This window comes from Phyllobates terribilis, unplaced genomic scaffold (assembly GCF_046119375.1).
Source record: "Phyllobates terribilis strain yellow unplaced genomic scaffold, ASM4611937v1 Scaffold_11__3_contigs__length_659146591, whole genome shotgun sequence".
NCBI classification, from domain to species: domain Eukaryota; kingdom Metazoa; phylum Chordata; class Amphibia; order Anura; family Dendrobatidae; genus Phyllobates; species Phyllobates terribilis.
This window is the reverse complement of record NW_027362771.1, coordinates 323,233,296-323,305,384: the sequence shown is the minus strand read 5'-3', so window position 1 is coordinate 323,305,384 and position 72,089 is coordinate 323,233,296. Positions and strand designations below refer to the sequence as shown.

The 72,089-nt window shown below is 43.8% G+C and overlaps 1 protein-coding gene across 1 annotated transcript; it reads left to right on the top strand.

Annotated features, from left to right (window-relative positions):
• Nucleotides 1–29,398: 29,398 nt before the first annotated feature.
• On the top strand, nucleotides 29,399–70,217 carry ARSA (arylsulfatase A). The gene is made up of 8 exons (XM_073652599.1): nucleotides 29,399–29,888; nucleotides 33,443–33,683; nucleotides 34,223–34,441; nucleotides 36,929–37,098; nucleotides 41,583–41,707; nucleotides 50,088–50,215; nucleotides 65,096–65,198; nucleotides 67,204–70,217. Exons 1-8 carry the CDS (start codon nucleotides 29,665–29,667, stop codon nucleotides 67,500–67,502), a joined length of 1,509 nt encoding a protein of 502 aa, XP_073508700.1. The 5' UTR covers nucleotides 29,399–29,664; the 3' UTR covers nucleotides 67,503–70,217.
• The last annotated feature ends 1,872 nt before the right edge of the window (nucleotides 70,218–72,089 follow it).

Sequence of the window (72,089 nt, the reverse complement as noted above, 5' to 3'; positions counted from 1 at the left end):
AATCATGCTGGAGGAGTGGTCTCAGATCAGGGACCTATGCACCCTTCTGCACAGTTTTGAAATGGCGACGAAGATGTTTAGTGCTGACGATGCCATTATCAGCATGACTATTCCGGTGATTTACATGCTGGAGCACATGTTAAACAGAATTCGGAGTCAGGTGGTGGCACAAGAGGAGGTGGAGGAAGTAGAGGAGGAGGAGTTGTATGCGGAAGGGCTAACATCTGCAAGGTCCAGACGGTCGGCAGCACCAAGGCGGCAGGCATGTGAGGGTGGGGGAGATGGTTTTACCAGGGCGCATGGTAGCAGCCAAACTAGTGAGGAAGGTGCAGGAGCCCAGGAAGAAGTGGAGGACGAACTGATGGAAGACTCATCAGATGAGGGAGACCTTGATCACATTTCTGTTGTGCGAGGTTGGGGGGAGAGGACAGAGGAAGGAAGCATGATTGTTACCTCGCCACCAACACAACAGGGACTTGGTGCTCCTGGATGCGCAACACACATGAGTGCCTTCTTGCTGCACTACCTGCAACATGACCCTCGAATTGTGAGAATTAGAAATAATCCTGACTACTGGGTTGCCACACTGTTAGATCCCCGGTACAAAAGTAAATTTGCAGAAATTATTCCTGCCATAGAAAGGGATGCACACATGCAGGAGTATCAGCAGAGACTGTTGCAGAATCTTACATGTGCTTTTCCACAAAACACCAGTGGTGCACGTAGTGAATCTCACAGTTCCAACTTGCCAACCGTGGGACCGTCAAGTGTTCAGCACTCAAACCGTAACAGAACCACAGTATCTGCTGGTAACATCAATTTTGCGGAATCATTTCACCACTTTTTTAGCCCATCCTTTGCAAGGCCACAGGAGACAAGAAGTCTGACACATAGTCAACGCCTAGAGACGATGGTACAGGAGTATCTCCAAGTAAACATTGAAGCCATGACTGTGTCACTGGACCCTTGCTCTTTTTGGGCTTCCAATCTGGATAAATGGCTGGAGCTAGCCACTTACGCCTTGGAGATCTTGTCATGCCCCGCAGCCAGCGTTCTGTCTGAACGTGTGTTCAGCGCTGCTGGTGGTGTGCTGACAGATAAGCGCACGCGGCTCTCCACTGATAATGTAGACAGACTCACGTTCATAAAGATGAACAAATCATGGATCCGAAACGACTTTTCTACCCCTGTGTCATCCTGGGGAGAGTAAAAGCTTGATGATTGGTTAAAATCACCCTACCAACCGTTTTAAGCTTTCAAATTACTAATCATGTTTATCTGTATCTTGACTGGAAAATAATTTGGGCTTTGTAGCAGTGTGCAGCACTGATCCTATTAGCCCATCTATACTAAGCTCCACCAGATTTAAAATTAATAATAATTTTTAGCTGCATCTAGCCCGGAAAATAATTTTGGGGCTCCGAGATGCGCAAGACACATAAGTGCCTTCTTGCTGCACTACCTGCAGCATGACCCTCATATTGTCAGAATTCGAAGTAATCATGACTACTGGGTTGCCACACTCTTAGATCCCCCAAACCTTTCGATCAACCTTTTCATTTTAATAAAGACCAAAAAAATGGTCATTTTTGAAATTATAAGCATTAGCAGGTTATTAGAAACTGAAATCAAACAGTTTTCAACTCAAAACTTTATTCTAGGTGATGTTACATTTTCACATAGGACCCCTTGTTCGAAAGGAGCTTCTGAACTCTCTCGTCCATTGAATTTGTCAGGTTTTGGATGGTTTCTGCTTCATTTGTTTTGCATGAGGACAGAATACCCTCCCAGAGCTGTTGCTTAGATGTGAACTGCCTCCCGCCATCATAGACACTCCTTTTGATGATGCTCCAGAGGTTCTGAATGGGGTAGAGGTCAGGGGAGCATGGGGGTCACACCATAAGTTTGTCCCCTTTTATGCCCATATCAGCCAGAGATGCAGATGTTTTATGTGCAGCATGAGATGGTGCATTATCATGCAAAAAAATGATCTTGCTGTGAAATACATGGTTCTTCTTCTTGAACCATGGCAGGAAGTGCTGTTTGAGAAAATCCACATACATTATGGAGTTCATCTTTAGCGCCTTCAGGGATCCTAAAGGGGCCGACAATCTCTCTCCCCATGATTCCAGCCCAAAACATTACTCCACCTCCTCCTTGTTGGCGCTGTAGCCGTGTTTGCGTGGGGTGTCCATCAACCAGCCATCCTCCACTCCATCCATCTGGACCATCGAGCGCTGCACGGCACTCATCCGTGAACAAAACAGTTTTGAAATCAGTCTTCATGTAATGTTTGGCCCACTGGAGCCGTTTCTGCTTGTGTGAAGTGGATAGAGGAGGTCGAGAGGATGGCATATGCACAGCTGCAAACCTCTGAAGGACCCTGCATCTTGTTGTTCGGGGGACATTGGAGGCACCAGCACTTTCAAAAACTTGTCTGCTGCTATGACAAGGCTTTTTTGCCGCTGCTCTTTTAATCTGACGTAATTGCCTGTAGGAAAGAGTCCTCAATTTGCCCTTATCAGCACGCACACGTGTGTACTGTGAATCAGTTACATACTTCTTGATTGCCAAGACACTTCATCCTGATCATCGCACAATGTTGATTGTAGTCATGCCTTGACCTAAACACTCCACAATTTGTTGCTTCTCAGCAGCCGACACATCCTTTTTCTTTCCCATTTTGGCAGAAAATGTAGGCTGCTTAATAATGTGAGACAGCCTTCTTAAGTAGTCTTGCCTTTCATTGGACACACCTGCCAAACTAAGTAGCACAGGTGTCTGCAATTGCTTACAGTGATATAAAGAGCCCTGACACACATCACCATCAATGAGTTTAACTGACAAACAAACAAATTCTTCCCTTATCACTCCTAAACACTTTTTGCATAATAATTTGGAACACAGTGTACATGTGCTTTCCACAAAACACCAGTGGTTCACGTAGTGAATCTTACAGTTCTAACTTGCCAACCGTGGTCTGTATGGAGTTGTTCAATAAAGGGCCCAAAATTAAGATTCCTAAGTATTTGATACCCTGTGAGGGCCAGGCAAAGGGAAAGTTGGACTGGATGGAATCCTATATGGATTTGGGGAGGGAGACATCGAGGGCCTCAGACTTCGCTGCATTGATTTTAAAATTTGACCATGTAACAAAGTGATCTATTTCAGCCATAACAGCATGGATGGATATATGTGATTGAGTGATATATACTAGTACATCATCAGGAAATAGAGAGCACTTGTACTCGGTGCCTCCCACCTCAATCCACCTAATATTGGGGTTATGGCGAATTGATGAGAGCAGGTGCTCCGTCACTAGGATGTATAAGAGGGACAGAGGACATCCCTGCCTTGTCCCATTGGTGATTGTGAAAGGTGATGAAAATGTTCTGATGCACCCCCTGGGCCTTGGGACACCCAGAGCCGGACCCTTTTTGGTGGATGCTGGTGGTTGTAGTCTTCGTGGCGGCGACCCGGTTCCGTGGCTCAGGGTGGTCAAACCAGTGGCGGAACTATTTATGTGGTTTTGATGTTTAAATGTCCGACTACGCCACCCGTGGATTGCGGTCAGAGTGAACCGCCGCTGCAGGGCAGACCGCTGAGGCTGGTGTTGTGGGTGCAGCAGAGCGTAGCATAACTCCCCACGGGAGGAGTATAGCCTCAGGGCAGTGTATGCGGAGGATGGGGGTGATGGTGCAGGGCAGCAGCAGTAACGACACGGAGTCAGTGATGCAGTCCAGGGCCTTTACTCACAATTCTTATTATCCAGACCACGTCTGCAGGTAACGGCTGCCCACGTCGTACTGTGCTCACCAGGTGAGGGGCTCAGACAACTCCCAGATAACTTTGGAGCGCTTCACAGGACCCCCTTTGTGTGTCCTTTGTCTGGCCTTTCTTACCAACCCTTCTGTCCGGCTGCCTCGGGCCTCCTCTTGGTAAACTTGGCGCCAGTTTCCCTGACCCTATGTGCTGCCCTCCTAGCGGGTGTAGCGAGGGGCTGCGCCACATAAAATGTCACAGCCTCTGGTTTCTAGCTGAGGGTCGTTTCCTGCCTCCACTAGTTTCGGGGACCGGTCTCCCCCTTTGGCCTGACCCCTCCATGCAGGTGGATTCGGGCGTGCGGTGGTGACTCGCCCGTCCGCACCCCTGGGATCCCTTCGTTCCTCGTTCCTGGAGCCTTCTCCGCTCCTCTTCCTTCCTTCTCCCTCTTCCAGGCCTGGGCCTCTGTTACTAGGCCCGCCTCCGGAGCAGAGCTCATGCAGAGCCCCTGCTCCCTGCCACTTCTGCTCAGACTTCTCTGCACTGAACTAAGATGGTGCCCACCTTTTATACTCCCTTCTCAATGCACCCAGGAACTGCTTCCTCCCTGCTCCTGCACTACAGGGTTCCCCTTCCTCAGTGTTCCCTCCCCCCACTCCAGCCAGGGACAGGGACTGTCGTGCCCATCTCAGGGGCATATTGGTCGCCCTGCCCCACGGCAATGTGGTGTAATGCATGCAGGTGTCGGGTCCTGATCCACACTCCATCCTTACCTGAGAGTGAGATATCACACCTCTGGGTGAGGTGCAATACCTCTGTAGCAACCGAGCCCTCAGGGTGCTACAGTTCCATTTATCTTCAGCCTAGGTGACGTATTGCGATACAGGGCCGTGATTTTGGCTATAAAAGGGTCCCCTAGACCCCTACCCCAAGCTTTTTAAGAGAATCATATATGGCGTGCCAGGAGACTCTATGGAATGCTTTCTCAGCATCCAACGAGAGTATCTAATTACAAATTTTTAACTGCATCTAGCCCAGGAAATACTTTGTGCCTAGTAGCAGTGTCTGCTAGTCAGCGGATTATCCCGGCTGTTAAGCAAGCTACACCACCTGTAGTTTGGACACTTAATTTTTTCAAAGGAAATGCTTCGGGACCACGGGATACTCAGTGAAGAGCATCAGGAGGCACCCCAAGGCATAGGGGCTGGGACTGGCAGTAGGATGCCTTGTGGTGGACAGCCGAGCTCGATCCTTATAGAAGCTTTTTAACTGCAGCAGCTTTAGTGGACGCTACTGGAGCTGGAATTACGCGGCTGCTGGCATGAGACTTGTCCTCCAATAGATCCTTGTAAATGGATTTAAAGTGTATTCATTCAAATTAGAGAGACAATTTAAATTAAAAAGCTTAGAGCTGCCTCCACCACAGGGGGGCTCGCTCGACCCACCAGCGGACAGGCACCAGTATTGGGAGAGGGGGGCTGGCCGTCAGGGTTCACCGCGGCTCTGGCACAAACCCGGCGACACGGAGGTGGCACGGGCAGGAGCGGACTGAACGTGTCGGCTTCTCACTTTTTGGATTTTAGAAGGGCATGACATGCCTATATCTGTGTCTCCCCCTCCTTTTACTCCTCCACCTCTTTTCTTTTCTCATGACTATATGTACTTGTCACTTTTCCATGTGTTAGTTGTGTCTTCTGAGCAGTTTGTCAGCTTTTGGACACCTTTGAAGGTGTTTTCTATGTGTTTCTATGTGTTTTTGTTTGCCTGCCATTGGTTTTAACGGTGTTCGAAGGTGTTCGACGAACAGTTCGACGAACAGTTCGGCGAACACACGGGTGTTCGACGAACCGAACCGAATTCGAACACTACGGGGGTGGCTCAACACTATTAGACATACATTACATATACTGTGCATACATTATACACATGCACAGTTTGTAGAGAGGACTGGGCATCATGTATCTTCAGTTTCCTGTCATAAGTCAGTAAAGCCATGGGGGGAGCACAGGACCCTCACTGAATTCTTCAAGTGCATCTATGAGCACTGCAGACTGCTTCCCCTCCCCCTCTTGTTTGCCGACTTCTAGCTGTGCTGGAAGTCAGGAAGGGGAGGTATAAGGTTAGCTGCATGGTTGGTGAGAGGTAATAGTGCCAAATAATGGACAGGGGGACTAGTACTCCCCATCCTTTTTTTTAAGAACAGACCTGTGGCCCAGCAGAGAGGAGGTTTCATCCCTAGAGGCAGCAGTCTGCTCTGCAGGAGGATCCGGGCTTGTATTCTAATTTACTGAGATAATGACTTTTGTGTTTTCATTGGCTGTAAGCCATAATCATCAACATTAACAGAAATAAACCCTTGAAATAGATCACTCTGTAATGACTCTATATAATATATGAGTTTCACTTTTTGTATTGAAGAACTGAAATAAATTAATTTTTTGATGATATTCTAATTTAGTGAGATGCACCTGTATGTTGTTGACTGTTGGTGACCCAATAAAGTATTACCGCAGTGTGTTACCCTGTGTTGTCTGAGTAGTATTCTGCCCACGGGAAAGGAGTGCGGGCGTTCAGTGGGATAAGCCTTGGTCTGTGCGGTCTTTGTAAAGACAGCCATGCCAGCGGATGTGAGCACCCACTGACCCTTGTGTCTCCACACATGCATAGAAAGAGAATCCATACTGAACGAATGCGGTCATAAACAGAACTTTCAGAGCTTGAGAATAATGAATTTTGATACAATGTTCGCTGCTCAGTAGAAATGTCATTTTTGTAGTGAGGCACATTAGTGTACTAATCTACTTCTGTAGCTGGTTAATTCAGACTCATCATAAAGATCCAGCATACACTGAAACAGACACTGAATAAATTACTGAAAATAAAAATGTGACCTAATTGCTCATGAATGAATGAGTCAATGAACAATAGAATGCAAAATAACAAAATCATTGTATACACAGCCCACTACAACATTCCCTCAGCTGCCTCGATTCATAAAATATGGGAACACAGATAAAAGAAGGAGCTTTACTCATAGACACGTCTGTGTGACGCCTCAGCCTTTATAACGCTTTTTATTACTGCCATATAAAGCAACTAGCATAAATTATGGAATAAAATATTTATTATCAAAATACCCTTATAGTCCATCAAGCGACATCTAAACACTGGCTGCAGATCCCTACAAATACATCACAACAAATACTAGAGACAAATAGGATCAAAATAAAATGTTTATTGAAATACTTTAAAGGGAACCTGTCACCTTAGAAAACGCTATTTGCCGGCAGATATAAGGGTAATTCTGCCCGACCACCTTATTGAAAGTGCTCACTTCCTTCCAGGAGCCGCCGGCTTTCAGTCATCATCAGCGCTCTCCCCATTGGGGCTCACAATTTAAATTCTCTATCAGTATGTATTTTTGGAGTGTAGAAGGAAACAGGAGAACCCGGAGGAAATCCACGCAAACTCCTTGTAGATGTTGTCCTTGCTGGAATTTGAACCCAGGACCCCAGTGCTGCAAAGTACTAACCGCTGAGCCACTGTGCTGCCCCTATTTACATGCAGATTAACCCTATATCTGCAGGCAAATAGCATTTTCCAAAATGACTGGTTACTTTTAAAACAATATAATTTAAAAGGATTGTAGGGCCCAAGCATTTGATAAATAAACTTCAAAGATGTAAAACATTAATATAGAGGTAGAACGATAGGTAGTGGGCAAGTAACATTCAACAATAAGTATCCATATAAATGAACTAGCTAGTATATCGGAGGCATATAGCCAAATTAATCATTGGGAAAAACCTAGTAGAAAAGTATAGCGACAGTTTACCCCTAATACTGGTTTATTTCCCTGATCCACGACCCATGGTTAGACACTTCTCAAGACTAAATAAATTTAAATCTTTTAATCTTTACTCATAACTAAGATCCCCGAGGAACCTTATTAGTTTTGTGGCTCTCCTCTGTACTTTCTCTAAATCCAGGGCATATTTTTCAATAAACTTGTGCCCAGAACTGAACTGTATATACCAGATGAGGTCACATTAACGCTTTGCAAAGTGCTACTTAACCGAAGAGGAAAAAATGAACTGAACTATAAGTTGGTATGCATGCAAAATATAGGAGCATGTTAACACTGGCCATTAAATAGACAAAACCCAAGATAGAACAAAAATGAACATTTACCCTGCTGTAAGTAAACGCAATAGTGCATATAAATAACATAGGGTACTTAGTAAACACCGTTTTTGATTAAAAAAAAAAGTGTAAAAACCATCCCACCAGGTTAGGACCATTCCGATTTGGGTACACCTAGATTTTGGTGGGATGGCTTTTACGCTTTTTTTGATCAAAAATGGTGTTTACCGAGTACCCTCTGTACTGTAATATTGTTGATGATTGCCAACAAAGTTTTTTGATGTCATGTAATCAGCTAGATAGTATTACATGTGAGCTGCTAGTGCGTATGCCCAATTGGACTCCTGAGTCTTCCTGCTTTTTTCCTCTGTTGTCTAATAATCGTGACCGAACCTGCGTGGTAGCATTGTGTACTGCTCGCCCCAAGGCAGGTGTGGTGCGATCAGACTAACGGGGAGGAGTTTGGAAGATATGGACTTAAATGCACATGCGCAGCATACAGCGCTGTCATTGATTGAGATAGATCAGGTGACTCCAAAGGGCCGGTCATAAAAAGATGTCACCGGACCCATTGTAGCCACGCCCCTAAGCAAGTGAGTGACGCGAAACATGCGTTGGGGTAGAGGTGAGGCGTGCACCTGTACACCAATATGAGTAATAACTCTCTCTTATTTACTTGCTTTAACAAATATATGCTATACTGAGGTTATCAGTTTATTTACAAAACCAGGTATTATTTAAGATCTAACATATATGTGAATGTGTATACTTGTTGGTTCAGTCAATATATAATTGCATATAAAACTATTGCTACTTATATGGTATATTTTGCGTAATTTACATGTTTTTTATGAGATGTATAAACTATCAATCTATAAGGAACTGATAATGCTCAAATATACAGGTGCTTCTCACAAAATTAGAACATCATCAAAAAGTTAATTTCTTTCAGTTCTTCAATACAAAAAGTGAAACTCATATATTATATAGAGTCATTACAAACAGAGTGATCGATTTCAAGTGTTTATTTCTGTTAATGTTGAAGATTATGGCTTACAGCCAATGAAAACACAAAAGTTATTATCTCAGTAAATTAGAATAATTAACAAAAAACACCTGCAAAGGCTTCCTACGCGTTTAAAAAGGTCCCTTAGTCTGTTTCAGTAGGCTCCACAATCATGGTGAAGACTGCTGACTTGACAGATGTCCAGAAAGCAGTCATTGACACACTCCACAAGGAGGGTAAGCCACAAAAGGTCATTGCTACAAAGCTGGCTGTTCACAGATTGCTGTATCCAAGCATATTAATGGAAAGTTGAGTGGAAGGAAAAAGTGTGGTAGAAAAAGGTGCACAAGCAACCGGGATAACTGCAGCCTTGAAAGGATTGTTAAGAAAAGGCCATTCAAAAATTTGGGGGATATTCACAAGGAGTGGACTGCTGCTGGAGTCATTGCTTCAAGAGCCACCACACACAGACGTATCCAGGACATGGGCTACAAGTGTCGAATTCCTTGTGTTAAGCCACTCATGACAAATAAACAACGCCAGAAGCGTCTTACCTAGGCCAAGGAGAAAAAGACCTGGACTGTTGCTCAGTGGTCCAAGGTGTTGTTTTCAGATGAAAGTAAATTTAGCCTTTCATTTGGAAATCAAGGTCCCAGAGTCTGGAGGAAGAGTGGAGAGGCACACAATCCAAGCTGCTTGAGGTCTAGTGTTAAGTTTCCACAATCGGTAATGGTTTGGGGAGCCATGTCATCTGCTGGTGTAGGTCCACTGTGTTTTATCAAGACCAAAGTCAGCGCACCCGTCTACCAGGAAACTTTAGAGCACTTCATGCTTCCCTCTGCCGACAAGCTTTTTGGAGCTGGAAATTTCATTCTCCAGCAGGACTTGGCACCTGTCCACACTGCCAAAAGTACCAATACCTGGTTTAAAAACAACAGTATCACTGTGCTTGATTGGCCAGCAAACTCGCCTGACCTTAACCCCATAGAGAATCTATGGGGTATTGTCAAGAGGAAGATGAGACACCAGACTCAACAATGCAGACGAGCTGAAGGCTGCTATCAAAGCAACCTGGGCTTCCATAACACCTCAGCAGTGCCACAAGCTGATCGCCTCCATGCCACGCCGCATTGATGCAGTAATTGATGCAAAAGGAGCCCTGACCAAGTATTGAGTGCATTTACTGAACATACATTTCAGTAGGCCAACATTTCGGATTTTAAAATAATTTTTCAAGCTGGTGTTATAAAGTATTCTAATTTACTGAGATAATGACTTTTGTGTTTTCATTGGCTGTAAGCCATAATCATCAACATTAACAGAAATAAACACTTGAAATAGATCACTCTGTTTGTAATGACTCTATATAATATGAGTTTCACTTTTTGTATTGCACAACTGAAATAAATTAACTTTTTGATGATATTCTAATTTTGTGAGAAGCACTTGTATATGTGTGATTACTATAATTAGATATACATTTTTTTTATTCAAACAACAGATATATATTTACCTCTTTTTTTTATATGATTGGAGCAGCTAATATATTAGATGTCAGGTCAAATTGATGCAATGCTATGAAACACAATGTTTGAATATATGACTGTAGATTCCAATATATAATAAATGTTTTTTTGTGAAAAACAATGTAAATGCAGAAATGTGTACAAATAATTACTAGACAGAATCTAGTAGCACTTTTGACACTGCTTTCATAACCAGTGATCAAATATAATTTTTTAATTTGTTTGAAATAAAAATTGTATTTTTAAAGCTGTAGTTGACTCCTTTTTCTCCCATATTGTATATGTACAATGGAGTGGCTAAACTAATATATGTTTTCTAAAGATGCTAATCTGGTACTATTTAGGGATGCCTATGTATAGTGCACAAAGAAAGCTGCCAATTAGTGGTGGGGCTGGGGTTATACAGAGCTCATGAATCTGCTTCACTACCTGTCAGCAGATTTACTAGTCCTATAATGATAATCTCCTGCTGATAAAACTGTGATTTTATATAAACTACATCAAGCAGCCCAGTTAATGCTACATCACTGGAATCAGGGTCTCTGTCTCTCCATCATGCTGCTCTCAGATTACATAGTAAAACCCTGCTGATAAGACTCCCTTAATAAAAACCATGGTGGTTATCACATCCCTATGAACTCTTGGATGCAGCCCATCTCTGCCAGGGGCCTTGTTCACATTGAATTAATATAACTTAGCTTGGACCACATCCACATTTAGCCAACTGAGTATATTAGTTGATATACAGGGTGGTCCAAAAGTAGGTGGACAGAAAGTGTAATAAGGTTATGAAGGGGGAGATTTATCAAAGATGGTGTAAAGTGAAACTGGCTCAGTTGCCCTTAGCAACCAATCAGATTCCACTTTTCATTCCTCACAGACTCTTTGGAAAATAAAAGGTGGAATCTGATTGGTTGCTAAGGGCAACTGACCCAGTTTCACAGATCTAGTTTTCACAGATAGATCTCCCCCAAATCTGTTTTATTTTCAGATAATTCAGATAACACATAATGAGAAGTAATTGAAATACAGATCAAAGAAAATGGATTTTAACAGAGTATTGGAAATCTCAAAATGCTGAAACCGTTAGAGCAAATTGGGTTGAAACATTTGGTACTCAAGCCCCAAAGAGACAAACCATTTACCGCATTCGTGACAAATTCAATGCCACTGGCTCAATCCTTAATGCTCCAAAAACTGGTCGACCCAAAACAGTCTGTACAGAAGATAATAAACAACTTGTTGCTGAAACATTTGTTCAGAGTCCAAAAAAGTCCATCAGAAGAGCCTCTTTGGAATTGGGAATTTCACGAGCTTCTATCATGCAAATCCTGAAATCTATTGGGTGGAAAGCTTATCGTCCACATCTAATTCATGGTTTATTGGAGGATGATCGAGACAGGCGGCTGCAATTTAGTGTTTGATAAATCTCCCCCTTCATAACCTTATTACACTTTCTGTCCACTTACTTTTGGACCACCTTATATTAAGAGAACTGGGATGGACCACATCAGCCACTCTCTCTTCTTTGGTGTATACAAAGCAGAAGAACCCATGTAGTAATGCTGTGTTCTCTTGAAACTGAGTGACCAACTCCCTCTTACCATCACTTAGGGGACCTACTTGTACGTTACTTTTTTTTTTTGTATAAAGACATTTTTGGGATATGCCTTGCTTTTCTTGGCTACCGGCTGTTCATTTTATAGTTTAGCTGATTTGATTACTTTTTTACACATTCTATTCGGGTCTTTGTAGTTTTTAAAGGCTAGAGCTGGCACCTCAGATTTATAAATTCTAAATACCCTTTTCTGTAGTTAAAGACTTTTCTAACAGTAGACGTAAGCCAAGTGAGCTTTAATCTTTGACATCTAAACTCGTTATCCAATAGGAACACATTCTGTAGTCTGACTGTAGATTTAAAGTGCTCTCATTTATTATTTGTATCACTATCACTGACTGACAGCTGCTTCCAATGTTCTTCCAAGCACTGTAGCCTTGCATCGCTGGGGTCCTGGGTTCAAATCCCAACGAAGACAACATCTACAAGGAGTTTGTATGTTCTCCCCGTGTTTGTGTGGGTTTCCTCCCATACTCCAAAGACATATTAATAGGGAATTTAGATTGTGAGCCCCAATGGAGACAGCGATGATAATGCCTGTAAAACAATGAAGAATATGATGGCTCTATATATCAAACCATAATGAAGTTCATCCTTCAACATGGCAAAATTGTCATTTTTTAAAACTATGGACTCAATCCATCATTTGCAGTTAATGAATTTTGCATGAAGCCCAAAATGTATTTATTTTTTCTGTCATAAACTGGTTTATTTTGGTGCATTTTTTGAGTTTTATTGAAAATTGTGCAACTTTTCCCACTAAAAAGTCGCACATTTTGCAATAAAACACAAAAAAATGTCAAAATAACTGGCATACGTGAAATCACTCTAGGGAGGACTGGAGTAGAGTTGCACCAAATCTCATAAATCTGACTAAAACATCTGGAAAAGCTACATTGATGTAAAAATAAAAAAGCGACATTTCCAACAAGTACTGCATTGTTAGAAATGACCAGATCCCTCAGAAAATTGCCTCTTATCGGATCTTCCAGAAATTTGATCATAAAATTATCCTGTAACAAGCTAAAGAATTTTCTCCCCTTCGTAGTTGAAGCAGACCAATATCTGGGTAGCTAAAATCTCTCATAATTATTACTGTACCAGACTGTGCAGCCTGCGTCATCTGATTATGCAACCAGCCCTTTAACTCCTCAGTGATGTTGGCTCACTTTATTGCATTACTACTTGTGATAATGATAGATTTGGGGCTAACATTTTACTTGAAAAATAACCAAATTTTTCGTTTTCACATGTCAATATTATAAAATTCTGTGCGGCATCTGTAGCTTTAGAATGTTCACCATACCCCTAGATGAATTCCTTAAAGGTCTACAGTAGTTCCAAAATGGGCTCATTTATGGTGGATTTCTTCTGTTATTGTACCATAGGAATTCTGTGACTGCACGGCATCTGCTATCTGTTCTAGCTATATTTGTGCTACAAAAATCAAATAGCCCTACTTCCCTTCCAAGCTCTGCTGTGTGCCTAAACAACAGTTTATGACCACATATAGGATATTGCCATGTTTAGGAAAAGTTGCACATCAAATTTCGGGTTGTATTTTCTCATATTATACTATGAAGGAGAGAAAACGATTTAGCTTGTTACAGGATAATTTTACAGGCCAGTTTCTGGAAGATCCGACAAGAGGCAATGAGGTTTGTGAAAATGACAAATTTGGGCCTAAATCAATATTTTTGTAAAAAAAATAATTTTTCATTTCACTTTGCATTTATTTCCTGACAGCAGATTAGAATAATTTGAGGAGTACAGTATTTAACATGTTTTTTTCCAATATATAGGCCCCTCAAATTCACTTGAAAACTGAAAAGGTCCATAAAATTTGTAAATTTCCTTGAAAAAATTAAAACTTCCTACTAAAGTTTAACACGCTAATATCTTAAAAGATAAGGACATTTGAAAAATGATGGTGACATAAAGTGTAAGTATTATTTATTACTTAGTTTGTGTAGTATGCCTGTGGTTTAAGGGTGTGAACCTTCAAAGTTTGGAAATTGCTATTTTCTCTAAAGTTTTGTCAAATTTCAAATATTTAAACATATAACATATTGACCTGAATTTACTACTAACATAAAGTAAAACTGTGTCACAAAAGACAATCTCAGAATCACTGGAATATGTTGAAGCATTCTAGAGGTACTACCACATAAATTTACACATGTCAGATTTGAAAAATGTGTAGAGTTGGTCTGCGGGGGTGGAGTGGTGTGATTGTGAAAGCTGTAGTCTGGAGCCAAAAACTGGTTTATGTGTTTTAAGAATCTTCTAATAAAGAAATCACGCCTACAATTGATTACAATAGATTTCTTTACTTGGCGAACAGCGCACCACTCCTAACCCATTGGGTGAACCGTGCAGCAAGTGTTCAGTGCCACAGTCCTGCACAGAGGTGAGTGTATACTACATACTCACCGCTGCAACCATATCCATCCTCACCTATCGCCACCATAACTCTCTAACTGCATAAATTAGAAAATTGGGCATGGTCATTAAAGTCAAAATTGTCTCTGCCTGTAAGTGTTAAATTTTGACAGTAGTTATAACACAATTTGCACATAAGACAACCTTGTGAAATGGTTTAAACAAAACTGCTATTTGCTGCACTCGACCAACCAATCAGTCTACAATTTCACATTCAACTGCAACTCCTGTTTTTTAACTCCACTTTGTTCCCAAACCAATTAAATGACTAATCCTAGACTGAGCAAGCTATTGACTATGATAATTGACTTATGTTATAATATACTGTTCTATTAGGGATAATTTTTAATACATGCAACTTTATTTGGTTCCATAAAGGGACAGTATTAACCCCTTCACGCCACGACCCTTTTCCGTTTTTGCGCTTTTGTTTTTTAGGCTATGTGCCCACGATGCAGAAATGCTGCATATTTTTTCTGCTTCTCCCTGGCAGGAAAAACGCATGCGGATTGTACATGCATTTTTCCTGCCAGGTAGAAGCATTTGTCAAGCGTTTTTTGCATGCATTTCTGCATGCGGGTTATCAAGCGCTTTTAGCATCACGTGGAAAAGTACTTGATAACTTGGTCACACTATATAAAGATTATACTTACTTTCCGATGGCCCCCGGTCTTTTCTCTGCTATGTCTGGTCTGTTGTATGGCTTTCGGTGGTGTGAAAGGACCTGCCATGATCTCATTTAGTCATGTGACAGGTTACGCGACCGCCGACGTCTTTATTTTTTATTTTAAATTCTTTTTTTAACAGGTTCTATGGTACCCGAGTCTGGACGAGAGTCTCCTCTTCTCCAGACCCGGGTACCTTCCGCATATTGAATCACATAATATCTGTTTGTGCACATGTGCTCATACGGATATTCTGCGATTCAATGCAAGTCAATGGCGGCAATTACGCTGCGTGTCCGCAAAATTAATGGACATGCTGCGTACTTTTCCACAATGATAATCCGAAGCGGAAATTTCCGCAGCATGTGCTCAGCACATGCGGATTATCATTGGGGACCATGGGGCACGTATTACCAAGCGTTTAAGCGTTTTCGCTGTGGAAATTACGCGGCAAAAACGCTTGAAAAACGCATAGTGGGCACGCAGCCTTACTCCTCTTCTTCCCAGATCCATAACTTTTTTACTTTTGGTCAATATGGCTGTATAAGGGCTTGTTTTTTGCGGGACGAGTTGTACTTTTGAACGACACCATTGGTTTTACCATATTGTGAACTGGAAAACGGGGAAAAAATTCCAAGTGCGGTGAAATTTCAAAAAAAGTGCAATTTCACAATCTTTTTTTTTTTTTTACCACGTTCACTATATGCTAAAACTGAACTGCCATTATGATTCTCTAGGTCATTACAAGTTCGTAGATACTAAACATGTATACATTCTTTTTTATTTAAGTGGTGAAGAAAAAGTTTGTTAAAAAAAAAAAGTCACCATTTTCCGAGACCCGTATCGTCTCCATTTTTTGGGATCTAGGGCTGGGTGAGGGCTTATTGTTTGCACGCCGAGCTGACGTTTTTATTGATATCATTTTGGGGTAGATACAATGTTTTGATCACTCGTTATTGTATTTTATTGCAATGTTGCAGCAAGCAAAAAAACTTAATTCTGGCGGTTTGATTTTTTTTCTCGCAACGCCGTTTACTGATTGTGAAGACACGGGGTGTTCCGTGGGCATAATACTACTCAGACAACACAGGGTGAGAGTAAAACAGCATGGCAATACTTTATTGAACCACAAAGCGGACAATAAACACATAGAACAGTCCCAGCAAATACCCAAGATGGTACAACATTACACAGCTCCACCTTTCCGCTGGCCTGTCTGGGATAGAAGAGCTACGACTTTGTGACTTCCAGGGCCAACTACCTCAACCAGTGGCCCCCCACTTCTGGTGGGCTACCAACAAAGAGAAGGCTGCGGCAAGCTTAGGAAGCTAGCAGTCCATCGAGGTACAAGGCCAGGAGACTCGAGGGTCCCACCCTGGCCTCTTCCCGAATTATCATGGGGCCACATGACTGGCTGGTCCCAATCTGGCTTCTCCGAATGTCTCCATGGGTTTCAGGTGACCGGACTGTCCCACCTGGCAACCCCAAACAACATATCCATGGGGCCAGGTGACTTCATAGTCCCAACCTGATCTCCCCAAATGTATCCATGGGCTCTCTGATGGTCAATGGAGCAGATCCATATCTTTCCAGTCAGGGTCATATACCCTTAGGCCGGAATCATGTAGAATCCAAATCTGCGTCTCTTTGGATGGAGCCGCCATGCTATCCATCTACTGTCCTGAAGCATGTCTCTCATTCTCCTTGTAAAGTCTCTCTGATTCTCTGTTTAAAGTCTCTCTGCTACAGAAGCATATCTCATTTTTAAGTAAACATCCACAGGTCAAGGAGTTAAGGAGGGCATTACTCACAGGGCTCAGGTCTCATAGTTTGAGCTAATCAGTTTACATAGTATCGCAGGGGCTATTGTAAATAAACATCATTGTTTCCAAACGAAGAGTAGTCAACATATTAAATGGGAAACCGTTGGGGAAATCTGACATGGAGAAGGACCTGGGCGTCTTGGTTAACAGCAAATTAAATTGGAGTGCCCAGTGTCAGGCAGCAGCTGCGAAGGCAAATAGAGTCATGGCATGCATCAGAAGAGGAATAGGGGCATATGATGAGAACATTGTTCTTCCTCTGTATAAAGCGCTGGTAAGGCCGCACTTAGAATATTGTGCACAGTTCTGGGCTCCGGTGCTCAGGAAAGACATATTGGAGCTAGAGAGGGTACAAAGGAGGGCGACTAAGGTAATAAAGGGAATGGAGGGACTAGAATACCCAGAGAGGTTGTCAAAATTAGGCCTATTTACATTGGAAAAGAGAAGGCTTAGGGGAGACCTCATAAACATGTATAAATACATCAGGGGGCAGTACAGAGATCTCTCCCATGACCTGTTTATACCAAGGATGGTGACAAAGACGAGGGGGCACACTATGCGTCTGGAGGAAAGGAGGTTCCTGCACCAGCATAGAAGGGGATTCTTTACGGTCAGAGCCGTGAGACTCTGGAACTCTCTGGGAGAGGAAGTGGTGATGTCCAACTCACTTAAAGAGTTCAAGAGAGGCCTGGACGCCTTTCTTGAGAACAATAAAATTACATCTTATGCTTAGTTAATTAATCCAGGGATTTAATCTTACTGCCAGATTGGTGTCGGGAAGTGAATTTTTCCTCAGTGATGTAAATTGGCCTATACCTCATGGTTTTTTGTTGCCTTCCCCTGGATCAACGCTGCGGAATAGCTGCAGTGCACAAGAAATAGGCTGAACTGGATGGACGCTTGTCTTTTTTCGGCCTTATAAACTATGTAACTATGTAACTATGTAACATCAGTTTTACACAAATACTGGTCTGTCATTCTTGACCAGCCACAGAAATACAAATACATTTACAAGTCAACACAAAGATAATAGTGTATTTCTCTTGGATTAACAAATCGAAACGTCTAGTTGATTAAGATTATAGGATGTATCGTCACACCGATCGGATTAATTCTTTTTTTATATTGATAAATCGGGCGATTCTGAACTCGGTGATACCAAACATGTGTATATTTCATTTTTTTATTGTTTTATTTTGAATGGGGCAAAAGGGGGGTGATTTAAACTTTTACATTTTTTTTTTATATATTTTTTTTTTTACTTTTCACTGGCTTCAATAGTCTTTATTGGAGACTAGATACTGCGATCATCAGATCGCCTTTGTGTAGCAGAAATGCTCACTTGTTATGAGCGATGACCGCTGGGCGACGCTCAAGACCTCCTGGCAATGACATCTGCAGGGGTCTCCTGCAGACCCCAGGTTGTCATGCCAACCCATCGGCGACCCGCGATCATGTGACACGGGCACCGATGGGCGAGACTAGTGACATCATTCCGCGATGGCCATGTTAAATGCCCGCTGTCAGAGATCGACAGCGGCATTTAACATGTTAACATGGTTGTGGGGCACATGACAGCTGATCCGATCAGCTGTCATGTCCCCAGAAAAATGCGGGCTCTAGGCCGGAGCCCACGCAAAAGCGGGAGACACGCCATGCACCGAACATGTACGGCGCATGTCGTAAAAGGGTTAATATATGCGCCAAAGTACTGTTCTGTGAAGCAACAGTACTGCTATCTGCTCCATTCCACTGCTTTACGAATGATAATCTGTTTTATGAATGACCAGGAGAACGTTACTTAACTATACAGTATTGTGCCAACTGTAAAGTTTAGCGGAGGAAGGATTACACTAAGGAGTTTTTTCAGGGGTTTGTCTATTACTGCCCGGCCACCTCACTCCTGCACTATAGAACTGCTATAGCGCATGCATAAGGAGTTTATCAATATCAATGGCGGCTCTCAGGAGCGCGCATAGTTAGAGCCTGTCTGGAAGCTCTATGTGAGGAGAGCTTCTAGGCAGGATGGCTATGCAGTCAGTGCGCATGGAACCCGGCGATTGATAATGTGCAGTGCAAAAATTAGGTTGCCGGCAGGGAGCTACTGCGCAGGCTTTAACTATGTGCGCTACCGAGAAGCCGACCAGTGATCATGATAAACTTACAAACTGCGCAGGCGTAGCCAGGAACGCTATAGAGGCCGTAACCATGGATATCTGAGTGCCGGCAATACTCTGCACATGGGCTAAGCATTAAAAAAAACAAACTATACAGAATATCTAATTGGAGGTAATTAGTAATATTATTAATATTACACCTTGTACATATTGAAATAAGATCCTTGAGATGGGAATACCCCTTTAAAGGAAAAAACAATGTTTATAGCCACCTTAAAATCAATCAGATAGGATAACCTTTAGTCCAGAAAAGGTCAAAGGTGTCCTACAATGGCTTGGCCTGAGCAGTATTGTGATACTTAAACCACTCTGCAAGATCTTGGACCAAATGCCCAGGGCTTTGCCTATGCTCTATCATCGTTTGGAAGTCAGATACAACCTTGGTCGGTTAGCTCTAAAAATGGCCACAACAGAAGGCTTAGCGCAAGCCACTCTGTTTATCACTTCTCATGGATTACCCTGGCCTTCACCCTCTGTACAGAAATCTAGACTTACAGAGGGACCCCTAGGTTGGCGCAATGGAGTCAGCTGCTGGTCCATGGTGCTAGGTGGCAGGAGTGGTCAGAAAGCCAGGTCAGATCGAGGAGGGTGTAAAGGTACAAAATCAGAAAACAGAAGAATAGTCAGGAAACGGGCTGAGATCTATAACAGAATAACAGTACAAAAACAGTAGCTGTGATCAAGGGGTGTGAACCAGGCAACTAAACCTATATCTGGCAACCCCCAGTAGTAAGTTGGGAGTTTTAGTAGGGTGTAGTGCTGTCCTATTGGCCAAGGTAGAGAGCTGATTACTCAAGCTGGAGTAGCACACACACCCACATACTGGCAGAGTGGACTGTTCTACAGATCCCAGTTACCAGAGTCTCAGTGGCTGGATAAAGACAGTGTGCTCAAAGCTTCTGTTCTCGATGTCTCCCCCTTCACCAGTGTCACTAGCAGAATGAATATGGCGGCGCCTAGTGAACAGGTGCAGATACTACAGGAGCAGGTTGCGGAGATGTGACACTGATATATATATATATATATATATACATATACAACCCCTGGCAAAAATTATGGAATCACCAGGCTCGGAGGATGTCCATTCAGTTGTTTAATGTTGTTGAAAACAAGCAGATCACAGACATGGCACAAAACTAAAGTCATTTCAAGTGGCAACTTTAGGGCTTTAAGAAACACTAAAAGAAATCAAGATTAAAAATGTGGTACTCAGTAATTATTTTCAGACCAAGAAGAGGGGAAAAAAAATATGGAATCACTCAATTCTCAGGAAAAAATTATGAAATCACCCTGTAAATTTTAATTTCCAAAACTAACACCTGCATCAAATTAGATCTGCTCGTTAGTCTGCATCTAAAAAGGAGTGATCACACCTTGGAGAGCTGTTGTACCAAGTGGACTGACATGAATCATGGCTCCAACACGAGAGATGTCAATTGAAACAAAGGACAGGATTATCAAGCTCTTAAAAGAAGGTAAATCATCACGCAGTGTTGCAAAAGATGTTGATTGTTCACAGTCAGCTGTGTCTAAAATCTGGACCAAATACAAACAGGGTAAGGTTGTTAAAGGCAAAATACTGGTAGACCAAGGAAGATATCAAAGCGTCAAGACCGGAAACTTAAAGCAATATGTCTCCAAAACAGGAAATGCACAACAAAACAAATGAGGAACGAATGGGAGGAAACTGGAGTCAATGTCTGTGACCTAACTGTAAGAAACCGCCTAAAGGAAATGGGATTTACATACAGAAAAGCTAAACATAAGCCATCCTTAACACATCAACAGAAAAAAACAAGGTTACAATGAGCTAAGGAAAAGCAATCATGGACTGTGGATGACTGGATGAAAGTCATATTCAGTGATGAATCGCGAATCTGCATTGGGCAAGGTGATCATGCTGGAACTTTTGTTTGGTGCCGTTCCAATGAGATTTATAAAGATGACTGCATGAAGAGAACATGCAAATTTCCACAGTCATTAATGATATGGGGCTGCATGTCAGGTAAAGGCACTGGGGAGATGGCTGTCATTACATCTTCAATAAATGCCCAGGTTTACATTGATATTTTGGACAGTTTTTTATCCCATCAATTGAAAGGATGTTTGGGGATGATGACATCATTTTTCAAGATGATAATGCATCCTGCCATAGAACAAAAACTGTGAAAACATTCCTTGAAAGAAGACACATAAGGTCAATGTCATGGCCTGCAAATAGTCTGGATCTCAATCCAATTGAAAGTCTTTGGTGGAAGTTGAAGAATATGGTCCATGACAAGGCTCCAACCTGCAAAGCTGATTTGGCAGCAGCGATCAGACAAAGTTGGAGGCAGATTGATGAAGAGTACTGTTTGTCACTCATTAAGTCCATGCCTCAGAGACTGCAAGCTGTTATTAAAGCCAGAGGTGGTGCAACAAAATACTAGTAATGTATTGGAGTGTTCTTTTGTGTGTTTGCTTTTCATGATTCCATAATTTTTTTTATCAGAATTGAGTGACTCCATAATTTTTTCCCTTTGCTTGGTCTGAAAAAAAAATTACCCTTACTGAGTACCACACTTTTAATCTTGATTTCTTTTAGTGTTCCTTAAAGCCCTAAAGTTGCCATTTGAAATGACTTTAGTTTTGTGTCATGTCTGTGATCTGCTTTTTTTCAACAACATTAAACAATTGAATGGACATCCTCCGAGCCTGGTGATTCCATAATTTTTGCCAGGGGTTGTATATGTATATTTATATATATATATATATATATATATATATATATATATATATATATATATATATATATTTATGAGCACTCTATATACTGTACCTCTTGATAGTCAGACTCAGATTGCACATTTGGTCTAAATGTTTTTAATCATGACTAATCATGTGTGTGAGTGGTTTTGTGAATACCTTGATATTCGCACATAGGCATATTGGATATCGAAGTAACCCATGCCACTATTTCCATAGACTAATGAGGAGGCTCTCATTATCATGTCTCTAGCCAGAAAAACGACATGCATCTGTGTTTTGAATGCCTGTGTGGTCAGTGTGCAGTGAGTAGTCCTTCAGTGTGGATTATGTGACCACTGTAAACTACATTTCCCACAAGCACCTAGTGTTTCCTCCAAGCTTCCTGCAATCTCCTATGCACTGCTGACTTTAGCTACACCTCCAATCTCCTCTGTCATCTGCTGTGGGCTGACAGGAGGACATATGGTTATATTAATAGTTATTAATTTGTTTATTAATATTGTGAAGAGTTATATCACTAAGTGTAAATCTTTCCTGTCCGCTCCACTTTGCACTTTTATGTGGGAGGCGTCCATTATAAGATATAGGAACAGAAATGTTTATGCTTTTAATTAGAAAAAACCTCAGTGGTATTGTGGCTGGTATTCTGTACGTGTTTCACTGTGTCTATTAATCTATCATACAGCCAAGCAGCGCAGTTGGAGAGAATAGCTGTCCCACCTTTACAGCAGCAGGCACACACTGCCCATGTCACCCAGTGCAGCGAGGACGGTGCAACCCTGCATGCACAGTTGGGTCTGTGCACACGTTGCATTTTTTCTGTTCAGTTTTGTCATAAAACCAAAAGGATTTCCTAGTACCACCAAAGTGAGTGAGATTCCTGAAGTCTCATGCACACATTGCTTATTTTTTCCCTTGCAGATTTGGTGCAGATTTAAATCTGCAGCCTGTAAATTCTTTCAACGTTTTTGCTGCACATTTCATCCATACTATGAATGGGAAAAAAGGTGTCAAAAATGCGTAAAAACGCATGTATGTTATGCTGCGTAGATCTACTACATTATCAGTACTCATACATTTATCACTGTGTTATCCATGGTGTTACATAGGACTGCAGGTAACATCTACATTATCACTGCTCATCCATTTATCACTGTCTTACATTACTGTGTATACATCACTGTGTTACTCATACATTTATACATAGTGTTACATTGGACTGCAGGTATCATCTGGCCCTTGTCACATTCGTAATGTTGTTTTTTCACTACAGGTTTATATTTTTCCCTGTTTGCCTCAGGTGGCAGGAAAGCTAGAACCGGTCCTGGTCCACAGTCCATATAGTGTATATAGGATTATGTGAGCGGTAATTGTTCATACACACTCTTCTAAGGCTAGGTTCACATTGTACATCTGTTACGTAGGCATGGGCCAAATGTCCGAATTTTGGCGTATACGTCAATCTACGTCTATACCTGTATTTTGTTTGTTTTTATTCTTTTCTCAGCGAACTTTTACTGGTTTAGACAGGAAAATGTATTTACTTTTTACAAATGTAGCGCTATACGTCTCAATAGTCTCCCTTTGAGAATAATGGGAGTAAAAAATGTATATGTCCCATCCTGACTTCCATGCAGACTTGTCTATACCTCTCTGCTCCTATTTACTAATGGTATGTTCTTCAAGTTACACCAGCTACCCCCGCTTTCATTTATGACCTTGTTTACTTAGCCTTTGACTATCCAGCATCTGGTTCAGCCTTAATCAACTGATCAAGATGAGCACAGACCACTCCCCTCTGGTTCACAGCTGAATGCATTCTGTTACAAATATATTGTGGGCCAGGAGTCTGTTAGACTTTAGTGTGTGTCCATCACCTTAAGTGTGGCCATTGCTGAAGTGTGAGAAATAAGAATTAATCCTGAATTGAACCTGAAGTGAACTGAAGGTACCTGGATACTAAGTCACAGTAAACAATGTTTGTGTTTGTTTTCACTCTCACCCCCCTTAATCCTTCACTTCTTACAACTACCCCTAATCCCTACACCTAGTAATGAACTCTTCATCTCTCCCTCCATTCTCCCCACCCATCTCACCTCCTCCTCAGAGCTATTCCTCAACATACAATCCTTTGTTTCCAAACACAGACAGCCACCTCATGCCCTCTCGTGCTCCCACCTAACGCTTTCTCTGCTCCTCCTTACTGCCAGCGACATCTCTCCACATCCCGGCCCTTCTCACCACATTCCCACAATCACTTCCACCTCCTACCCACGATCTATCCCAAACTCTCGTAACCCTTCTAACCTTATACCCATCCGCCCAGTCCCTCTAACAGGAGCTCTATGGAACGCTCGCTCCGTCTACAACAAGCTTTTCTACATTCACGACCTCTTCATCACTAACAAGCTTTCCTTCCTCGGCATCACTGAAACCTGGCTTACCCTCTCCTGCTGGACTTTTGTACGGCGGATTCCACCTTTCCCATACCCCCCACCGCACCGGCAAGCACGGTGGAGGAATAGGTTTCCTCCTCTCAGATAACTGCTCCTTCACCCATATCCCACTGCCGCCCTCAATTACTCTCCCCTCTTTTGAAATGCACTGCGTGCGCACCTACTCCCCCTCCAACCTCCAACTGGCTGTCATTTACCTCCCCCCAGGATCAACTACCACTTTCTTTGACCACTTCACCACTTGGCTACTTCATTTCCTCTCCGTTCCTTTGTTGGGTGAAGAGAATGGGGCATCAGACTGCGCTGCTCGCCTGTCAGAATTATGTACCAGAGGAATCCAAGTCGAAGTAATGATAAAATAGACTTCATTTCTACGCGTTTCGTGGTGATCACACCACTTCCTCAGGACATTTTATCATTACATCGACTTGGATTCCTCTGGTACATAATTCTGACAGGTGAGCAGTGCAGTCTGATGCCCCATTCTCTTCACCCAACAAAGGACCATTGCTTCGGGGTTTGCAGCAGCCGCCAATGCTAAGTACAGTGGTTGTGTCTTACTAATAGGTGAGTGAATTTGATTTATCTTTCACATATATTCCTTTTATCTCGGATAAGACCCTATGTGCGCTCTATATTCCTTCTAGTTACCTTATTTCCTCTCCATTGACATCCCCACTATCCTCATGGGTGACTTTAACATTCCCATTGACACTTCCCTCTCAGCTGCCCCTAAGCTTATATCCCTCACTTCTTCCTTCGGTCTTACTCAGTGGTCTTCCACACCCACCCACAAAGACGGCCACACGCTGGACCTCATCTTCACCCGCCTCTGTTCCCTATCTAACCTCTCTAACTCACCTATCCCTCTCTCTGACCACAACCTACTTACATTCTCTACTGTCTCCTCTCCAGGGCAACAATCCCCACTCCACAAACTTGCATACCCTCGCAGAAATCTCAAACACCTTGACCTACACTCACTCTCTGAATCGCTTCTCCCTCTTACAGACATTAGTTCCCTACATGATGTAGATGTTGCTGCCACTTTATACAACACCACAACAGCTGCAGCTCTCGATTCGGTTGCCCCCCTCACACATACCAAAGCTCGCACAATCAACAGACAACCCTGGCACACCAGCTTAACTAAAGAACTGCGATGGGCCTCCAGGGTTGCTGAGCGTAGATGGAAAAGGTCCCACTCCAATGAGCACTTCATCGCATTCAAGCAGTCCCTCACTACCTTCAAGTCCACACTCACTGCAGCAAAACAAATATACTTCGCATCTCTCATATCCTCCTTGTCTCACAACCCCAAACAACTACTCAACACCTTCAATTCTCTCCTCCATCCCCCAGTGCCTCCTCCCTCTTCTCTTATTTCAGCCAAAGACTTTGCCTCATTTTTCAAGCAGAAGATTGACACCATCAGACAAAGCTTTTGCCTAAAGCCCCCACAGCCCCTCCCCACACCTACTCAACCCCCCTCCTCCAAAACCACCTTCTCCACTATTACGGAAGATCAACTTTCCTCTTTCCTCTCCAAATCACACCTCACCACCTGTAAACTTTACCCAATCCCATCCCACCTCATCCCAACCCTTACCACTATCTTCATCCCACCCCTAGCCCACCTCTTCAACCTGTCATTAACAACTGGTGTCTACCCCTCATGCTTCAAAGATGCCTCAATCACACCCATCCTCAAAAAGCCCTCCCTTGACCCATCCTCTCTGACTAGCTATCGCCCCATATCTCTTCTCCCCTATGCCTCAAAATTACTGGAACAACACGTCCATTCTGAGCTGTCCTCCCACCTCTCCTCCTGCTCCCTCTTCGACAGCCTACAATCTGGTTTCCGACCGCACCATTCTACTGAAACTGCACTGACCAAAGTCACCAACGACCTACTATCCGCCAAATCTAAGCGACACTACTCTGTCCTCCTCCTCCTAGACCTGGCATCTGCCTTCGACACAGTGGACCATTCCCTCTTACTACAAACTCTCTCATCTCTCGGCATCACAGACTTGGCCCTATCCTGGATCTCCTCATACCTAACAGACAGGACATTCAGTGTCTCCCACTCACACACCACCTCCTCATCTCGCTCCCTATCTGTCGGTGTCCCCCAAGGCTCAGTTCTAGGACCCCTGCTCTTCTCCATCTACACCTTAGGCCTGGGACAGCTCATAGAGTCTCATGGCTTTCATTATCACCTCTATGCTGATGACACACAGATCTACCTCTCTGGACCTGATATCACCTCCTTACTAACCAAAATCCCACAATGTCTAATGTCTGCTATTTCATCCTTCTTCTCTGCTAGATTTCTCAAACTTAACATGGACAAAACTGAATTCATCATCTTTCCGCCATCTCATTCACCCCCCCCAACTGACCTATCAACGGCAATGGCCGTCCACTCTCCCCAGTCCCTCAAACTCGCTGCCTTGGAGTAACCCTGGACTCTGAACTCTCCTTCAAACCACATATCCAAGCCCTTTCCACTTCCTGCCGACTCCAACTCAAAAATATCTCCCGGATCCGCACATTCCTCAACCATGAATCTGCAAAAACACTAGTGCACGCCCTCATCATCTCCCGCCTTCACTACTGCAACCACCTGCTCTGTGGCCTCCCTTCCAACACTATAGCACCCCTCCAATCCATCCTAAACTCTGCTGCCCGACTAATCCACCTGTCCCCCCCGCTATTCCCCGGCCTCTCCTCTCTGTCGATCTCTTCACTGGCTCCCCATTGCTCAGAGACTCCAGTTCAAAACCCTAACCATGGCATACAAAGCCATTCACAACCTGTCTACTCCATATATCTCTGACCTAGTCTCCCGTTACATACCCACACGCAACCTCCGATCATCACAAGATCTCCTTCTCTACTCCCCTCTTATCTCCTCCTCCCACAATCGCATACAAGATATCTCCCATGCTTCCCCCCTACTCTGGAACTCTCTACCCCAACACATCAGACTCTCATCGACCGTGGAAACCTTCAAAAGGAACCTGAAGACCCATCTCTTCCGACAAGCCTACAACCTGCAGTAACCATCGCTCCACCATACCGTTGCACGACTAGCTCTACCCTCACCTACTGTATCCTCACCCATCCCTTGTAGATTGTGAGTCCTCGCGGGCAGGGACCTCGCTCCTCCTGTACCAGTCGCTGTCACATTGTGTTCAAGATTATTGTAATTGTTCTTGTATTATACCCCTTTTTCACATGTAAAGTGCCATGAAATAAATGGCGCTATAATCTATATATATAATCGTCTTATCCCGTCTGTCTGTCTATCTGTCTGTCTGTCTGTGTGTCTGTCTGTCCAGGAAATCCCGCGTCGCTCATTGGTCCGCCAGCGGCCAATCAGCGCCGCGGGATTTCTGAAAAAAGATGGCGGCCGTTAGTGGTTCATCTGCGGGACGGAGCTCAGCGGCGATGCAGCCGGGAGATGAGCTCCGCGAGGCGCTCATCTCCCGGCCGGCAACAGCAGAAGGAACCCGACCGCCGGACCCATCTGCGAGACGGAGATGCAGCCGGGAGATGAGCGGCCGCGACCAATCAGCAGTATTGTCGCCAAATTTAAACACCTCTTTGCTGATTGGTCTCGGTCGCGACTAATCAGCGATTTTGGTGCCAAATTTAAACACGCTCTCCATTCCTCACTAACAGGGTTTGCTGATTGGTCGCGGCCGCCGCCCGCGACCAATCAGCGATTTTGGCGCCAAATTTAAACATCGCTCTGCTGATTGGTCGCGGCCGCCATCCACGACCAATCAGCGAGATTGGCGCCAAATTTAAACAACGCTCTGCTGATTGGTCGAGGCCGGCGACCGCGACCAATCAACAGAGCGTTGTTTAAATTTTGCGCCAAAATCGCTGATTGGTCGCGGCCGTCAGACGCGACTAATCAGCGACTTTGGGGCCAAATTTAAACCCCGCTCTGCATCGCTCTGCTGATTGGTCGCGACCATTGGTCGCGGTCGCGACCAATCAGCAGTATTGGCGCCAAATTTAAACACCGCTCTGCTGATTGGTCGTGACTAATCAGCGATTTTGGTGCCAAATTTAAACACGCTCTCCAGTCCTCACTAACACGGTTTGTAGATTGGTCGCGGCCGCCGCCCGCGACCAGTCACCGATATTGCCGCCAAATTTAAACACCGCTTTGCTGATTGCTCGCGGTTGCCGAACGCGACCAATCAGCAATTTGGGCGCCAAATTTAAACACAGCTCTGCTGATTGTGCCCGGTCGGCCGCATACCTATTCTAGAATACCCGATGCACTAGAATCGGGCCACCATCTAGTAATAATAATATATGTCTGCCACACTTTTTTGAGGGGACTAAAATACAGAATACAATGTAAACCTGACAACCCGGACTCAAAAGAACATTCTTTTTAACTACGTCTTGCACATTTTTTGTGTATAGCTATGCCGCCATATACGTCTGAATACAGTCCTGTACAATTCAAGCGTTTAGAGCCCAGCGGGGCGCACTGTACAAATGTGAACAGAGCCTGAATGGTTGTATAGATTGTTCTATGGGAGAGGTGTGCTCCACTGTGTTATGGCGATGCAGTAGGGCTGCACTGCTCCTCTGTGATGAATACAGTATGGATACTCCGCTCATTGCTCCACATTTTACTGCTGCTCATATGATTGCACACATTGATCGTGCTCAGCCTTCAGTATCTGCTCCCTGAGGGTGAGAGTCACAACCGCAGCGCAGACCCCGCTGATGACCGTCCGTGCTCAGCTCCACAGGAGGACACCGGCTTCTCTGCTCACACAGGGACGAGGGAAAAGACTGCAGAAGACTAACGAGAAGAAGACGGGCTAATGAGAGTAGGAGCCTACAGGAAAGACTACAGTTCCCGGCATGCATTGCTGCCCCCTGGTCACCTGCTACTTGAGGTGTTGCGGGCAGGCGTGTGTTATCAGCATGTGCTGTTGTAATGCCGCCCCCTAGCTGCTGCAGTGTTACCTGCACGGGCTGTTCTCCTCACTTCCTGCTTTCCTCTATCACGTGGTTGTAGCCACACTTTCCCATATCGCCTGTAGCTGCTGTTGTTTTCTTTGGGCAGTGCTGCTTCCTGCTCCCTGCTGGTAATACATTAGATGACTTAAGTTTCCTCCCTTTATCAGGCTGCATTACTGTCACCATTTACCAAGTGTTCAGGAGATACAAGCCCTGAAGAAAGTGTTCTCTCAATAATGAACTTTTTATGACAGCAGCTTCTGAGGAAGTAGAGGACCCCACACCGCTTAGTGCAACATGACCCTCTTCATCGTCTTCATATTTGGGTGTCTTCTGTGTCATGCTGCCTCATCGTCTGATCCCCCGAATATCATCCTGATCTTTGCTGATGACCTTGGCTATGGTGACCTGGGGTGCTATGGGCACCCTACTTCCCATACTCCTAATCTTGATATTATGGCGGCCAGAGGACTGCGCTTCACAGATTTCTACTCCACCGGCGCTGTGTGCTCACCTTCCAGGTAATATGAAAGATGTCGTCTAGGGGATGGTGGATGTCACTAGGTCATAGGGTGGTGGAATTGTCCAGGCTTGGGACAAAAGTCTGCAGTCGATCAAATCGTGCAGTGTGCACACAGTCAAGATTCCACGGTGCGAGCGGCGGTGTGATTGTGGAGCTTCTCTCAATTCACTTCTATTGCAGGACGAGCCTATACGGCACGAGACCACAAGTAGTCAAATCTCACCGTCACTCACACTGGAGAATCGTGACAATGTGTACACTGCACGCTGTCACGATTCAGATAGTGACTCCAGACCTTGTCCCAAGCAGGACAACCCCTTCAATAGTTGATAATATGCAAATTTTCTTGATTTTGTGGATTATGCCTATTTGCCGCTATGAAGGAGGTGGAATCGAGCCAGATGAGAATGTATGTGACTTACTAAAATGACACATTGTATTTGATTTATTACAAATGTATGTCTATGGAGAAATTACAGAAAGTGTTTTTCATGCAGAGAAAGCACAGCAGTGTCCTAATTCTGCTATAAATGGGTAACCCGTGCCCCAGTTCTTGCTTTTTGTATGACTTATGTGATTTTATTTTTTTTACCTACTGACTTCATGATGTCCATCAATCACCACAAGTGCATATAAAGACTGGCAAGGATTATTATATTAATATAAGGCTATGTGCCCACGATGCAGAAATGCTGCATATTTTTTACGCTTCTCCCTGGCAGGAAAAACACATGCATTTTTGACATGCGTTTTCCAGCCAGGTAGAAGCGTTTGTCAAGCGTCTTTGCATGCATTTCTGCCTGCGGGTTATCAAGCGCTTTTCCAAGCGACTTTAGCATCACTTGGAAAAGGCTGTGTGCCCACGATGCGTTTTTCAAGCATTTACACTGCGGAATTTCCGCAGCGTAAACGCTTGGGAAACGCTTGCTAAACCTTCCCCCATGGTCCCCAATGGCATTCCGCACTTTCAATGCCCATGCTGCATATTTTTCCGCAGCGTTTATGCTGCGCTCAAAAATCCGCAGCATGTCCATTAATTTTGCGGACACACAGCGTAATCGCCGCCATTGACTTGCATTAGAACGCGCCAATTCCGCAAGACCTCATCTGTACTTGCTTAATTGGCGCGTTCTAATGTGCGGATGGTACCCAAGTCTGGAGGAGAGGAGACTCTCATCCAGACCTGGGTACCATAGAATCTGTAAAAAAAAAAAAAAAAAGAATTTAAAATAAAAAATAAAGTTTATACTCACCTTCCGATGTCCTCCCGGTGTTTTGTCCCCGCCGTCCGGTCTCTTGCAATGCTCGCGCTGTTGTGAAGGACCTGCCATGACGTCACCGCAGGTCCTTCACACCACCGCGAGCATTGCAAGAGACCGGACACAGCAACGCAGCAGAGATGACACCGGAAAGTGAGTATAAATTTTTTTATTTTTTTTTTTTACCATTCTTATTCTTTTTTTTAACTATTACTTGGTCACACTATATAAATCCATGCCGGTTGCATGGATTTATATAGTGTGAACAAGTTGTCAAGCACATTTCCAAGTGATGCTAAAATCGCTTGGAAAAGCGCTTGATAACCCGCATGCAGAAATGCATGCAAAGACGCTTGACACGCTTCTACCTTGCGGGAAAAAAGCATGTAAAAAACGCATGCGTTTTTCCTGCCAGGGAGAAGCGTAAAAAATATGCAGCATTTCTGCATCGTGGGCACATAGCCGAGGGCTATGTGCCCACGTTGCGGACCTGAAGCATATTTTTTACGCTTCTCCCTGGCGGGAAAATCGCATGCGGATATTACATGCGGTTTTCCCGCCAGGTACAAGCGTTTGTGAGGCGTCTTTGCATGCATTTCCGCATGCGGGTTATCAAGCACTTCTCCAAGCATCACTTGGAAAAGTGCTTGACAACTTGTTCAGAATGGTAAAAAATAAAAAAAATAAACTTTATACTCACCTTCTGATGCATTCTCTGCCCCGTCCGGAGGCTTGAGCGGCTCACGCTGTTGTGTGCAGGACCTGCGGTGACGTCATTGAGTCATGTGGTGGGTCACATGACTCAATGACGTGACAGGTCCTTCAGACAACAGCGCGACGGAGGGAAAACATCAGAAGATAAGTATAAACTTTATTTTATTCTTTTTTTTACAGGTTCTTTGGTACCCAGGTCTGGATGAGAGTCTCCTCTCCTCCAGACTTGGGTACCATCCGCACATTGATTCTGCTGCGCTTCCGCAAAATTAATGAACATGCTGCGGATTTTTGACCGCAGCATATACGCTGCGGAAAAATCCGCAGCATGGGCATTGACATTGCGGAATGCCATTGGGGACCATGGGGTGCGGATATACATGCGTTTTTCAAGCGTTTACGCTGCGGAAATTCCGCAGCATATACGCTTGAAAAATGCTACGTGGGCACACAGCCTAAGAGTCACTTGGCACTGAAAAAATGCAAGAAATGTTGATTGCTCAAGTGTTGTTGATTAGACTCTGACCAATGGACTAGATAAATACCCTCACTGACCTTTATCAAGGTTTATCTGTGTGAAATAATGCACATGCAAACATATTAACCATATATACAATAATGTACAGACATGTGACATGCTGAAGTAGTGTTGCTGCTTCAAAAGCATCCAGCAACTATTAGAAGTAACACAAGAACAGGAGACAGGAAGTGTTGTGCTCCAGAAGCATCCAGCAACTAGAGGGGTTAACACAGTCACAGGAGGCAGGGAGTGTTTTAGCAGAGCCCCAGGGGGATTGTGGGGAAGTTGTTTACTGTCTGGCTGCAGCCAAAGGGAGACGTGGTGTGTGATCTGTATCTCACAGAAGTGCAGGAAAGAGAACAGGATTCAAGTCCAGGGTGAAGCTCAACACAGGTCAGATACCCTGCACTGTTCGTTCAGGAAGTCTATCATTGGGCAGGAGGATAAGGACTGGAAGGAGTCCTGTCATAGGGATCATCTCCCTCATCAAACCCCCCCCCACTCCATCTCCATGCAGGATAATGAATGCTGCGTACTATTGAGTCCTTGTGAAGGAAAAGCTTGTGGTTGTGTATGCATTAAAACTGTGCTGGACTGTGTACTACTGTGCTGCGAAGGAGACTGTACTGTTGTTACTGGAGCCTGTTGCTCAAAGAGACACTTAAATTGCACTGGCCGTGCCTCATTAAATGTTACTGTTCTACCATTTCTAAGGACTCTTGTCAAATGTGTCTGGTCATCAGTTGAATCTATCCTGTGCCTGAGAGAAGCTGCAGCCTATGGTCGCCCTGAGTAACAGTTCCTGCAGGATTCCAGTGAATTCATGTAACTGGTCTTGCTCCTATCTGAACTTAGGCGGCGTACGTGTAACAGACATGATCCGAGAGCAATCTACCTTTCTTGCGTTTTTCAGTGCCAAAGTAACTCTTCTATACTTCTTGAGCTCAGGTCATTTTTTGGGCACAACCTATTTGCAGTTGAGCAGACCATTTCTTACCCTACTCTTATTATATTCTTAATATTCTTAGGATTTCGCTGTCTTATTTTCTATCTATTCAGAGCCGGCCTCCTGACAGGTCGTTTCCAGACCCGTTCTGGAGTGTACCCTGGAGTGTTTTACCCCAGCTCTGTGGGGGGACTTCCTCTGAGTGAGGTTACCATTGCTGAGGTACTACAATCTCGTGGATATGTCACAGCCATGGCAGGCAAATGGCATCTGGGACTGGGACTTAATGGGACTTTCCTGCCCACACGGCAAGGATTTCAGCACTATTTGGGAGTTCCTTTTTCACATGATCAGGTAAAGTAGTTTTATAGAAGTATTGGGCATAAAGTTGGTGCAAATTGATCCATCGGCTAAGTCAGTAGTCTTTGGGCTCTGGACAGGAGCTGTGAGAACCTCCAATTACCTTCTGACATCCACAGCTCTGCTTTTGATTAGCCAGCCTGGCTAATCAAACATCACTTGTGCATTATGCCATAATGATGACCGTGAACCATGCAAGCTAATTAAAAGAAGAGCCACTGATGATGGTAGGTAAGGGTATGTGCACACTGAGTTTTTTTGCTGAGTTTTTGGCGCAGAAATGGAGTGGATACTCTCAAGTTTTTGTGGAGGATTTAGCGAGTTTCCACTCCATTTCATCTCCAAAAACTCATTGTAAGAGCAGTTCTCCCAGGTCGCGGCCAGAGATTACTGATGTGACCGGTAGACTTAATGGGGCGAATCGATTTACACCAACTCTAATGCACTTCTTTATGAACACATCTGACCTTTGGTATGCTAAAGCTGTATTGTATAATATTTATTTATATATATGCCTTTATGTGTTTCTATAGGGTCCCTGTCAGAACTTGACCTGTTTCCCACCAAACACACTATGCTATGGGACATGTGATTTGGGGGAGACTCTTCTTCCTGTATTCATCGATGAGGATATCTTGCAGCAACCAGTATACTTTCCTGGACTAGTCCCTCTATATCAGAAATTCAGTAAGGCATTCATTCATAAAGCAGTGACCGAAAAGAGACCATTCTTTCTGTACTATGCTTCACATGTAAGTGTTCAAAGGTATAATAAAAAATCTATACCATTAAAGGGAACCTCAAAAACACTATTTACCTGCAGATATAGTGTTAATCTACAGGTAAATAGTATTTCAATTATATCTGGCAGTTTTATTGTAACAGCAGCTGCAGGGAGAAAATGCAATTGTATCCTCCCTGCAGCTGCTCATTTCCAGTTATCTGGGCAGTGCAAGGAGAGGTTACATTCACCACTTACTATACAGTGATTGTTCAGTAATCCCTCCCTGCACAATGATTGACAACCTGCTCTGCACACACGTCGTGGTGCAGGCTATTGATCAATGTGCAGGATAGGGATTACAAATCAATCACTGTTTTGTGAGTGGTGACTGTAACAGCTCCCTGCACCGCCCCGAAGACTGGAAATGAGCAACTGCAGAGAGACTATAACTACATTTTCTCTCTGTAGCCGCTGTTCCAGTAAGCCTGCCAGATATGATTTAAATAATGTTTACCTGCAGATTAACACTATATATCTGCAGGTAAATAAGCTGCACTGCCCCGCTCCCTGCACTTCTCCTATGACTGGAAGTGAACGGCTGCGTTGAGAATAAAACTTAATTTTCTCACAGTAACCACTCTTCCAATAAACTTTTCAGACATGATTGAGCGCCGGCTCAACGGCAACTGCTCCTGTCTCTGTGTTTTGGCTGCAGCGGTGGCTTCTCGTCAACAGCTCACATCACCTCGGCCAAGGAGACGGCACAGGCCAATGAACTCTGTAATAGGCTGTAGCGGTGATGTGAGCTGTTATACTCTTTTTTTTTTTTTTTTTTTTTTTGTTGAAAAGTTAAAGTGGTAGTCTAGTAATATGATATTAAAGACCTATCCTTAGGACATTGGTCCCCAAGCTTTCTTACCTTGAGAGACGGTCACGAGCCACATTCAGCACACCCACCATAATGTCACCATGAGCCCCAATTACCGGTATAATGCCAGCCAGAGCTTCCCCACAGAAAGCACCTAGTGCCAACCTCTTATAGGCAGTGTATTTATGACTTATGACTCATACAGGGAAAATTGACCTCTTGTTTCTATATAGAGCTTAGAAGGATTCAGCTTGTCAGTTTATAATCATGTGATGTCATAAACCTAATGGAAAAGAGCAGAATTAGCTGGGTAGAAAGGCAAAATGAAAAATTGGAAGTACACAGGGCTATAAAATACGATGATTACAATATAGTAAGAGGATAAATATTTTGATTAGAGTGCTTCTTAAATGCCGTTTACTGCTTTTTAAATAAGACCTATCACCGGCTCTAAAGTGGCCAGTTCTTGCTCTTATTTTATACTTTTGCTTCTCTGAGTATTCCAGTGTTTGTGTCTACTCTCTGGATGTATATGTTCTACTTTATCAGTTGGTATAAGATTGTCTTCATGTAGAGGTGAATTTAAAGAGCATCGGTCAGCAGGATTGTGCTCAGTAAACCACATACACTGTCAGGTGGGCAACATTACACTGAGTAAAATTATACTTTTGTTGATGAAATCCGTCCAGTGATTCTTTTATAATCTTTATTTTCAGTTCTGCCATAATGATATGCTCGTGCTCTGGGACGGGACTTTAGTGAGGGTCTGTAGCTGGTGCTCTCATTATGTATTCCTATCTCTGGCCTCTGACAGGTCACTGTGCTTTCAGTGACCTGCTTACTGTTTTAAAAATACTGCCTGTGTAATTTCTGTTCAAAAGTGAAAATTTACATCCCCAATATGGCCGCCACAGCCCGCGCATGCACAGTAGCGTCTTTTGGTTGCCGAGATGCTACTGCGCACGCGCAGGCGCCATTTTGCTTCCGGAAAAAGAATTTAGGTGCAGAAATATGTAGCATCTCTCGGCAATCAAGAAATGCTACTGCACAAGTGCGAGCGGCGGGGGCCATATTACTGCAGGTACATTTCTTTTTCCTCTAGCAAAATGGAGCCCGCGCTTGTGCAGTAACATTTCTCGATCGCCGATAGATGCTACTGCACATGCGCGGCACCATATTGCTACACCCAAATTATTTTTCCTGAAGCAAAATGGCGCATGCGCAGTAGCATCTCTGCAACCAAAAGATGCTACTGTGCATGCGCGAGCCGCGGAAGCCATATTGGGGGATGTAAATTTTCACTTTTGAACAGAAATTACACAGACAATATTTAAAACAGTAGACAGGTCACTGAAAGCACAGTGACCTGTCAGAAGGCACAGATAGGAATACAAAATGAGAGCACCAGCTACAGCCCGTCACTAAAGTCCCGTCCCAGAGCACGAGCATATCATTATGGCAGAACTTAAAATAAAGATTATAAAAGAATCGCTGGACGGATTTCATCAACCAAGGTGTCATTTTACTCAGTGTAATGTCGCCCACCTGACAGTGTAAGTGGTTTACTAAGCACAATCCTGCTGACAGGTGCGCTTTAACCTATGGGAAATTGAAGTCATTTAGTTACATGGATCTTGTTTTTCTCAGCATACACATTATCCTCAGTTTGCAAGTGCTCAGTATACGGGGCATTCTCCAAGGGGAAAATTTGGGGATGCTTTGCTGGAAGTCGATGGAACAGTGGGAGAACTGATAAAGTCTGTGTGGGATATGGGAATTCAGAACAACACACTCATCATCTTTACTTCTGACAATGGGTAATGTCATCTATCCATATGAAGTGATAATGTTTTTAACCATTATGTAGACTCAAACGTCAAAAATTTGTTCTCGTTTATTCTCCATTATCACCGGTTTTTGTTTGTGCTTTTGAGGCTTTGTATTGGAACAACCTAATTCATATTATACCCAGAGACATTTTCACTCCTCCTCATAACCTTGTGCTGCTACTCATCTTTGCTGGAGTTTATATTAAGTTCAATACTGTGATGACTGTATCTGAGAAGGAACAATCATACATAAGCGTCTAACAATTAGACTGAGTAATATTCCACAAAAATTTTGTAAATTATTGGAAAATCTCAGTGTCGCCCTGTCTAAGGCTGGTTTCACACGTTCGGATATTTCTGGTACCGGAAAAAATGGTATCGGAGATATCCGTGTCCTTGTGTGTTTTATATGTTGTGTGCGGCACGTGTGCTGCATCAGGATCACACGGACGGGCGCTTGGGAATCAGCACTACAGTTAGCGCATTTGCCAAGCACCGGGTGCTGAACACTGCCCTCATCATGGTTCCCTGCCGGCGCTGTGATCAGCACCAGCAGGGACCATGATGAGGGTAGTGGTAGTCTTCTCCCACAGTATCCCCACATGTAAAAATAAGAATAAAGTAATAAAATCCATATATTCACCTCTCCTAGTTGTCCCCCGCTGTAATTCATGCGACCGCTGAAGCCGAGAAGCCGCGTAGAATGAGCAGCTCCGGAGCTGCAGCTCAGTGAGTGACAGGACACCGCAAAGATTGAGTCAACTTCCCTCTTTTTATCTGGTTTCAGGTGTGATTTTCATATTATCAATATCTGTTTCTTGCCATAGGTGAGTTTGAACGAGGATCACATGCTTGAAACAAAGTTGTTTACCTACAATTTTGGAAAGGTGCCAACAATTGTTTTGGCCCTTTTTGGGGGTTTTATGAAATTATGTCCAATTTGCCTTTTTTTCCTCTGTTTTTTTGTTGTTCCAATACACACAAAGGAAATACACATGTTTATAACAAAACATGTTTAATTGTAATAATCTTCTGGGAGAAATGCTTAATTTTTTGGAACAATTTCATGGGCGCCAACACTTTCGGCCATGACTGTAGCAGTGCCACTGCTATGTATAGCAAAAACAACGATCGCCTGTGAACACCAGCAACGGGCTGGCATTCACAGGAGGATCGCGATGACAGCCATGAGGGGTCTTCAACAAACCCCCAGCTGTTATTACAACCCATTGGCGACCCGCGATCATGTGACAGCGGTGCTGATAGGCGGGATCAATGACGCTCTTCCTTTCTGTGCTTGTTAAATGTCGCTGTCAGTGATCCACCCGCAACTGTTAGAGGCACTTGATGGCTGATTAAATCAACCATTAAGTATGGGGAAAGATGCGGGCTCAGTGTGTGAGCCCACATCAAAAGCAGGGACACAGCTGATGACGTAAATATACTTCATCGGTCGTGAAGGAGTTAGTCACAATCTAAATGCTCCATAATTAGTTTAATCAAAAATTAGGCCATGGTATGGTACCACATATTTGTAAGCAGTATATACAAAGTACCTATTTACAGTACTATAATGAAGAAAAGTTCAGCACCATCATAAAATGTAAACCTATAGAAGGGAAGCGCACACAGAACTTGATATAAAAACAAAAATCTTTATTAAATTGGGTACAGAATGTTAAAAAGTTAGGGTAGGTGAGTAGTGGCTGAGAGACAATAAAAAGGGGGCACCACAGGTTGGCATTGTACAGGTATTTAATAAAGCATATCTAGTTGCTACATGATTTGTTGGCATTGAACCATGATAAACAGTTTACTGAAAACTAATACTGGCCATAATTCCATACTAAAGTGCTATGTGCAAGAACAAAAGTATTAGGACCAAAATACCCAATAAAAGGCTTGGTTCAGCCAATATCAGGGCAATGGTAAGAAAAGTAAGAAAAGCTAAACACTGTACCTGGGGAAGTGGTGCCATCACTTGGCGCAAAGTCAAGTTCTTCTTGTGTTCATCTGTTTTTCCAATTTTTTGCTCCAAAAGTCGCAAAAATTCTGCCAAAATAGTGATGCACTGAAAAAATACACCATGGGGAGACTGGAGTGAAGTTGCACTAAATTTTGCAACTTTTTAATAAGTCCCAATTGATGAATCAAGCAAACACATCGGGAATTGCTAGACTCTGCCCACAAAGTGGAAAACAAAAAGCAAATAAACAGGCGAGCACATATAAAATAGACTTTAAAAATGACGCAAATGGGATAATGAATTGGGTGCAAAAAAAAAAAAAAAAAAAGAACAAAACTAGACAAATGGAATCTGTATGGCTTAATCTTCTTAAAGAAAACTGGTCCGTCAATTCATGCTGCCCAAACCAGGTATATATACAGTACAGACCAAAAGTTTGGACACACCTTCTCATTTAAAGATTTTTCTGTATTTTCATGACTATGAAAATTGTACATTCACACTGAAGGCATCAAAACTATGAATTAACACATGTGGAATTATATACTTAACAAAAAAGTGTAAAACAACTGAAAATATGTCTTATATTCTAGGTTCTTCAAAGTAGCCACCTTTTGCTTTGACGACTGCTTTGCACACTCTTGGCATTCTCTTGATGAACTTCAAGAGGTAGTCACCGGTAATCGTTTTCACTTCACAGGTGTGCCCTGTCAGGTTTAATAAGTGGGATTTCTTGCCTTATAAATGGGGTTGGGACCATCAGTTGTGTTGTGCAGAAGTCAGGTGGATACACAGCTGATAGTCCTACTTGAATAGACTGTTAGCTGCTTTTTTCTTGCCATAATACAAATTCTAAGTAAAGAAAAACGAGTGGCCATCATTACTTTAAGAAATGAAGGTTAGTCAGTCCGAAAAATTGGGCAAACTTTGAATGTGTCCCCAAGTGCAGTTGCAAAAACCATCAAGCGCTACAAAGAACCTGGCTCACATGAGGACCGCCCCAGGAAAGGAAGACCAAGAGTCACCTCTGCTTCTGAGGATAAGTTTATCCGAGTCACCAGGCTCAGAAATCGCAGGTTAACAGCAGTTCAGATTAGAGACCAGGTCAATGCCACACAAAGTTCTAGCAGCAGACACATCTCTACAACAACTGTTAAGAGGAGACTTTGTGCAGCAGGCCTTCATGGTAAAATAGCTGCTAGGAAACCACTGCTAAGGACAGGCAACAAGCAGAAGAGACTTGTTTGGGCTAAAGAACACAAGGAATAGACATTAGACCAGTGGAAATCTGTGCTTTGGTTTGATGAGTCCAAATTTGAGATCTTTGGTTCCAACCACTGTGTCTTTGTGCGACGCAGAAAAGGTGAACGGATGGACTCTACATGCCTGGTTCCCACCGTGAAGCATGGAGGAGGGATTTTATTCAAAATTGAAGGCATACTGAACCAGCATGGCTACCACAGCATCTTGCAGCGGCATGCTATTCCATCCGGTTTGCGTTTAGTTGGAGCATCATTTATTTTTCAACAGGACAATGACCCCAAACACACCTCCAGGCTGTGTAAGGGCTATTTGACCAAGAAGGAGAGTGATGCGGTTCTACGCCAGACAGATGACCTGGCCTCCACAGTCACCAGACCTGAACTCAATCGAGATGGTTTGGGGTGAGCTGGACCGCAGAGTGAGGGCAAAAGGGCCAACAAGTGCTAAGCGTCTCTGGGAACTCCTTCAAGATTGTTGGAAGACCATTTCCGGTGGCTACCTCTTGAAGCTCATCAAGAGAATGCCAAGAGTGTGCAAAGCAGTCATCAAAGCAAAAGGTGGCTACTTTGAAGAACCTAGAATATAAGACATATTTTCAGTTGTTTCACACTTTTTTTGTAAAGCATATAATTCCACATGTGTTAATTCATAGTTTTGATGCCTTCAGTGTGAATGTACAATTTTCATAGTCATGAAAATACAGAAAAAAAGGTGTGTCCAAACGTTTGGTCTGTACTGTATTTATTAAAATTCTCCAGTTTTAAAGAGAAAATATACTTGCCACATTTGGCCGTTAACCATAGCCAGAGACGAGACTTGTCCATCGACACCTCGAGTCAGCTCCTCCACTGCGGGTGATTGACAGGTCTCTCACTTTGTGTCAGCATTTTCCATCATATCTGAAATTGCGCTGAATATACATTATACTTCTTTGACTCACAAATTAACTGCCTGTTATCTGAAAACAGAATCTATTATTTGTATAGAGTAGGTCAGGGATGTCTAATACTAACGTACACAACATTCAGATAGGGAATTCAGATCACTAGAAATAATAACATGTTGATCAGTGAAAAATGCTGAGTCAAGTCCCAATTATCTTCATAAAACATAAAGTGGTATATAAGTAACTAATATATGTACAATGATGTCTTAGAGCAATATACAAGAAGAATGCTACATCTGTTCTGTTTTTCTGAAAGCTTTTTAATTTTATGAGTGATCATATTTTTTTTCTCTTCAGACCGGAGACCATGCGTAAGGAGAGAGGGGGTAGCTCAGGGCTACTGAAATGTGGCAAAAGTACCACTTATGAGGGAGGATTACGAGAACCTGCTATTATGTATTGGGAAGGGAAGATAAAACCAGGTAACAACATTGCATGTTAAGTATATTGACAAAAAGATGAGTGAATCAATTCCATATGAATCGAATTTGTCAAATGTTATGATCCCAGCAAAATCAAAGAATTTGAATTTCAATTTGTGTGAATTGCCCAAAAAATTGCCCAGCCCCATTTTACACATTGCTGAAGATTTCATCAATCAAGTTGAGAAAGGTTCACACCTTGAGCCGAAACATTGTGTACCATTGGCATGGAATACATTTATTTCCACTATTTTTTGCTTTGTCTGGAGTGTGACCTCTCTTTTTCCTATACATTATATATTCTAACAGTGCATGCCACAACAGTGCTGTGGCTTTTTGCTGCATTTTGCTTTCTTGACTGGCACCTTCCTACCATTTATTTATTTTTTTTGTTACATGATTTTTGGGAAGAAGTTTCAATGTTAACAAAATAAAAATCAATGTTGCAAAAAAATCTACACCTTTTATTGTGAGAGTTTTTGCGCAACTTTTAACTCGAGTCAAATTTAGGCTGTTGTCGCATAAGACTTTTTTCCTGTCACTTGTACCTACCTGGCATTTCTTGTTCAGTCCTTTTTGTCAAGGGTTGAATAACGGTCCTTAAAAAATGTTGTAAATGTTAATTATACTTGTGTACAAAATGTATGATAAAAAAAAGTGGAAATGGACGGAGTAGTGTGAAAGGAAGGAGCCACCATGCCACATCTAAGAATGACACCAGCTATCCAGGCCAGGGCTGCCATCAGGGCATTGCTGCCCTTACTGGTGTATGGGGCCCGCTGAGCAGCTTTACAGTGGGGGGCCCGGGCCCTGTCAGGCCCCCCCCTCTTGTGCTTTTGCTCATCGGGCCCCATTATGTAATAATGTGGCAAACGCCGGGGCCCCGCCTTCAGCGGCGCACACCTCGGCGCTGTGTGCTTTCCCAGAGCTCGCAGCTCCTGCTCCTTCATACTTCTCCTGACTTCTGGTCAGGTGACGGCGCATACGCGATGACGTCATCGCGTACGCGCCGTCACCTGACCAGAAGTATGAGGGAGCTGAGTTGTTGCGGAGCTCCGGGAAAGCACTTAGAGCGTTGCCAGGACAACAGAAGCCGAGCTGTGCCTGCAGGTGATGGTAAGTATGATCAAACTTTTTTTTTTTCTTTTTCTTTCTTAAATGAATTAAATAGGTGAGGGGGGGGGGCTGCAAGTCATATAGTGAGGGAGGGGGGCCTGCAAGTCATGGAGTGAGGGAGGGGGGCCTGCAAGTCATGGAGTGAGGGAGGGGGGCCTGCAAGTCATGGAGTGAGGGAGGGGGGCCTGCAAGTCATGGAGTGAGGGGGGGGCCTGCAAGTCATGGAGTGAGGGGGGGGGGCCTGCAAGTCATGGAGTGAGGGGGGGGGCCTGCAAGTCATGGAGTGAGGGGGGGGGCCTGCAAGTCATGGAGTGAGGGGGGGGCCTGCAAGTCATGGAGTGAGGGGGGGCCTGCAAGTCATGGAGTGAGGGGGGGGGCCTGCAAGTCATGGAGTGAGGGGGGGGGGCCTGCAAGTCATGGAGTGAGGGGGGGGGCCTGCAAGTCATGGAGTGAGGGGGGGGGCCTGCAAGTCATGGAGTGAGGGGGGGGCCTGCAAGTCATGGAGTGAGGGGGGGGGCCTGCAAGTCATGGAGTGAGGGGGGGGCCTGCAAGTCATGGAGTGAGGGGGGGGGGCCTGCAAGTCATGGAGTGAGGGGGGGGGGCCTGCAAGTCATGGAGTGAGGGGGGGGGGCCTGCAAGTCATGGAGTGAGGGGGGGGCCTGCAAGTCATGGAGTGAGGGGGGGGGCCTGCAAGTCATGGAGTGAGGGGGGGGGCCTGCAAGTCATGGAGTGAGGGGGGGGCCTGCAAGTCATGGAGTGAGGGGGGGGCCTGCAAGTCATGGAGTGAGGGGGGGGCCTGCAAGTCATGGAGCGAGGGGGGGCCCTGCAAGTCATGGAGCGAGGGGGGGGGCCTGCAAGTCATGGAGCGAGGGGGGGGCCTGCAAGTCATGGAGCGAGGGGGGGGCCTGCAAGTCATGGAGTGAGGGGGGGGGCTGCAAGTCATGGAGCGAGGGGGGGCTGCTAGCAGGGCCTGCGTCAGCACCCGGGCAAGTGCCGGGGCCCTGAGCTGGCGGGGGGGCCCACTCGCAGTCAGGCACCCCGCCGCGCTATGGGACCCGTGAGCGGAGGAGAGCGGTGCCAGCGCCCGCTCCCCCCAGCTTGCTCAGGGCCCCGGCACCCGACACAATACTTACCTCTCCCCGTGCCTCCGCAGCAGCTCCTGTCTCTTCCCCTGCTGCTGTATTGTGACGTCTCATGTCAGAGGGCGCGGTGACGTCTTTCCACCGCGCTCTCTCCTGAGCCGTCACAGCGCAGAGCGGGAAGACGCCGGGGCGCGTGGAGTCCGGAGCAGCAGCAGCAGGTGAGAAGCGAGGTGAGTATTTGATTTATTTATTTTTTTTTTATTGTATGGGGGCATGGGGCATTATATGGTGGGGTGGGGGTGTGTGACATCCTGCATGGGGCATTATAAGCGAGGGGGGTGTGTGACATCCAGCATGAGGCATTATATGGGGGGAGGGGTGAGACATCCTGCATGGGGCATTAAAAGGGAGGGGGTGTGTGTGACATCCTGCATGGGGCATTAAAAGGGAGGGTGTGTGTGTGACATCCTGCATGGGGCATTAAAAGGGAGGGTGTGTGTGTGACATCCTGCATGGGGCATTAAAAGGTAGGGGGTGTGTTACATCCTGCATGGGGCATTATAAGGGAGGGGGTGTGTGTGACATCCTGCATGGGGCATTATAAGGGAGGGGTGTGTGTGACATCCTGCATGGGACATTATAAGGGAGGGGTTGTGTGTGACATCCTGCATGGGGCATTATAAAGGAGAGGGTGTGTGTGACATCCTGCATGGGGCATTATAAGGGAGAGGGTGTGTGTGACATCCTGCATGGGGCATTATAAGGGAGGGGGTGTGTGTGACATCCTGCATGGGGCATTATAAGGGAGGGGTGTGTGTGACATCCTGCATGGGGCATTATAAGGGAGGGGGGGTGACATCCTTAATGGGGCATTATAAGGGAGGGGGGTGACATCCTGCATTGGGCATTATAAGGGGGGGGGGTGACATCCTGCATGGGGCATTATAAGGGAGGGGGGGTGTGACATCCTGCATGGGGCATTTCAAGGGAGGGGGGTGTGTGTGACATCCTGCATGGGGCATTATAAGGGAGGGGGGTGTGTGTGACATCCTGCATGGGGCATTATAAGGGAGGGGGGTGTGTGTGACATCCTGCATGGGGCATTATAAGGGAGGGGATGTGTGACATCCTGCATGGGGCATTATAAGGGTGGGCGTGACATCCTGCATGGGGCATTATAAGGGAGGGGGTGTGACATCCTGCATGGGGCATTATGTGGGGGGGAACAGCCTGCATGGGGCATTAAAAGGGAGGGGGTGTGTGTGACATCCTGCATGGGGCATTATAAGGGAGGGGGTGTGTGTGACATCCTGCATGGGGCATTATAAGGGAGGGGTGTGTGTGACATCCTGCATGGGACATTATAAGGGAGGGGGTTTGTGTGACATCCTGCATGGGGCATTATAAGGGAGAGGGTGTGTGTGACATCCTGCATGGGGCATTATAAGGGAGGGGGTGTGTGTGACATCCTGCATGGGGCATTATAAGGGAGGGGGTGTGTGTGACATCCTGCATGGGGCATTATAAGGGAGGGGGGGTGACATCCTTAATGGGGCATTATAAGGGAGGGGGGGTGACATCCTGCATTGGGCATTATAAGGGAGGGGGGGGTGTGACATCCTGCATGGGGCATTATAAGGGAGGGGTGTGTGTGACATCCTGCATGGGGCATTATAAGGGAGGGGGTGTGTGTGACATCCTGCATGGGGCATTATAAGGGAGGGGTGTGTGTGACATCCTGCATGGGGCATTATAAGGGAGGGGGTGTGTGTGACATCCTGCATGGGGCATTATAAGGGAGGGGATGTGTGACATCCTGCATGGGGCATTATAAGGGTGGGCGTGACATCCTGCATGGGGCATTATAAGGGAGGGGGGTGTGACATCCTGCATGGGGCATTATGTGGGGGGAACAGCCTGCATGGGGCATTATGTGGGGGGAACAGCCTGCGTGGGGCATTATGTGGGGGGAACAGCCTGCGTGGGGCATTATGTGGGGGGGGAACAGCCTGCGTGGGGCATTATGTGGGGGGGGAACAGCCTGCGTGGGGCATTATGTGGGGGGGAACAGCCTGCGTGGGGCATTATGTGGGGGGGGAACAGCCTGCGTGGGGCATTATGTGGGGGGGGAACAGCCTGCGTGGGGCATTATGTGGGGGGGAACAGCCTGCGTGGGGCATTATGTGGGGGGGAACAGCCTGCGTGGGGCATTATGTGGGGGGGAACAGCCTGCGTGGGGCATTATGTGGGGGGGAACAGCCTGCGTGGGGCATTATGTGGGGGGGAACAGCCTGCGTGGGGCATTATGTGGGGGGGAACAGCCTGCGTGGGGCATTATGTGGGGGGAACAGCCTGCGTGGGGCATTATGTGGGGGGAACAGCCTGCGTGGGGCATTATGTGGGGGGAACAGCCTGCATGGAGCGTTATATGGGGGCCATTATTCTGTATGGAGCGTTATATGGGGGCCAGTATCCTGTATGGAGCGTTATATGGGGGCCAGTATACTGTGTGGAGCGATTCGCCGGTTTCTGAGCTATTGTGGAATTTACAATAGATATCGCTCATGTAATGTAAGAAGTGAAATCTTTGCATTGTACTATATATATATTTCTCTGCGGTATCTGTGCATCATGAATCGTGGTATGTGTTAAAGGGGCCCACTGAGACTCTTTCTCCCAGGGCCCACAAAAACCTGGAGCCAGCGCTGGCTGCGAGTCATGGAGTGAGGCGGGGGCTGCGAGTCATGGAGTGAGGCGGGGGCTGCGAGTCATGGAGTGAGGCGGGGGCTGCGAGTCATGGAGTGATGGGGGGGGCTGCGAGTCATGGAGTGATGGGGTGCTGCAAGCCCTGCATTCACAGATTTGGTGTGGACCACAGGCCTAGAAAGGTAAATTCCTAGCAGGCCCCTGTGCAGGGAATTTTAGTTCTTCTCTTGGATTTACAGTCAGTAACAGAACGGTCTGCTTGATCACAACTGTCTAAAAGGGATACATTTTACAATGCTTTTATAAGGATAAAATATCTGTCAGTGCAGCTCATTAAACTGTTAGTTTCCATCAGTTACCATCTGTTTATATGTTCTATCCTGTGTTTATGTTAAAGCTTGGTATCTAGGAGTAATATTTCTCCTTGCGGAGAGTGACATGTTAAGCATGTCACGGTGAGGAGACTTTTAAAGCCGCAATGCTCCTCTGGGAAATATGCAAATTGTCTCTTCAGAGAGGAAGAGGACTAGAACTCTAGTGCTACCTACAGGAAGTAGCAATCCTAAAAGTCAATAGTGACTCTTTAACGAGCCTTATCACATGACTTAGGATAAAAGCCAATACTAGAAACTCTTTAAAGGGTCTCTATTGACTTCTAGGATTGCTACTTCCTGTAGGTGGCACTAGAGTTCTAGACATCTTCCTCTCTGAAGAGACAATTTGCATATGTTAAAGCTTGAAATGTGTACAGTACAGTCCTAGGAGACCTTAGGGCGTTACAGGTCTTTTAAGGGCAATTGAAGGCTTTGCAGTATTGCGACTTGTGGCAAATCAAATTTTCTGTAAAAACTTGCGAGAAGCTGGCGAATTTGAATATCCAAAAATTCGTTCATCTCTAATAGAGAATTTTAACCTTGTCATGCATCATTTATCTCTAATAGCAACATTTATGAATATAGATTTTTTTAAAAGACAACCTTGATTTTGCTAATAACAGTTATTCCTGTATATACATACTCAAGTATAAGCTGACTTTTTCAGCACATTGTTTATGCTGAAAAATCCCCCCTCTGTTTATACTCGGGTATATACTTATATATACAGTATATACCGGTGGTGGTTGGTTGTGGAGGAGCGGGTACAGGCAGTAGCCGCTGCTGCAGCTACCACGTGTGCCCTCTGCTAAAGAAAATTAATATTCACTCTTCTCCACCCCATGGGAGTGGAGAGGGGTGAATATTAATTTTCTTTAGTAGCTCAGTGTGAGTCGCAGCCGCCGCTTCCTGCAGCGGCTCAGCGATACTCTGTGCCCGCTATGAGAGAGAATGAACATTCACTCTTCTCCACTTCCATGGGCGTAGAGAAGAGTGAATAGTCATTCTCTTCAGTAGCAGGTTCAAGAAGCAGCGGCTGCGACTCACACTGCTCTAGTAAGGAGAATGACTATTCACTCCTCTCCACGCCCATAGTCCCGGCGTGGAGAGGAGTAAATATCCCTGTAGCTCACCTTGGCGTCTGAGGGCACATGGCAGTGACGTCATACGCTGCTCAGATGCAGAGGTGAGCTGCTGCTGGCAGAACAGTAGCCAGCGCTGGAGCAGAGAGAAGAAAGGGTGAGTATGAGTGTTTATTTTTTTTTTTCATGTGTGCAGTGATATGGGGCCATGCATACCAGGATTGGGGATGAGGGGGGCCCTGCATACCAGGATTGGGGATGAGGGGGGCCCTGCATACCAGGATTGGGGATGAGGGGGGCCCTGCATACCAGGATTGGGGATGAGGGGGGCCCTGCATACCAGGATTGGGGATGAGGGGGCTCTGCATACCAGGATTGGGGATGAGGGGGCTCTGCATACCAGGATTGGGGATGAGGGGGGCCCTGCATACCAGGATTGGGGATGAGGGGGGCCCTGCATACCAGGATTGGGGATGAGGGGGGCCCTGCATACCAGGATTGGGGATGTGGGGGGGCCCTGCATACCAGGATTGGGGATGTGGGGGGGCCCTGCATACCAGGATTGGGGATGAGGGGAGCCCTGCATACCAGGTTTGGGGATGAGGGGGGCCCTGCATACCAGGATTGGGGATGAGGGGGGGCCCTGCATACCAGGATTGGGGATGGGGGGGCCCTGCATACCAGGATTGGGGATGAGGGGGGCCCTGCATACCAGGATTGGGGATGAGGGGGGCCCTGCATACCAGGATTGGGGATGAGGGGGGGCCCTGCATACCAGGATTGGGGATGAGGGGGGGGCCCTGCATACCAGGATTGGGGATGAGGGGGGGGCCCTGCATACCAGGATTGGGGATGAGGGGGGGGCCCTGCATACCAGGATTGGGGATGAGGGGGGGCCCTGCATACCAGGATTGGGGATGAGGGGGGGCCCTGCATACCAGGATTGGGGATGAGGGGGGGCCCTGCATACCAGGATTGGGGATGAGGGGGGGGCCCTGCGCGCCAGGATTGGGGATGAGGGGGGGGCCCTGCGCGCCAGGATTGGGGATGAGGGGGGGGCCCTGCGCGCCAGGATTGGGGATGAGGGGGGGGCCCTGCGCGCCAGGATTGGGGATGAGGGGGGGGCCCTGCGCGCCAGGATTGGGGATGAGGGGGGGGCCCTGCGCGCCAGGATTGGGGATGAGGGGGGGCCCTGCGCACCAGGATTGGGGATGAGGGGGGGGCATGCGCACCAGGATTGGGGATGAGGGGGGGGGCATGCGCACCAGGATTGGGGATGAGGGGGGGGGCATGCGCACCAGGATTGGGGATGAGAGGGGGGGCCATGCGTACCAGGATTGGGGATGAGGGGGGGCCATGCGTACCAGGATTGGGGATGAGGGGGGGCCATGCGTACCAGGATTGGGGATGAGGGGGGGCCATGCGTACCAGGATTGGGGATGAGGGGGGGCCATGCGTACCAGGATTGGGGATGAGGGGGGCCATGCGTACCAGGATTGGGGATGAGGGGGGGCCATGCGTACCAGGAGTGGGGATGATGGGGCCATGCGTACCAGGAGTGGGGATGAGGGGGGGCCATGCGTACCATGATTGGGGATGATGGGGCCATGCGTACCAGGATTGGGGATGAGGGGGTGCCATGCGTACCAGGATTGGGAAGTGTACCAGTAGCTGCTGCATTTCCCACCCTAGGTTTATACTCGTGTCATTAAGTTTTCCCAGTTTTTTGTGGTAAAATTAGGTGCCTCGGCTTATTTTCGGGTCGGCTTATATTCGAGTACATACGGTAGTTATGTTATGATCAAAATGTGTAGACTTCTAACACTGAGTGAAGTAGACCTGAGTAATGTTTTACACAATTCCTACTCTTTTTTTTTTTTTTTCACCCTACATTGTGTGATGTTTATTTCTATATGAAGTTCATCATTCTAGGTATTTAGAGCAGGTCGGTAGCTGGCCTAAATGATTTTCTTACAAAGTTTGTGGTTCTTATCTGTTCCCGTCTTCTGTTACCCTGCAGGAGTGACCTCTCAGATGGCCAGCACGCTGGACATTCTACCTACAATAGCATCTTTAGCAGGCGCGCCTCTTCCTAAAGTCCCATTAGATGGATATGATCTAAGTAAACTTCTTTTTAGCGGTGAAAAGGTAAGTGATTTGAAATGATTGTAAAACCCAGGCTTGATGATAACTTGGCAGTCTCTTGGCTTCATAGCAGTCTAATGGTGTTGTATGGTCTCATGCTTTCTAGAAATCAGAGACTGAACATATTGCAGTACTATGGTATTGCAGTATATGGTATAGGCAATCGAACAACCGCAAGTTTAAGATGGAAAAGAAAAGGTTTTTTTTAATAATTATTTACATCACCCGAAATAAAGAATTTTAAAATGGAAAAAGAAAACCATTACTTTTTTGGACACAACAATGCCAAATATATCCATCAAAATATAAAATGTAAACTTTATGTTAAACACCGACAAACAAATTGGAACACTGTAATTACCATTTTTGGTCTCCACACTTCTCAGAAAAATGCAAAAAAATGTTAACCCAAAATGGTATAGTTGAAAATGTCAGTTCAGAAAGCCCCAAAAAAATGCCCTCACATAATAGCTCCATGGACAGAAAAATAAGTTATAGGTCTCAAAATGGCGACACAAACAAAACATATTTTTTTTCTGCAAATTTCAATGACACTTTTCTTTCACACAATGAATGTTGCAAGAACAAACCCCCCTAAAAATGACAGAATTGCATTTTTTTTCCTGCAGTTTCACTGCACCTTCATCATGTGATCTAATTTATTTATTTTTAATTTGCCTATTTTTGTTTAAAATCCTAGGTATTTTTGCTAACTCAATCGGATTTCTCCTTGCACAGTTCATTTAAATGGAAATGACTTAGGGAGAGTTGCTGAATCATTGCGGGTACTGTAGCTGTTCTTTTACAGTTTTCTAGTTGCTTTGACAGTATACTTACAAATAAACAATTATCTCCCAGTTGGACGTCTGTCCTGTAACTAAGAACTCCAAAATGCCTACTGTTTCTGCAATAGCTCCCTGAGCATTGAAGATATCTTAAATTACACTGAGCTATCACCCCGACAGCTAGCGCTAAGGGAGTTTATGTTATAGTAAACCATGTAGAACGTAAACAGTTTATTGTCTTATCTTCTCTTGTTTATTACTGGTTATACATACATTTTTTATTATTATTATTATTATTATTATTATTATACTATGAAAACCATTTGCCTTGGTGTTGGATAAGATGGGAGGTGTCTTCGAATGTACTTGGGGCTACGTAGGGCACCAATAGGTAAGTAACACACCTTCCCCGTCTTTATCACCACTTTTCACACTTACTAAGTTGTGTTTCTTGTCGCCACTCTTATTCCATCTGGCTTTAGAGCTGGGATGTCAAACTCAAACACACAGCGGGCCAAAATGAAAAACTTGGACAAACCCACGGGCCAACCAGTATACAGTATAATGTTCTCCCACATAGTCCTCCATACAGAATAATGGGCCCCACATTGTCCTCCATACAGAATAATGGGCCCACATAGGGGTGGTGGTTCTGTTGTCGCGGGCCAAATAAAACCACCCTGCGGGCCAGAGTTTCACATGTATGCTTTAGAGCCTTTGGCCTGTAATCTGTAAGATTCCAATCTGTACAAGTGTTTATGGTTGGTTCTCAATAGGCTAAACTGGGGCTTTTTTCACTGATGATGTGATACTTTTTGTAGCTAACCCACAAATATCTTTTGGTAGAAGTTTCGCCAGTTTCGAGGATATAAGGTAAACATGGACAAGATTGAGATTCTGGAGCTTAGACAACCATGTTCGGAATCGGTGTGACAAGATATGGAGTTAAATTTAAAACGGGGACACTTTATACATTACTCACCTGAGAATTAAAATGGATAGATCATCTGACCAATTCTATTTTTAAAATTACCCCACTTTAATTAAATATATATATATTTTAATATTTTTAATGGTATAAAATATGAAAACTTATTTTAAAAAGTTTTGATATTTTCAACCTTCTAAGAAGTTGTCCCGTACTTTTTATTATCTCCCCACTGTATTCACCCTGTGCCCATAAGTGTTTTTTGTAAATACCTTTGGTTGTTCTTCTTGCCTGTGAGCGGCGCTATCACGGGCCGCTCACAGGCATCACGTGACCCTGGCTGCAGCCGGCTCTGACATAGTGCTGTGTTCCATGGTGAGTGATGGGCTGTGGGCGGGGTTACCTTTCATTCATTGGGAAAGCGGGCGGTGGATGCTGGGTGTGACGTGGGGGGTAACCCCGCCCACTGCCCAGCATACACCGTGGGGACCGCATCACTGATGTCATGCCTCACTTGACGTGACAACAGCGAAAGAAAAAGCCAGCTGCCGCCGGGGGTCACTTGATGCCTGTGAGCGGCCAGCATTAGCGCCGCTCACAGGCAAGAAGGACAACCAAAGGTATTTACAAAAACACTTATGGGCACAGAGTGAATACATTGGGGAGATAATAATAAGTACTGGAAAACTCCTTTAACATTTGCTATGAAAAATTAGTGTACTGCTAGCTCGCATTTCAACTGCCGTAAATGTGGGCAGGATTTGCTCTCATGTGTCCTATGTCACTCCACCTCACCCCCCCCCCCCAACCCTTTTGGGACTTTGCAAAAGAATAAGGGAGGATAAAGTTCAGGATCACAGTGCGGACACATTTGTTTCTGACTGCAATGTGATACCAAGACGTGGACATTGTCACCAAGGAATGCTGGCAGTGCCTATTATGTGAGTTGGCACTGCTCTGCTATTTTTATAGAGATCTGAGTGGAGCAGTCATATCATTGCAGCTGTAGCGCTCAGTTCACAGTAATTGCACAACTCTTCTGACTGTATCACACATGATAGAATTATATACACAGCTCAGTGGACTGAATCACACATGATGTGTATCTGATCCTAACTCTGCTTTCTATATCGCACACGATTATAATAGATACATGGGTCTGCGGACTGTGTCATACATGATCATATTAGATACATGGTTCTGTGCACTGCATCACACATGATGGGATTAGATACGCTGCTCAGTGGACTATAGCAAACTTGACAGGCTTAGATACCGGCTCAGCTATTTGTGTCACACATGATAGGCTTAGATATAGAGCTAAGGACTCTGTGTCACACATGTTCGGATTAGATACGTGACTCTGCGCACTGTATAACACATGATCATATTTCAACCCCTGGCAAAAATTATGGAATTACCGGGCTCGGAGGATGTTCATTCAGTTGTTGAAAAAAAGCAGATCACAGACATGGCACAAAACTAAAGTAATTTCAAATGGCAACTTTAGGGTTTTAAGAAACACTAAAAGAAATCAAGATTAAAAATGTGGTACTCAGTAAGGGTAATTTTTTTCAGACCAAACAGGGAAAAAATTAGGGAATCACTCAATTCTGAGGAAAAAATTATGGAATGACACTGTAAATTTTCATTTTCAAAACTAACACCTACATCAAATTAGATCTGCTCGTTAGTCTGCATCTAAAAAGGAGTGATCACACCTTGGAGAGCTGTTGCACCAAGTTGACTGACATGAATCATGGCTCCAACACGAGAGATGTCAATTGAAACAAAGGAGAGGATTATCAAACTCTTAAAAGAAGGTAAATCATCACGCAGTGTTGCAAAAGATGTTGGTTGTTCACAGTCAGCTGTGTCTAAAATGTGGAGCAAATACAAACAACATGGGAAGGTTGTTAATGGCAAACCTACTAGTAGACCAAGGAAGACCTCAAAGAGTCAAGACTGGAAACTTAAAGCAATATGTCTCCAAAACAGGAAATTCACAACAAAACAAATGAGGAACAAATGGGAGTAAACTGGAGTCAATGTCTGTGACCGAACTGTAAGAAACCGCCTAAAGGAAATGGGATTTACATACAGAAAAGCTAAACATAATCCATCATTAACACCTAAACAGAAAAAAACAAGGTTACAATGAGCTAAGGAAAAGCATTTGTGAACTGTGGATGACTGGATGAAAGTCATATTCAGTGATGAATCGCGAATCTGCATTGGGCAAGGTGATAATGCTGGAACTTTTGTTTGGTGCCGTTCCAATGAGATTTATAAAGATGACTGCATGAAGAGAACATGCAAATTTCCACAGTCATTGATGATATGTGGCTGCATGTCAGGTAAAGGCACTGGGGAGATGGCTGTCATTACATCTTCAATAAATGCCCAAGTTTACATTGATATTTTGGACAGTTTTCTTATCCCATCAATTGAAAGGATGTTTGGGGATGATGACATCATTTTTCAAGATGATAATGCATCCTGCCATAGAGCAAAAACTGTGAAAACATTCCTTGAAAGAAGACACATAAGGTCAATGTCATGGCCTGCAAATAGTCCGAATCTCAATCCAATTGAAAATCTTTGGTGGAAGTTGAAGAAAATGGTCCATGACAAGGCTCCAACCTGCAAAGCTGATCTGGCAACAGCAATAAGAGAAAGTTGGAGCCAGATTGATGAAGAGTACTGTTTGTCACTCATTAAGTCCATACCTCAGAGACTGCAAGCTGATATTAAAGCCAGAGGTGGTGCAACAAAATACTAGTGATGTATTGGAGTGTTCTTTTGTGTGTTTGTTTTTCATGATTCCATATTTTTTTCCTCAGAATTGAGTGATTCCATAATTTTTTCCCTCTGCTTGGTCTGAAAAAATTACCCTTACTGAGTACCACATTTTTAATCTTGATTTCTTTTAGTGTTTCTTAAAGCCCTAAAGTTGCCATTTGAAATGACTTTAGTTTTGTGCCATGTCTGTGATCTGCTTTTTTTCAACAACATTAAACAACTGAATGAACATCCTCCGAGCCCGGTGATTCCATAATTTTTGCCCGGGGTTGTAGATACACCTCTATGCAGACAATTACTGTAATCTGAGTGGAGCAGCCACAATAACATAACTGCTCTGCTCAGATCACTGTAATTACCGGTGAGCATGGGTCCGGGCATCGGGGCTGTGGTGGTGATGTTATCCAGTGACATGTACTCACCGCTACAGTACCGCTGGTGATGTGAACAGAGCAGTTACTGTATGTTATTGCAGCTGCTCCACTTGAATAAAAGTAGTGAACTGTGAGCAAAGGTTTGGGCACCAGGACTGCGGAGGTGACTTCAACCAGTGGTGAGTATATGTCACTTGACTTGAGTGTTGTGGAGGTGACCTCCACAACACTGGTGCCCAGACCTGTGCTCACTGGTAATTACTCTGATCTTAGCTGAAATGATGGCTCCTCTCCGATCACAGCAACTTCAGGTGATAGAAGGATTACATCCAGCACACAGCTACAATACAATGGCACTTAGTCTTCACCTGTGTGAAATGCGCAGCAGAGAGTCATGCCCAGTTCACAGCAGAGACAGCCGCAGTATAGGAAATGGAATCGGATGCCATCAGCAGTCTCCTATGGCCCGGGTGCTGTCATATTTACGGTGTGTACGAGTCGTGCTCTAACACATGCATACCAGCAAATAAAAATGGAAGCCCCAAGCTGCTCAGTTAAAAAGGTTTTTGTTTTTTTAAAGAAAAAACACATTATATATTTATAAACTTTTTAGCATAAAGTTAAATGGTGTAAAGTCCAAACATAAAAAAGAGAAAATTAGGGCTATAAGGCAGCTATCACTGGGTAGTAAGGCTCAGAGAGCTGTCCATGGGTAGGAGGGCTAAGGGAGCTGTCCCTGGGCCGGTAGGGCTCAGAGACTGCTGTCGCTGGGCTAAGAACTGGCCGTGTCTGCTCTGATTCAAAGATGGAACTGCACAAAAGTGCTTGCTGGCTGACTGGGATCACCGTTTCTGTAGTCTGACTGTGTTCATGCACTGTTCACATTGACAAAGATGGCACCTGCTCCTTGTGCTGGCGGCGCCGCCCCCTCTTTTTATCGCTCGTTGAATCTGCTCAGATTCGAAGATCACATCAGCTGCCAGTGCCGGCTGCGCTCCCTCTAAGCACTGGCTATATCGATGTAGAACGCAGCCAGTACTTAGTAGACAGGGTGGAGCCAGCACAAGAGGCAGCTGCCATCTTAGATTTTGAGCTCCAGCGCACACTTCAACACTGCTGAAACCGACTCTCCACTTTCCCTGTACAGAGCAGTATTGAAATGGCCTATGCCCTATAGCATAGAGTATGGGAGTGTAAGTTCACAAGAGTACTGGAAGGAGGGATCACAGTATATACACAGACATTGGAGGCTAAATGTTCCCCTTACGGCACTGGCAAGTTTATCTTGTCATTTGATATCCATTGCAGATGGCACAGCAGGCAGTTCTATGGTGTCCAAAATGATTCAGATTCATATCTTACTGGTAGCTTTACGGTGTCTCTTCAATCAGTGGTTAGGTCCAAAGACTTAGGATACTGCATCTATCATATTACAATTGAAACTATTGATCAGTATAGGTCGACTTGATACAGAGGGTCATAAAGAATGAGATGCAAGTAAATTCTTTAAAAAGTGGAAAAAGTTTGTTGAAATCCACTACACAAGGTAAGAGATACAAGATTCAGTTCGCCCATTTTTTTTACACTGTATAGTACTGTAGAGGAGAATTGAGGTGGACTTTTGGTATCTTGAGGCTGGAGACCTAAACAGGACTATAACAAAGGAATGTCATTTCGGATTCATGATAGATGAATTGGAAGATATGTTTGGTGATGAGATTTCCATGTGCGACACACGCTCTCATAATGTACTTTATCATCTGGGTAATATATTCCACCAATCCTCCTATATACTCTATATACATGTATTTAACATGACATGATTAAATAGCTAAGCTTCCAACTTCTGTAATTTGTGCAATTCTCTTTGAAATTCCAATATTTTGGAACCTGTAGCAAGTATTTAATATCTCTATTGTTTTGTATGTTCCCTTAAAATTATTAAAAAAACAAATAGTTTTATTTTTTTAAAAACCCTTGTGTAGGTCCCTCCTTGTGCTACCAATACAGCTCTAACCCACGGATGCATTGACTTCATGAGTTCTCTAAATGTGTCCCATGGTATCTGTCCTGTAAGCTATAAGATGAGACCTCCATGGATCAGACTTGTTTTTCCAACATCTCCCACAGATGCTGTACTGAATTTGGATACGTGGAATTTGGAGGTTTTGTTACCACCTTGAACTCATGTTCTTCAAACAATGTTCCCATGACTTACTTTCCTGTTCCTCAAACCCTTCCTGAACAATTTTTGAAGGGTGGTAAAATACGTTATTTTGCTAAAATAGAACACTGCTATTAAAGAATACTATTGCCATGTACAGTGCTGGCCAAAAGTATTGGCACCCCTGCAATTCTGTCAGATAATACTCAGCTTCTTCCTGGAAATGATTGCAATCACAAATTCTTTGGTCTTATTCTCTTCATTTAATTTGCTTGCAAGGAAAAAACACAAAAGAGAATGAAGCAAAAATCAAATCATTGATCATTTCACACAAAACTCCAAAAAAGGGCCGGACAAAAGTATTGGCACCCTTAGCCTAATACTTGGTTGCACAACCTTTAGCCAAAATAACTGCGAACAACCGCTTCAGGTAACCATCAATGAGTTTCTTACAATGCTCTGCTGGAATTGTAGACCATTCTTCTTTGGCAAACTGCTCCAGGTCCCTGATATTTGAAGGGTGCCTTCTCCAAACTGCCATTTTGAGATCTCTCCACAGGTGTTCTATGGGATTCAGGTCTGGACTCATTGCTGGCCACCTTAGAAGTCGCCAGTGATTTCTCTCAAACCATTTTATAGTGCTTTTGGAAGTGTGTTTTGGGTCATTGTCCTGCTGGAAGACCCATGACCTCTGAGGGAGACCCAGCTTTCTCACACTGGGCCCTACATTATGCTGCAAAATTTGTTGGTAGTCTTCAGACTTCATAATGCCATGCACACGGTCAAGCAGTCCAGTGCCAGAGGCAGCAAAGCAACCCCAAAACATCAGGGAACCTCCACCATGTTTGACTGTAGGGACCGTGTTCTTTTCTTTGAATGCCTCTTTTTTTTCCTGTACACTCTGTTGATGCTTTTTCCCAAAAAGCTTTACTTTTGTCTCATCTGACCAGAGAACATTCTTCCAAAACGTTTTAGGCTTTCTCAGGTAAGTTTTGGCAAACTCCATCCTGGCTTTTTTATGTCTCAGGGTAAGAAGTGGGGTCTTCCTGGGTATCCTACCATACAGTCCCTTTTCATTCAGACGCCGACGGATAGTACGGGTTGACACTGTTGTACCCTCGGACTGCAGAGCAGCTTGAACTTGTTTGGATGTTAGTCGAGGTTTTTTATCCACCATCCGTACAATCTTGCGTTGAAATCTCTTGTCAATTTTTCTTTTCCGTCCACATCTAGGGAGGTTAGCCACAGTGCCATGGGCTTTAAACTTCTTGATGACACTGCGCACGGAAGACACAGGAACATTCAGGTCTTTGGAGATGGACTTGTAGCCTTGAGATTGCTCATGCTTCCTCACAATTTGGTTTCTCAAGTTCTCAGACAGTTCTTTGGTCTTCTTTCTTTTCTCCATGCTCAATGTGGTACACACAAGGACACAGGACAGAGGTTGAGTCAACTTTAATCCATGTTAACTGGCTGCAAGTGTGATTTAGTTATTGCCAACACCTGTTAGGTGCCACAGGTAAGTTACAGGTGCTGTTAGTTACACGAATTAGAGAAGCATCACATGATTTTTCAAAGGGTGCCAATACTTTTGTCCACCCCCTTTTTTAGGTTTGGTGTAGAATTATATCCAATTTGGCTTTAGGACAATTCTTTTTGTGTTTTTTTCATTGAAGACAAATTAAATGAAGATAATAATACCAAAGAATTTGTGATTGCAATCATTTTCAGGAAGAAACTGAGTATTATCTGACAGAATTGCAGGGGTGCCAATACTTTTGGCCAGCACTGTAGGGGTGAGCTTGGTCTGCTACATGTTTAGGTAGGGTGTACGTGTTACAGTAATATCTGGGTAAACTCCAGGAACTAAGCATTCACAGCAGAATATTGCCCACTACACCTTCCCAAAGTGCATCCTGGTGCTATCTCATCTCCAGATAGGCAATGCACTCAATCACACCCTTCTACGTCATATGAAAAAAATGTTATACATTGCACATTTTTACACGTCTTCATCATAGCCAGCATTAATTTTTTCAGCAATTTGTTCTACCACAGCACTTTAGTGGCATTAGCCAAGACAGGCTAACCTTTGATCTCAGTGCATATCAGTGAACCCTGGAAAACCTTGAATCTGTTGCTTGTCCATCAATTGTTCATCTTTTGACCATTTTTTGTTAGTTCTGACCACTCCAAATCAGGAACACACCACAAGACCACCGATTTGTAGCGGCTCTAACCTAGGCATCTAGCCATTGCAATTTGGCCCTTGTCAAAGCTGCTTAGATCTTCACTCATTTTTCCTGCTTCTAGCAAAGCAACTTCAGGAAATGATTGTTTACTTGATATCCAATATATTCCAATCCTTGACAAGTGCTATTGTCACAGGGTAATCAATGGTATTTATGTAATCTTTCAGTGGTTTTAATGTTTTGATTGATCACTGTTCATTCATGAGATTGTTTTCCCTAGGTCTACATTACTAAATGTGTACTTATTTTACAATTCTTTAGCGTGTTTGCGCCCTGCTTCACAGAAACCATTAGTACTCAGGTTGCGAAGCAATCTAAATAAATATATTCCATTTCTGTTTCCTCTATTTGCTGGCTTTTTTATATCTAATATATTGTTCTTTATGGTTCAATGAAAAGAGGATACACATTTGATTGACTCCCTTGAAAAAGAAAATTGAGTATAAACATCTGACCTTGATGGAAGTGTATGCTGTCCTCGGTGAAATACAAGTGGCGGAAAATAAGATCACCATTCAAACTACAATCATGTCAAAATTGAAGGGAACCTGTCACCTCCAAAATACACTATTTACCTATAGATATAGTTGTAATGTGCATGTAAATTGCGTTTAAATCATGTCTGGCAGACTTGCTGGAGCCGCGGCCAGAGAGAAAAAATGAAGGTATATCCTCCCTGCTGGGCTTGTTTCCAGTCATCAGGGCAGTGCAGGGAGCCCACTAGCCCATTATACTGTTAATGCACTGTAATCAATTCACTGCACATTGACTGACATCCTGCTCAGCACACAAATGCAGCAGAGCTGGCTGTCAGTCAATGTATCCGGATAGTGATTACCACACATTAGTTTGTAGCATCTGCTCATAAGGACCTTGCAGATTACAGTAGCAATATATATATAATTTTTTCTTTTTATCCTATCTCTTCAACATTGAAATTGCAACACCAAGAATGAAAAGTCTTTGAGATTCTAGAAATCACAGGATCAAAGGACATGTTAATGATATGCAAGTGATAAAAAAAATGAAAAAAAAAATCATTGAAAACATCTAGCTTCATTAAGCATCAAGTATGAGTGCCATGCGCAAAAATACTCGCACTTTCACGCCTTGGCTGCTACCAATGAGGTTATTAATGGTTGTCTGAGAAATGTTCTACCATGCTAAATTAACTTGGGGTCACAAATCATCAGTATCCGCTGCTGGCAGCACCCTTTGCAATTGTTTACCAATGATGTGCTGGATGGGAGACCAGTCCGGAGATTCTGCAGGCCATGGTAGAACATTTAGGTCACGCAGGCTGCTCACAGTAGCATAAGCAACATGTGGCTGGTGGCGTCATGTTGAGTTGTGCATTTGCATGTGCACTCTGTATATCCTGTTGGTCACACGTTCCTGTCGACTTTCTGGGGGCACCAATGCAAAAGCTCCAACAGGGCCCCCGATTATCACTGTTTTTTTTACTAGTATTGGTCTTCTCATATTAGCCAAAGGGATCTTTTGGGGCACCCTAGGCGTGACTGCAAGCCCCTGTAGCTATACCCCTTCTCATGTCACTTATACCTTAAAAACATTTCCAGAATCCACCATTTTCTTATCATGGAAACTCCATAAACACCTATTGTCACTGTGATTCATTCTCATCTTGCAACTACTAATCAATCGTTTTCTTAACCAACTATCCTCTGTCCACTCCATTGGATGCCACCCTGTTCCAGTCATTGCACTGGTTTCCCATCCTCTATAGAAAAGAATATAACCCTATCACAGTTTTTCACAAAGCTATCCAAATTGCTGCACCATTCTACATCTCCTCCCTTATCTGTGTCTAACAACCCTACCTGCACACTCTGTTATACCTATGATCTAACTCTTAACATGCACCATAATCCAAATTGGCTGTGTCTGACCGTGTACGGAACATGGCCTGATCATACCACATCTCCTGGGCAGGGGAGGAAGCAAAAGAGTATACAGATATTACAGCAGGGGATCGCAGAGGATTCATTTTGTGAGGTAAAATATTGTTTAAAAACAGGCAGTGAAATATTTTACCTTACAAAATGAATCCTCTGTGATCCTCTGCTGTAATATCTGTATACTCTTTTGCTTCCTCCCCTGCCCTGGAGATGTGGTATGTTCCATACACGGCCAGACACAGACAATTTTTAAAATGAACCTTTGTTTGTGGGAAAACCCCTTTAAGACTTTTCTCATGCTTCACCAGTTCTCTGTAATGCACTATCCCAAACAATCAGATCAATTCCCAGTGTCCACAGTTTTGTGTGTCCTACAAATGGCCCTTTTTAGGCAAGCCTATCGCAATACTTCTCTAATCTATTTTCTCTCAGTTCATCCTTAATATATTTTCCTCAGAATCTGGTTCTTTCTATCATTTGTTCCTATACACTCCATGCATTCAGTAGCACTTTGTATGTGGACATAAACAATTATTAGGCAATTTGTATTTTTGATGATTAATTTTATTATTGAACAATACAGTGCTGTTGGTCAATCGAAATGGTTAATAAACCTGAATATTTAATAAAGTAAAGGTGAGGATTGGTATTTATTAAGATAATATCTGTGTGCAGAATTATTGGGCTTCTATTAGTGTGCAGACTTATTGAGCAACTAAGTGAAAAAATGTAAATTTTCACATCTCAATTGTTTATTTTAATCTGTTAAAGTGAGAATAATAACCAAACAACTAAAAATGTACAAAAATAAATTTCTGAGATTTCAAAAAAATATCAGTGTCCAATATAGCCATCCTCCTTTTCAGTAACAGTTATAAACCTTCAATCCATGGAGTCTGTCAGTTTCTTAATCTATTGACGATCAACTTTTTTGGGAGGCACCAAACAGTCTCCCAGACACTGTTCAGAGAGGTGTCCTATTTTCCTTCACTGTGAATCTCCTGTTTAAGAAGGGCCCACAGGTTCTCAATAGGGTTTAGGTTGGGTGAGGAGGGGGCCATGTCATTATTCTTTCATCATCAAGGCCTAAAATGGCTAGCCAAACATGGAGTACTTTGACTCATGCCATGGACCAATGTCCTGCATGCAAGTCATGGTTTTCTTGAAATATTCTGACTTTTTCCTGTACTACTGCTTGAAGAAAGCATCTTCTAAAAACTACCTCCTCTTTAGTAATGCTTGCCCATAGCAGTACCCCACCTCCATCGTGCTGACTTTTGAGTAGAAGTGGAGGTCTGTGGTCGTGGTTGTTACTGTTCTAGCCACAGGTCCATCCATTGGGTCCTTCAAGAGTCACTCTCATTTCATCCGTCCATAAAACCTTTGAAAAATCTGTCATCAGATATTTCTTGGCCTGGTCTTGACATTTTACCTTATATGTCTTGTTGAGTGGTGGTTGGGTTACAGCTTTCTTTACCATGGCCATGTCTTTGAGCACTGAACGCCTTGTACTTCTGGGCACTTGAGGGAGGTTGCACTTCTGGAACATGACAGCACTGGAGGATAATGGGTTCCTGATTGTTTCACATTTGATTTTTCTCAAATCTTTGGCTGTTAATTTGCGTTTCTTTTTCTCAACATATTTTTTAAACCCTGTTGACTATTTGCAACAAAACTTTTTATGGTTCTGTGATCACACCTCAAATTCTTAGCAATTACAGGAGTGCTGCATCCCTCTGTAAGACTTGTAACTATTTTTTACTTTTCATAGTTAATCAAATCTCTATTTTGGCCCATTTGCCTGAGAAAAACAAGCTGCGTAATAATTCTGCACACCTTGTTAAAGGGTGTTGATATCTCTAGGACTTGCTCTCCCTCATTACACAAATACACATCACCTCATCTGCTTCATCCGATAAACTATCACGTTTATACTGCGCCAGATGTGGAAACTATGTATAAAAATAATGACATGGTCAAAATACTCACTTGCCTAATAATTCTACACAGTGTATACAGATACTGGATGGTGTCCGCTTCATGCAGCTTAACATGAATAACATTATTAGTGGCTGGACCATACACTAAAAGCCCCTTTTTTATCTCTAGTGTCACCCCTATTTCCTCATGGATTGTGAGCTCTTGTGAGCAGGGCTCTCACTCCTCTTGTTTGTATTGCTGAATTATGTATTACTCTGATATTGTTTGTACCTTCTGAATTATAAAGATCTGCATAATTTGCTGACACTACATAAATAAAAATGATTATAAAATGATAATTATGTGCAAGTAACTGTGGTTCATTTGTGCACTACATAAATTAAAACTTGCAATCTTAGCTAGTTTTTTTAATCAGTGTGTAATTCTCTCATTTATGTATCACAAGTACTTATGTTACTGCTATACAATGATTGTAAGGACATTTGTGAAGATCAACAGAATTATTCAGTTTTTGTTTTATTTAGCCCCTTCATGAAATATGATGTAAACTTGCGTCATATGTCGTGTCCTTGCCTTTAATGCGGGCTCGCACACCGAGCCCACATCTTTCCCCACACATGATGGCTGATTTAATCCGCTATCATGTGCCGCTAACAGCTGTGGGTGGAGCGTAGCTCTGTCTGTGGCTGTTAACCTGTTAAATGCTGCTGTCAATCTCTGACGTGATCGTGAGGTGCCAATGGGTTATCATGACAGCCGAGGGACTGGTGGACCCCCGTGCCTGTCATTACGATCCTCCTGTGAATGCCAGCCCGTGGCTGGTATTCATAGGAGATTGTGATTTTTTTTCTATACATAGCAGTACTCATGCACTGCTATGTATTGCACAAACTATCAGACGTTCGCAGCTTCATGTTCCCTAAGGGGACTATTAAATACACTAAAGTGAAGAAAAATTAAAAAAATATATATATTGAAAAAAATTAAAAGAAACACAAGTTTAAATCACCCCCTTTTTGCCCCATTAAAAATAAAACAATTTAAAAAAAAATAAAATACACATATTTGGTATTGCTGCATTTGTAAAAGTCCGGTCTATCAAAATATAAAATAAAATAAATTAATCAAAACGCCAGAATTAATCTTTTTTACTGCCGCAACATTGCAATAAGAGGCAATCAAAACATCGTATCTATCATATCCAACATGGTATCAGTAAAAGCGTCAGAAAAAATAAGCCTTCACAGAGCCCCATATCTCGAAAAATTAAAATGTTATGGGTCTAGGGCCGCTGCTCTCCCGACGGCAAGTGTGAAGGGAGGACCGGGGAGCGGCGCCGCCTAGGCCGCCGGTCGGGGTACTTCTGATGCGAGCACTTCGGCTGCATCGCCGCTGACCTCCGTGCGGCAGATGAGCCGCTAACGGCCGCCATCTTGTTCTGAAATCCCGCGTCGCTGATTGGCCGCGGCCGGACCAATCAGCGACGCAGGATTTCCTGGACGGACAGACAGACGGGATAAGCCGATTATATAGTAGATATTGATGGAAAAATAAAAAAAAGTTATGGCTCGTGGAAAAAAGAGAGGAAAAAACAAAAACGGAAAAAAGAAAAATCTCCATGTCATGAAGGGGTTAAAGATACCTTTTGATCATTGTTATTTTATTTTTTTCACATTTTACAGATATAAAATCTAATCATGTTTATCTCATGTCTTCAGAGTCCAAGAAACACTTTTTATTATTATCCTTCATCTATTGATCCTAGAAGAGGGATCCACGCCCTGAGGATGGGAAAATACAAGGCTCACTTCTATACACAAGGTATATGTGTTTTTGTTTTTTTTTTATCTATACACTACCCAGTAGTTATTCAGTTTCTGATTTGAGAGTCTCCACCTTTACAGCTTTCTTCTTTTTAATGTCATTATTTTATTGATGTTTTCTGGGATTACTCCTCTAGTACAGTTACAGTATTTACAGAAGAGAGCAATTTGAGAAATTGGGAAAAGTAAATATGGGGAAGTCAAATTCCCCATGCACCTTCTGTCTACAGAATGTACAATATGCATTTATTTTCTAATAATTATAGGACCTTTCATGTGACATGGAAATAATATGTAGTCAACAAATGTATAAAATATTACATATCTGTGCACATCAGAATAGTTTTTGTTCTCAAGTGAACACATCCTTGACATTATTGGGCAGCACGGAGGCTCAGTGGTTAGCACTGTAGCCTTGCAGCAATGGGGTCCTGGGTTCAAATCCCACCAAGGACAACATCTGCAAGGAGTTTGTATGTTCTCCCCGTGTTTGCGTAGGTTTCCCCCAGGTTCTCCGGTTTCCTCCCACACTCCAAAGATATACTGATAGGGAATGTAAATTGTGAGCCCCAATGGGGCACTGCCAATAATGTCTGTAAATTGTCTGAATTGTAAAGCGCTATGGAATATGTTGGCGCTATATAAATAAAAAGATTATTATTATTCCCAATCTTGTAAGCCTGAGAATGGAGAACCTTTGGATCTCAATGCTATTGTGTTTTTGAGTGCCAGAACCTTATTCTGATCTATGAGAATGGAGAACTGGCAGAATACATGTAATTTATGTATCATTTCCGTACAAAGAGGAGAGGGGCATTTGTGATGGCCTCCTGCATAACACTACATTTCTTCAGTCATTCATTTTAATGGCTACTAAAACTTATGGTACTTAAAGAGTCTAATATGTTTTTATGTGGGGAATCAAATGTGTATCATTTTTCATATATAGCCTTATGTGATGTTTTTATGAATACTTGATCACTTGAAATTGACTTTAATAAGTTATTTTTGAACACCTCAAACAAGGTAACTTTGCAAATAGTCTCCTGGTGTTTTGTGTCTGCAGACCAAAGGGTATCCATGTTTATAAACAGTAAAGATAATTAATTCCTGTGTAATCTTATTCTGATATTCTAAAGCCCCCGTCTCACATAGCGAGATCGCTAGCGAGATCGCTGTTGTGTCACGGTTTTGGTGACGCAACAGCGACCTCACCAGGGATGTCGCTATGTGTGACACTTTGCAGCGATCAGGCCCCTGCTGTGAGGTCGCTGATCGCTGCAAAGTGTCCTGGACCATTTTTTGGTCGTTGCCCTCCCGCTGGTCACAACACATCGCTGTGTGTGACCAGCGGGAGCAGCGATCAGGCTGGTAACCATGATAAACATCAGGTTACTAGGGGCACACGCGCACTTAGTAACCCTCTGTTTATCATGGTTACGAGCCTGCTAAAGTGAGCGGTAACCTCCCGCTCACCGTAGCAGAGTGGTAAGCATGATAAACAACGGGTTACTAGGAGCACGTGTGCCCCTAGTAACCCGATGTTTATCATGGTTACCAGCCTGCTCCTGCTTCAGCAGGCTGGTAACCAGGAGCAGGACATCGTGGAAAGATTCTTTCCACGATGTCGCTGCTCCCCTGATCGTTGGTGAGCCTGCCTGTTTGACAGCTCACCAGCGACCACATAGCGACGCAGCAACGATCCCTGACAGGTCGTATCGTTGTCGGGATCGTTGCAGCGTCGCTGAGCGTGACGGGGCCTTAAGGTCCACTTCAAAGACTGCTAAGCATGTAGCGATGTTTTGTAAACGGGCTTAATCATGGTTCTCTGCAGCACATTGTCCGGTGTAAGCAGAAGGTGTGATCCTGAATTCCCTGGTCTGTTTACACAAGCCAATAAATGACCACAGACTTCTCTAAATGGGCCACTACTCTCGTCCCTATGTTTTATTCCCACGAATTTATCTTTTAAGACTTTTCTTCATGTTTTTACATATCCACAGGAGCATTTCACAGTGAGACAACTCCAGATCCGGACTGCCACGTCACTGCGCTGCTGACTGAGCATAACCCGCCTCTGCTGTTTGACCTGGAGACAGATCCTGCTGAGAACTACAATTTACTGAAACCAGTTTTCCCTGAAGAGCTAGAGCCAATTGTCCATGAAATACAAAAGGAGCGGGATAGATTTCTGAAAAGTATGACTTATGCAAAAAGTGAGATTAACAAAGGCACGGACCCTTCGTTGAGGCCATGCTGCAACCCGAAATGCAGTCCAAAGCCAAGCTGTTGCCACTGCTAATTCTGCAGTGAACCTCAGCTTATCTTCTGAATGTGCTTCATGTCTTGAGTCTGCTTGAAATCCAGATTTTTTGAGAAGCCTTTGTAAGAAGTGGATGGATAAGCATGCAAGTCATTCTCTTTTATTCTTTCTTGTGCTCTGTTCATACATGCAGTTTTGAGCAGTTTTTGTTCCCAAGGTGTGGATGTAGAAAGACTTGAAGTCTTTCCTTTTCAGATTGCCTCCTTTATGGTCCACACCTGGTTTTCATAAACTGTGTAAAAAAAAAAAAAACTGCATGTGTGATTGGAGCCTAACAGCGAATTTGCGAATGTCAACTTTATAATCAGGGAGCAGTGGCCGGTTGCTGTGCCACCCATTCATTTCAGTGGAGAGTGAATGGTAACGTCTGAATAGTAGATGGGAGATGGGACCTTCTTGTTGCATCAAGAATAGACCCTGATCATGAAGACTACTAATGTGTCTGTGTTTGGAACCTTAATAACTTTAAAGTTAATCTGTCACCAGACTTCAAAATACATATTATAAATATATTATTGAATAGATCTTTTAGAATTGATGAGGTTGGCTTACTTACTTTGAAAATCCATCTCAAAATGGCTGAATAATCTAGCTAAAGCGTGAATGAGCTGATGAGTAAGACTGTGCTCAGTCACCGTCCAGCCTGACTGACAGCTGCAGCTTGTACTGTATAGCGTGAGATTTTATCAGCAGCAGGGAGGAGGGACGCTGAGGAGCTGCCAATCAGATTAGGTGGGCAGAAAAAACAAAGTTTCAAAAAAGACTAGAGCCATTCTGATATGAATTATCAAAGTACCGTAAGTATACAAACCTCTTGAAGGCTATGTGCACACGATGCGTATTTCATGCGTATTTTGTGCGGAAAATTCCGCAGCGTAAACGCATGAATTACGCATGTTAGCCTTCTGCCATGGTCCCCTATGGCATTCCGCAATTGTAATGCCCACGCTGCGGAAATATCACATGGTCATAAGTATTCAGACCCTTTGCTCAGACACTCATATTTAAGTCACATGCTGTCCACTTCCTTGTGATCCTCCTTGAGATGGTTCTACTCCTTCATTGGAGTCCAGCTGTGTTTAATTAAACTGATAGGACTTGATTTGGAAAGTCACACACCTGTCTATATAAGACCTCACAGCTCACAGTGCTTGTCAGACCAAATAAGAATCAAAGGAACTGCCCAAGGAGCTCAGAGACAGAATTGTGGCAAGGCACAGATCTGGCCAAGGTTACAAAAGAATTTCTGCATTACTCAAGATTCCAAAGAGCACAGTGGCCTCCATAATCCTTAAATGGAAGATGTTTGGGACCACCAGAAATCTTCCTAGACTTGGCCATCCAGCCAAACTGAGCAATCGTGGGAGAAGAGCCTTGGTGAGAGAGGTAAAGAAGAACCCCAATATCACTGTGGTTGAGCTCCAGAGATGCAGTAGGGAGATGGGAGAAAGTTTCAGAAAGTCAACTATCACTGCAGCCCTCCACGGGAGCCTCTCCTCAGCGCAAGACATATGAAAGCCCTCATAGAGTTTGCTCAAAAACACATGAAGGACTCCCAGACTATGAGAAATAAGATTCTCTGGTCTGATGAGACGAAGATAGAACTTTTTGGTGATTCTAAGCGGCATGTGTGGAGAAAACCAGGCACTGCTCATCACCTGCCCAATACAATCCCAACAATGAAACATGGTGGTGGCAGCATCATGCTATGGGGTGTTTTTCAGCTGCAGGGACAGGACGACTGTTTGCAATTGAAGGAAACATGAATGCGGCCAAGTACAGAGATATCCTGGATGAAAACTTCTTCCAGAGTCCTCTGGACCTCAGACTTGGCTGAAGGTTCACCTTCCAACAAGACAATGACCCTAAGCACACAACTAAAATAACAAAGGAGTGGCTTCAGAACAACTCTGTGACTATTCTTGACTGGCCCAGCCAGAGCCCCGACCTAAACCCAATTGAGCATCTCTGGAGAGACCTGAAAATGGCTGTTCATCAACGTTCACCATCCAACCTGATGGAACTGGAGAGGATCTGCAAGGAAGAATGGCAGAGGATCCCCAAATCCAGGTGTGAAAAACTTGTTGCATCATTCCCAAGAAGACTCATGGCTGTACTAGCTCAAAAGGGTGCTTCTACTCAATACTGAGCAAAGGGTCTGAATACTTATGACCATGTGATAGTTCAGTTTTTCTTTAATAAATTTGCAAAAATTCTACATTTCTGTTTTTTTCAGTCAAGATGGGGTGCAGAGTGTACATTAATGAGAAAAAAAATTAACTTTTTAGAATTTACCAAATGGCTGCAATGAAACAAAGAGTGAAACATTTAAAGGGGTCTGAATACTTTCCGTACCCACTGTATATACTGTAAGTGAATAAGTATCTCCTCTCAGCAATACTAATGAAGTTTTTCTGTTTTCTATCGGTCAGTAAATAGTCAGTGCAGTCATTTGCTCCGTCAGTGGTAAAGTAGCCATCACTGTTGGCTATAGTGTCTGTACACTTATTTTTTTCACTGCATAAATGTTTTCTAGTATTTTCAGTTCTCTGTAAAATGTTTATTAATTTATTGCTCAGTAAATATCGCTGTACATACTGTAGGAGCTAAAAATCAATTTTGCTCATTAACACATGGTCAAGATCATCTTACATTTGTGACATTGAAAGATTTAATAAAATCCCATATATTATATTGAGGTTGTTCTTTTTTTTCTCCATGCTTACAAACTAGATGAAAGCCGCCTTCACACTTCAGTAGTTGATTCAAAATTTTCATCCATTTTCATAAGCTAAAATAAATAACATATTCTAAATACAGAACAATACAATGGGAAGATTTTTGATAATGATCTTAATTGTAACCTGTCAGCTTGGAATTTCTGTGCTATCTGCAAGCAGCATGTTATAGATCAGGAGGAGCTGAGCAAATTGATGTACCGGTTTTGTTGAAAAAGATTTAGTGAATAGCTACGTTCACACATCTGAGTTTTATAATCCATGCACGGACTGCGCTCTACAGTCTGGCTGCGGTCTCCTGACCTGATTCAACTGCTTCTTATACGCCTATGAGGCTATTGATTGTGGCCCTTGTGCTCCATACCTGCGCTCGGACTGTGAATGTCAAATGTGTGAAAATGGCCTTACTTGTATTTTATTGATTCACATCCTATCTCATTCTGGACATAGCAGTCAGAGTAACTGCTAACACCGTTAACAAGGATGTGTTGACACAGGATTTTTTGCACAAATTTGCCACGAAAAATGCATGTGTTTTTGTGCTAAATTCTGCACACAATGTCTTCTATGCATAAGGTCTCAGTTTTTCCCATTAAGTCTTTCAAACTGTTTCAAGTGACACGTCTGCTTGAAAACTGTCTCTGGTAGGGCAACATGGATTATCTGAACTGAATGCAAATCCAAGACAGAAACCTTGGGGTTCTGTTTTCTATTCTATTTCTGCCTCAGAATCCAGAGCAAATGTATATTGGATTTGTTTCCTTCCCCCGTGACCGCACCATGAGAGAAGGTCTACCCACCAAGGACATGAAACCTATAGGTATAAAAAGGAGATCCTCCCTTTCTGTTTGTGGTCTCTCCTCTACTACGAGGGGCGATGTAGTGTCCAGGTGCTGCCTGGGTGAACCTGCAGAATGTAGTACTAATAATAATAATCTTTATTTTTATATAGTGCTAACATATTCCGCAGTGCTTTACAGACATTATCGTCGCTGTCACCATCAGGGCTCACAATCTAGATTCCCTATCAGTATGTCTTTGGAGTGTGGGAGGAAACAGGAGAACCCGGAGGAAACCCACGCAAACACGGGGAGAACATACAAACTCCTTGCAGATGTTGTCCTTGGTGGGATTTGAACCCAGGACCCCAGCACTGCAAGGCTGCAGTGCTAACCACTGCGCCACCGTGTAGTTTTCTTTTTTTTTTTTTTTTCAGTAGCATTTTACCACTGAGACTGTCCACAATATTTTTTTTTAACACTGCCTGGTTGAGTACTAACTTCCCAGTGCTGGCAGTGATCTGGTGTATTGCTCCTGTCCAAGTCCTACATCCACCAGCTGCTCCTACCTTCATAGTCACGCAGCTAATCTTAACTGTGGATCGCTCCTTCAGGAGTCCTGACAAGGAGATCGAGCCTACACTGGAGATGTCGGCATCATATTATTGATATTGGTGTCATGTGTACCAGAGTCCAGTTCACTTCCGATTGTGACGAGTCATTTGTGTGTGCATGAGGTCTGAGACTGGAAGTAGGGCAGAAGAACTTACTTTTTCCTCTTTCCCCATCTCTTATGTAAGGCTGCTATTTGATCTCTTTCCTTTACTTTTTTTTGCCTTTATCAGCTTAATTTGCTTTGTTTCTTTCTTCTTCAAGCGTTATCCTATCCTAATATTGTATCTTTGTAATTCTCTGTAAAGTAAAATACACCATGAATGTGTTTTTTTTTGGTCATAGATTTTTGACATGTGTTACTTATTTGGATCATGATTTTCAGAAGTGTGAAACCATGAAGACAGCCTATTATGGACTGTGATGTCTAAGTCGGC

Bases quoted from the DNA above. Each gene is read 5' to 3' on its own strand.
- ARSA (XM_073652599.1), top strand. From the start codon at position 29,665: ATGACCCTCTTCATCGTCTTCATATTTGGGTGTCTTCTGTGTCATGCT. The intron at 37,099-41,582 runs GTAATGTCATCT...TTTTCTCTTCAG, and splicing joins ATCTTTACTTCTGACAATGG to ACCGGAGACCATGCGTAAGG. The intron at 50,216-65,095 runs GTAAGTGATTTG...TCATGTCTTCAG, and splicing joins TTCTTTTTAGCGGTGAAAAG to AGTCCAAGAAACACTTTTTA.